The sequence below is a fragment of the Lampris incognitus genome, chromosome 12 (assembly GCF_029633865.1).
Source record: "Lampris incognitus isolate fLamInc1 chromosome 12, fLamInc1.hap2, whole genome shotgun sequence".
Lineage (NCBI taxonomy): Eukaryota > Metazoa > Chordata > Actinopteri > Lampriformes > Lampridae > Lampris > Lampris incognitus.
Genome location: NC_079222.1, coordinates 18,009,199 through 18,081,287, shown reverse-complemented (window position 1 = coordinate 18,081,287; position 72,089 = coordinate 18,009,199). Strand labels below are relative to the sequence as shown.

General features: G+C 42.7%; 2 protein-coding genes across 7 annotated transcripts in view; one reads left to right on the top strand and one right to left on the bottom strand.

The window, feature by feature from the left end:
- arhgap24 (Rho GTPase activating protein 24) overlaps positions 1–17,122 on the top strand; it is a 100,352-nt gene extending 83,230 nt beyond the window's left edge. The window contains exons 5-9 of the mRNA XM_056290542.1: positions 1,810–1,942; positions 10,211–10,284; positions 10,380–10,501; positions 10,681–11,881; positions 14,339–17,122. Coding sequence (XP_056146517.1) covers positions 1,810–1,942; positions 10,211–10,284; positions 10,380–10,501; positions 10,681–11,881; positions 14,339–14,603 — 1,795 coding nt within the window. The 3' untranslated portion in view covers positions 14,604–17,122. The remainder of the gene's footprint in view (positions 1–1,809; positions 1,943–10,210; positions 10,285–10,379; positions 10,502–10,680; positions 11,882–14,338) is intronic.
- Positions 17,123–23,513: 6,391 nt separating this feature from the next.
- On the bottom strand, positions 23,514–69,733 carry mapk10 (mitogen-activated protein kinase 10). 6 transcript variants are annotated; one of them, XM_056291171.1, is made up of 13 exons: positions 69,665–69,733; positions 62,071–62,240; positions 51,054–51,183; positions 50,099–50,157; positions 49,250–49,388; positions 46,729–46,894; positions 45,962–46,033; positions 38,863–39,045; positions 34,410–34,534; positions 32,303–32,329; positions 30,028–30,091; positions 28,938–29,015; positions 23,514–23,656 (listed from the first exon to the last, which is right to left on the bottom strand). In XM_056291171.1, exons 1-13 carry the CDS (start codon positions 69,728–69,730, stop codon positions 23,514–23,516), a joined length of 1,422 nt encoding a protein of 473 aa, XP_056147146.1. In that variant the 5' UTR covers positions 69,731–69,733. The 6 variants fall into 6 exon arrangements, with proteins under 6 accessions (XP_056147146.1, XP_056147141.1, XP_056147142.1 ...); XM_056291166.1 differs by lacking the exon at positions 32,303–32,329 and having other exon boundaries at positions 69,665–69,730; XM_056291167.1 differs by lacking the exons at positions 32,303–32,329; positions 45,962–46,033 and adding an exon at positions 40,565–40,636 and having other exon boundaries at positions 69,665–69,730.
- Positions 69,734–72,089: the final 2,356 nt, after the last annotated feature.

Below are 72,089 nucleotides of genomic sequence, written 5' to 3'. Positions count from 1 at the left end.
CTTAAGGCATATGGGATATATTTTTCTCCAATCACTAAAATACTTGACATCATAAAGCATGTACATGGTACATGGTGCTCTGTACTTCATGTTCCTAAACTTGTTGCTTATGAGATGATTGAATACATCTTGTTGATGTAAATCTCGCTATCCTATTTCATTTGTATTTTGTACTTTTCAATTTATATTATAATTGTTATTACTGTAATTAATATCTATTTATAATGTTAACCTTTTTTGCATTGGCAATACGTGAATGATGGGTGGGAGGGGGCCGGGGGTGGGGTGGGGGGTCCCAAAATAGGGAGGGACAATCTTTTCCATTTACATTGTATTTGAATGTTGTTGTTTTTTTGTACACCCAATGTACCTTCCAATAAAATATTATTTTAAAAAAATGTGCAAAATCAAAGTGAGATGAACAGCTGTTTCACATACCAAACACCATAGTATGAAACCAGTTTTGGACCAAATTTAAATCGGACTGTAAACAATTCTGGATTTGTAATATATCAGAGTTAGAGTTATCAATAACACTTTCATCGACATAAAGATAAACAAGAAAATTAGAGCATATTTGAGGTAAATCATTAATAAAAATGGAAAAAAAGAAGTGGTCCCAAGGTAGAACCATGTGGAACACCCTTTTCAACAATTCAATAGTCAGACTGAGAACATTGAAAGACAAAACACGGATGTCTATTATGAAGTTTAAACCAAAGAAGAACATTTTGAGTTGAACCAGTAGAATAGAGCTTATCAAGGAGGAGGTAGCGATCAACCATATTAGGTTAGCAAACTCAGTACCTTCTTTTAAATCACTTCTCAAAAATTACAGAAAGGCTTTTTAGAGTGAATCTGTTGTTGGCCAATTTTATATTTCTATTTTATCACTTTTATTTCACTTGTTTTAATTATAAACTTAGTTTTTTATTGGGCTGAATGCTCTATGTTTTAAGTATGTTCTTGTGATTATATTCTGACTGTTTTACCTTGTTCTGTAAAGCAGATCAGGATTTATGCTTTATCTTTTATCTCAATGATCTTTAGCAATACTACAAAAAATAGAAATTGGTCGATTCACATCGGAGGGGTCTCCACTTTTGAAAAGAGGGATAATTCTGGCACATTTCCATATGGGGGGGAATTGAACAAATACACAGAGACAAGATAAATGAATCTGAAAGAGGCTACATTATTAAATGGGTGGCAAGTTTAACAAATTTGGCTTCCAAACCGTCTGGACGAGCACTACTACTTTCTGCTATCTATCTATCTATCTATCTATCTATCTATCTATCTATCTATCTATCTATCTATCTATCTATCTATCTATCTATCTATCTATCTATCTATCTATCTATCTATCTATCTATCTATCTATCTCTCTCTCTCTCTCTCTCTCTCTCTCTCTCTCTCTATCTATCTATCTATCTATCTATCTATCTATCTATCTATCTATCTATCTATCTATCTATCTATCTATCTATCTATCTATCTATCTATCTATCTATCTATCTATCTATCTATCTATCTATCTATCTATCTATCCATCCATCCATCCATCTATCTATCTATCTAATCATAATTTCCACATCAAACTGTCAAAAATGCCACACTGGTTACTGGTTTTGTGATCAAGTGCCTTACTGTCACGTTGCCATAATTTGTTCTAATCTCAACCTCTCTCTCTCTCTCTCTCTCTCTCTCTCTCTCTCTCTCTCTCTCTCTCTCTCTCTCTCTCTCTCTCTCTCTCTCTCTCTCTCTCACTCTTTTCTGTCTCCAACTCCACATCTTCATTTTCTGCAGCAACACAGATGTCCATACCGTAGCATCTTTGCTAAAACTGTATCTCAGAGAGTTGCCAGAGCCTGTGATCCCCTTCTCCCAGTATGAAGAGTTTCTGGCCTGCACCAAGCATCTAAGCAAGGAAGATGAAATGGTAAGAACACTTGATAAGTTTCCTCTCTGTGGATATTTTCCAACACCTAAGCTTCATTACTCAAACTTAAGCATCACTATATCACCTACTTCCTTGTTAACATAAAAGATAGTTCCACTTTTTTTTAAAGCCAGGACTCATTAAAATGTTTTAGGCATTGTTTGGATTTGTACAGACAAAATTTAAAAAAAATGGCAATCACTTAAGTACTGAGTTGGGCTCCAAAACAGGCAATGTGGCAATCGTTTAAGTCTTTAAAAAACATGACATGCCTCTTGGAAAATGGCAAGTTTACTGTGCAGTCAGACTTGTCTTAATATATTCCACAGAAAAAGTAGTCACAAAACTTACTTTCTATAAAATTAAAATATATATTTATAGGTACATGTGCAAATCGTTTCATTTACCTTGCTACACTGCTTGATTTTTTTTCTTCTTCTTCTTCCATGGGATTACTGAGCTACAGGACTTCCTGCTGCAGACATGCTGAAGTTTATAGAAGGTTGAGATGCACCAACTCTAAAGAAATTGCTCCAAAACAGTTCAGACACCAGTTTACATCAGTGGTGTCCCTTTGGAAATAGTGAAGCACTTCAGATTTGTAGGCATTCAGATCTCAGACTCCCTCCCCTGGTCTCTAAACACAGTTGTTTCATTAAGAAGGCACAACAGAGACTATACATTCTAAGATGTCTTAAAAGAGCGTCCAGTTGGTGTGGTGGTCTATTCTGTTGCCTACCAACACGGGAATCGCTGATTCGAATCCCCGTGTTACCTCTGGCTTTGTCCTCACTGTCAGGATAAAAGAGGTGGGTGGCGACTCCATGTGTATCGGAGGAAGCATGTGGTAGTCTGCAGCCCTCCCCGGATCGGCAGACGGGGTGGAGCAATGACTGGAACAGCTCGAAAGAGTGGGATAATTGTCCGGGTACAGTTGAGAAAAAGAGGAAAAAAATCCAAAAAGAAAAAAAATCCAGAATGTCCACAAAACCTCTGGTCAATTTTTATCAAACTACCATAGAGAGAATCCTTACTGGAAGTATGCTGGTGTGGTTTGGCTCTTATTAAACACACAATAAACAGATAATAAACATTGCTAATGTAAATTAATGAACATGTGTGACTGTACTGTAAGCTCTCTCACTTTTCAAAAAGGAGATATTTCATTGTTTCTGAAGGCTTATACGATTGCCCCATTGCACTTTGTTGAGGCCCAGTGAGAAGATTCAACTAAGTCATATCAAGTGATCAGTGAAGTTTTTGTCTGTACAAGTCTAATGGTTGTTTGACAACGCTTTGATGAAGTCTGAGTCAAAAAGCTGAGCTTATCTTCTAAGTAAACTGTTTGAGCTTGAGGGATGAATGTATTTTGGTGGTGTATCATTTTTCATTCATTTCACAATATTTAATATTATATGATACCAAGCAATTTCAAAGTCCCCAGAACCCCTATTGTGTGATACAAAAGTGCCTGGAAAACATACAGGTAAAAATTGCTACCTTGTGAAAAGAAGGGTTGAGAAAACATAAAATATGACCAAACTATTTTAGCAAGATAGTTTGGTCATATTTTATGTTTTCCTTCATTGCGTCAAATGAACACATTTGATGTCATGGAGATGTGTGAATGTGCATGTGCGTATGGATGCAGTGGAGAGTGGCATTAGTGGCATATAAAAACACCAGAACACTGGTAGAGCACCTGGGGTGGCATAGGCGGCCCCCGAGAGGGAGCATCTGGAACAGGGGGGTAAAGGATATGAGTACCTTCCACCATGATGTCATGGGCCTCTGTCCTGACCTGCTGCTCATAGAATGGGGCTAGGCTTCATAGGGGCACTCCAGTGATTTTGGAACAGGTCTTCACTATGGTTTGGAGACGGTTTCTGTTTTTGACAGTGAGGGATGGGCCCCAGCAAATGAAGGGGAGACACAGTATACTCTCGATGAAGGAACTGTAGAAGGTTTGTGGGATGGGTTTTCGGACACTGAATGAATTCATTTTCCTGAGTAAGTATTGACATCGGTGTGCTTTCTTGATTATAGCTTCTGTGTTTTGCTCAAACTTCAAGGTGTTGTCAAAGATGGCACTGAGATATTTATACTGGTCCATAACATCCACCTCCTTGCTGTGTATGACCACTGGGTCTATCCTAGGGGGCTTCCTCCTGAAATCAATCCCCTTAGTCTTGGTGATGTTCATTCCATGAAAGCATTGTCACACCACTCCATGAAATCATAGAGGGCAGGGCCATGTCCCTGTTCAGACCTGGAGGGATGAGAGGAGGACTGTGTTGTTAGTGAATTGATGAGGTTGGGATGAATGCTCTTACAGTGTAGAGAATGAACAGGAGGGGGGATGGGATGCACCCCTGCGGTGAGCCTCTGCTGGTGTACATTGTGTATGTTAAAGTGCCATTAGTAAGGACTCTCTGAGGTACGTCCGTTAAAAAATACACAATCCATAAAATTAGACCTAAATTTAACGGAGCGACCAGTTTGTTAGTGAGGATGACAGACTGCATGGTGTTAAAAACAGAAGAAAAATCCACGAATAGGAGCCTGGCAAAGATACATATGTAATTGTGTTTTTAACACCTGAGGTCCTGCCTTCAAAATATCCTTAGACTTCATTTTGCCCACAGACCTCAAGTCAGTTCACAATAAACACGATGACTCTTGGTGCTACTTGGGAAGTAAGTTTGAATTCATTTAGTTGTATTAGTCATATTCTTGCTCTATTATCTGGCTGTACTTTGTTTGAAAGTCAAACAGACTTACTGGTGCCACAGGATAAGCCTATTGCTCGTAAGTAATCCTGTAAAATCACTGCAGACAGGAGAACAGCGTGAGTTGTTCTGTTCATCAAGGCAAAAGTGCTTTTTGATTACCAGTTATAGCAAGAGAAAACTAGAACAGACTCAATAACAAAGCACAAAAACTAGATCTCACATCAGTACTCCTACTCTGACACTGGCATAATGAATGGGTCCTCGGCTGATTGTAAGAAAAGATTGATTTTTTTGTAGAGACAAATTAGAAAATTCAGTTAAACGAAGGGCCTTATTCATTGAAAATGTAAATGGGAAAGACACACACACACACACACACACACACACACACACACACACACACACACACACACACACACACACACACACACACACACACACACACAAACACACACAGAAATAAAAACACCATGATATTTCTCAGATTTATTATGCACTATAAATTTTAAATAACTTGGAAAATATTGGTCTAAAGTTTATGAAAACAATTCACTTGTTTTGAAAGGTGAAAAGTAACTATTGCAAGCAATATGTTTGTTCAATATTTGTTCTATTGTATCACGTAGTTTTTTGAGTTGTGCTCTAAGTAACACACTTGGTTTATGGCAGTTGATAGTCTGGCATCTCTGACGCTGAGAATTATTGTTACTTCTGAAAAACAGAGGCAACAGACCTTAGTGATGGTGTGACATATGTATCGTTTTATGCATGCTCAATAATCCAGGTAAGAAAATCAAAGAAAGTTGAATCAGTTCATCTGGATACAACGTTTATTGACAGATACGTTTCATCACTCATCCAAGTGAGCTCTTCAATATCCTCACCCTTATAAACAATACAGGTGCATAACAACCAAAACCAACGATCAGTTTCATATGCAAATATGGGTGAACATATAACAAACTAGGAGTCATCAGGAAGCTGAACCACCGACTGTACCATACCACTGATGATACCACTGACAATGTCCTCACCAACACAGCGGGAGGGGAAGGGGAGAAATCCCACATTAAACAGGCCCTGGTTAAGTGTGGTTATCCTGATTGGGCGTTTTTCAAAGCCAGGAAGATGCCCAAACCTGGCCGATGGAAGAGAGGAGAAGGACAGCAGCTGCCTAAGCATAAACCAGTGGTGATTCCATATGTGGCGGGAGTGTCGGAAAAGTTGAGACACGAATTTTCCAAACACTGCGTCTCATTTGCTTTCAAGCCCCAAAACATGCTATGTCTGAAATTGGTCCACCCCAAAGATCGGGTCCCCTGGCACAAACAGAACAATACTGTGTACACTGTTAAGTGCCAGGAGGATTGCGGTGACTTGTACATTGGGGAAACTAAACAGATGCTGGCCAAGAGGATGGTACAACACAGGAGAGCTAACACGTCAGGCCAGGACTCTACAGTCCACACCCATCTACAGGCCAGTGGCCACTCTTTCAAGGATGAGGATGTGCACATCCTTAATAGGGAGGAAGGCTGGTTTGAACAGGGAGTTAAAGAAGCCATCTATGTGAAGAGGGAACGACCATCCTTGAACCGGGGGGGCCGGTTAAGAGTACATCTGTCGCCATCTTACAATGCTGTGATTGCAAACAATCCCAAATCCTCTGTGAATAGTACACATGGCCATTATAATTCTAGTTAATGGTCACGCCCATATTTGCATATGAAACTGATCATTGGTTTCGGTCGTTATGCACTGTGTTGTTTATGAGGGTGGGGATATCTGCAGTCAGTTTAGACTGAAGAGGTCACTTTGAATGAGTGATGAAACGTTTCTGTCAATAAACACTGTGACATACACTCACTGGCCACTTTATTAGGTACACCTTGCTAATACCGGGTTGGACCCCCTTTTGCCTTCAGAACTGCCTTAATCCTTCGTGGCATAGATTCAACAAGGTACTGGAAACATTCCTCAGAGAGTTTGGTCCATATTGACATGATAGCATCATGCAGTTGCTGCAGATTTGTCGGCTGCACATCCATGATGCGAATCTCCCGGTCCACCACATCCCAAAGGTGCTCTATTGGATTGAGATCTGGTGACTGTGGAGGCCAATTGAGTACAGTGAACTCATTGTCATGTTCAAGAAAACAGTCTGAGATGATCTGAGCTTTATGACATGGCGCGTTATCCTGCTGGAAGTAGCCATCAGAAGATGGGAACACTGTGGTCATAAAGGGATGGACATGGTCAGCAACAATACTCAGGTAGGCTGTGGCGTTGACACGATGCTCAATTGGTACTAAGGGGCCCAAAGTGTGCCAAGAAAATATCCCCCACACCATTACACCACCACCACCAGCCTGAACCGTTGATACAAGGCAGGATGGATCCATGCTTTCATGTTGTTGACGCCAAATTCTGACCCTACCATCCGAATGTCGCAGCAGAAATCGAGACTCATCAGACCAGGCAACGTTTTTCCAATCTTCTATTGTCCAATTTTGGTGAACCTGTGCGAATTGTAGCCTCAGTTTCCTGTTCTTAGCTGACAGGAGTGGCACCCGGTGTGGTCTTCTGCTGCTGTAGCCCATCTGCCTCAAGGTTCGACGTGTTGTGCGTTCAGAGATGCTCTTCTGCATACCTCGGTTGTAATGAGTGGTTATTTGAGTTACTGTTGCCTTTCTATCAGCTCGAACCAGTCTGGCCATTCTCCTCTGACCTCTGGCATCAACAAGGCATTTTTGCCCACAGAACTGCCGCTCACTGGATATTTTCTCTTTTTCGGACCATTCTCTGTAAACCCTAGAGATGGTTGTGCGTGAAAATCCCAGTAGATCAGCAGTTTCTGAAATACTCAGACCAGCCCGTCTGGCACCAACAACCATGCCACGTTCAAAGTCACTTAAATCCCCTTTCTTCCCCATTCTGATGCTCGGTTTGAACTGCAGCAGATCGTCTTGACCATGTCTACATGCCTAAATGCATTGAGTTGCTGCCAAGTGATTGGCTGATTAGAAATTTGCGTTAACGAGCAGTTGGACAGGTGTGCCTAATAAAGTGGCCGGTGAGTGTATGTAGTCTGCTATAAAAAGTAAAGGTAAGGGGTGTAATAAATGATTATACAGCGAATTGGGTTGTCACACACAATTTTAAAAGTTAAGATTTCAAAACTGTTAAAAGAACCAAAAGTAAAAGGAGTACAAGTGTAATGGTTCTTAAAAGCAACTTCTATACCCCCACCACGACCTGTTAACCTGGGTGCACTCAGAACATTCTAGCTGGGTGGGCAGAGCTCCACTAGAGGGGAGCACTCCCCAGGTTTAAGCCAGGTCTCAGAAAGAAATAGAAAGTCAAGGTTGAGGGAAGTAATTAAATCATTGAAAATTAAAGATTTATTTGACATTGACTGGGCATTTAAAAGAGCAAAAACAACTGGAATAAGGGGCTTAGTTGGACTGGAATGACGACAGCAGACTGTAATGAAATTATCTGGCCTGACAGTTGAAGACACATAATGCAGAGGGTAGTGGGTATTAAATCGTGGCCTACTCCTAACAGGACTATTGTAAGAGCCATGGAATGAGAGAGGACTCACCTTTAGAAGAATCGGATTACACAGGGCAGCAGCTGATAACGAACTGGAGACATCATGTTTTGTGTGCCAAAGTTGTTTGTTTTTTTTTATCTACACCGATGGAACTCATCAGGGGGACCGTGTGGTGTGTAAACTAGGGTCGCCAACTTTTTCACTACCAAATAAGGGACAAAATCACCCCCATGTTTAACAGTATGATACACGTACGAGGCTTCACTTGCCACTATTTTGTCATTTTCCACAGAAGATGCCACGAAGAATGCACCAATATTGCTTGCACCTTCAGCTAATGTGGCCTTCTTGTGCATTTCTGTGGAAGCATGCTGAGTCAGGGCATTCTCACCTCCATGGACAACTGAAAATCCCTGCGACATAAAGTACAGAAGGCTTTCTTCCCATTGCTTATTGTAGCTGCACAGTCTTTTCTTTTTTGCAGGTTTATCCATATTTGCGGGTTTTCCACATGCCAAACTGACTGAACAGCACCCGACATTGCTGGAACTTTTCTGTTTTTGAAGGAATTGGGGTATTTAGTGTATATGTACAACTGATGCGTGTGAGGGGGGCTGTGATTGGATGATGACAGGTGATCATTCTCACCCTTCCTGATCAGCACTGCTGCTACTGCTGTTGTATCAGATTTGATACAACTGTGAGAGTGCCCTCTAGTGGTTAGAGTAGAGTAGCAGTCAATAGGGACCTCCCGGCTAATACGGGGTAGTTGGCAACCCTGTATCAGTCATTCATGAATGCAGGACTGCATGGCGTAATGAAAATTGGCCTCTAACATGCAGCTACTCAGCTTGCTAGGGTGGATACCATCTCTTAAAAAAAAAAAAAAAAGGAAAAGCATTCCCAAAACAAATCAACTTTGTCAATAAATGTTACCTCCAGCTTGGTCGGGCATCCCCTACAGACACAATTGGTCGTGTCTGCGGGTGGGGAGCCGGATGTGTGTGTGTGTCCTGGTCGCTGCACTACCAGCTACTCTGGTCGGTTGGGGCGCCTGTTGAGGGGGGAGGGGGGAATAGCGTGATCCTCCCACGTGCTATGTCCCCCTGGCGAAATTCCTCACTGTCTGGTGAAAAGAAGTGGCTGGCGACTCCACATGTATCAGAGGAGACATGTGGTAATCTGCCGCCCTCCCCGGATCAGCAGAGGGGGTGGAGCAGCGACTGGGACAGATTGGAAGAGTGGGGTAATTAGCCAAATACGATTGGGGGGGGGGGTAAATAAATAACATAAATCTGTCAATAAAGCCATAATTATGAGCTCTGCTGGCAGACTGGAGCCAGGTGTGGAGACTGAGGGTTCTGCTGAAGCGCCCTACTCCACAGGCCGCTGTGGGAATAGGACTGGAAATAAAACGATTTTCCAGAAGAATTTAAAAAGTTTAAAAAGTCCCCGCATGGACTACTAATGGTAGGTAGAGGATGGGAGCGAGCTAAGCCGCCCCAGGTGCTTAGCCAGGATGACAGGTAACGTGGCTCCAGGGAAGCAGTGTGTAGCTGCGTTAAAAAAACGGATGTTACTGATTTTGGAATCCCCACCATTAATGTAGTTGGGGAGAAGAGGGGACAAGGAGCTAACGGCTGTGGGTTCTCAAGGCTGGGGAGTCCATAATCCGTTTCCTCTGGCTGTGTTAATGTCGCTGGCTGATGAAGGGGTTTCTGGGCTGCCAAGTGTTTTGATGAGGAGGCGACAACAGATCTGTGAGAGGGATTCCCTGCCACCTCAGGGCAAGGAAGACTTTCCTTTCTGAGTAACTGATTGTATTGTTCTTTTTGCAGCCTGCCCAGCTGTCACCTGTTGGGGGAATGGCTATCTCCCCTGACCCTTGTGCACTCCTGGAACCACACAATACAGTCAACCAATATGCTTTGTTGGACAATTTATCATGTGCTATCTAAAATGTGTGTCCTCCATCTCTAGGGTATGAAGGAACTGAAGAAACTAGTAGAAAGCCTACCTCCAGTCAACTTTAATCTTCTCCAGTACATCTGCAGGTATAGCTATTAGCCTGTTTCCAGTTAAAATAACACTTCAGTTCGTGACTATTGATAAGTAATAAACTGAACTAAAACATTTCTTTGTCCCACAGATTTTTAGATGAAGTCCAATCTCATTCAGGAGTTAATAAAATGAGTGTCCAGAACTTGGCCACAGTCTTTGGACCAAACATTCTTAGGCCAAAGGTTGAAAATCCAGTAGCAATCATGGAAGGTCAGTATATATTCTAGGCTCATATTTAAATTAAATGTATACAATTTTGGTCCAGAGCTTGAAAATTATAATTTACTATAATGCCTCATTAGCCCACCAGTATTTTGTTTAGTACTGAAATAATCTAAAATAAACTGCTCAGTGTGTAAAACAAATGCTTTATGGATTCATGTTACCAGGGACAGTTCTGGTACAGCAGCTGATGGCTGTTTTGATTGGCCGTCATGATGTACTGTTCCCAAAAGAAGAGGACAGCCCCACAGCGCTGGAGCTTGTCAACAACAACAACAATGAATTAACACAACGACAACTCCCCACAACAATAACCAACATCACAACAGCATCAGCTGGCCTAAACCAGAATGCTGAGAACAACAACACACGTGTTATCAGGCAGTGTGCTTGGGAGACAACTGAGCCTCCTTCACCCCACCAGAATGTAGACAACAGTGGTTCCCCTCGCTCAGCCAGCCCTCGTAATGGCCTCATAGGACGCTTTGACCTCACACGCAGCCCACCACTGACGGTGAAAAAGAACCCAGCCTTCAGCAAGGGCAGTGGGATTGTTACAAACGGCTCCTTCAGCTCCTCCTCACCCTCATCAGACCCAAATCAAGAGAAAAGCCAGACTCTATCTGGTGGGGGCAGCTTACAGATGCGACGCAATGGGACCCTCAAAGGCTCAGGCACAAAAATGGGCACCAGCGGGGTGGCCAGTGGAAGTAGCAGTGGGGGAAATGGGAGTGGAGTGGTACGTATGGGGATTTCTAGCACTGATATGGTCAACGGTAGTCTGAACAGCCGCAGTGGACTTTGGGTACCCAATGGCTACGTCATATTACGTGACAACAACAAAGCGCGGGATTCCCCCAATGGGGAGCAAACTTCTAGTCAGAACCGACTCTCCACATATGACAATGTTCAGCTAAATCAACAGAACCTCCAACAGCAGAACCAGACGACCACCACCTGTCTAAGCAGCAGCTGTGAGGACAAGCAGAGTGTAGATAGTGCCACCTGGTCCACCTCCTCTTGCGAAATCTCCCTCCCCGACAATTCCACCTCTTGTCGCTCCTCTACCACCACCTGCCCTGAGCAAGACTTCTATGGAGTTCATTATGAAGGTGCCGATGGACTGGCCCAAGAAAGTGAGCTTCCCCAACCTGGTGTAAGAGGAGATGGCGATGCGAGAAACGGCACAGGAGAAGGAGGTGGAGATGGAAAAGGAAGACACAGTCGAGGTACCAGCAGTAGTGAAAATAGTGATGGCTTCCCTCTTAGTAATGGGCCAAGCAGTCACAGCGCTCTCCACAGCTTGGTGGCAAGCCTTAAACAGGAGATGCACAAACAGAAGAGCGAGTATGAGGCCAGGATAAAAAGGTACACTTTCTACCAATTTACACCAATGTTTTCAGTAGAATGTTAGAATAATATAACTGAAGATTAATTTTCATTATCATAGCTATGGAGACATTTAAGATGAGTATCAGTGTAACTGATTTTTATTTCCTCTGTGTTGGCTACTAATGTTTGTTTCTTTCTATCATATGGTTCAATCCATCACCAAAAAAAAATTCAATTAAAATCTCATATCTCAAAGTGTCTGAAATGGATATTTAAAACTTCCCAGAGACTTTTTAAATTGTTAAAAATTATCTATTTGTATGGCATATCTTTTGTCTAAAATGCTTCATTGGAAATTGTTTCATTAGTCAAAGCTGCATATCCTGTTAAATAGTAAGTTTTACTATTTCTGCTACTGATGAGAGCTTGAAGAAGCAACTCTCAAATGAACCTGCAACCCCTGATCTCAGTGTGGACCAATTCCTCCATCAAAAGTCAAAATCTTTGTAATGTGGAATAGCACCGCAAAAACTGAACACTCTTCATGGGTTTGTTGTGATTAAATCCACTTTTTACCAGTTCTTCTTTCATCAGGCCACAGGTCAAGTACAACCTATAACAAATACACCAATAGATACATAAAGTGAAAAATGCAATGTAAATGCCAGGCTTTTATTATATGGATAATTTAGAAAATCAGTTCAATTCAAGGCTCTGCACTCTCAATGTTTGCAACCTACCTGACGGGTCGCTCCTACCAGGTGACATGGAGAGGATCTGTGTCTGAGCCTCGCAGACTAACTACAGGCATTCCACAGGGTTCGGTTCTGGGTCCTCTCCTTTTCTCCCTGTACACGACATCCCTGGGTTCTGTTATTCGCTCGCATGACTTCTCTTACCATTGTTATGCCGATGACACCCAGCTGACCTTGTCCTTTCCTCCCTCTGACACACAAGTAGAGACACGCATTGCTGCGTGCTTGACTTACATCTCGAAGTGGATGGCAACACACCACTTGAAGCTCGATCTGGACAAGACAGAGCTGATGTTCCTCCCGGGGAAAGGTTGCCCGCACCGAGACCTGGCCATCACCATTGACAACACCGTGGTGACGCCAACTCGGACTGTGAGGAATCTGGGTGTGATCCTGGATGACCAACTGTCGTTTGCTGAAAACGTTGCATCGGTTGCTCGCTCCTGCAGATTTCTCCTCTATAACATCAGGAGGATTCGCCCATTCCTCACCGACGAGATGGCACAGGTGCTCATCCAGGCTCTGGTCATCTCCCGGCTGGACTACGGCAACTCCCTCCTTGCTGGCGCCCCGGCGTCGGCCATCAGACCTCTGGAGCTTGTTCAGAAAGCTGCAGCTCATCTGGTGTTCAACCGCCCTAAGTTCTCCCACACAACTCCCCTTCTCATGTCCCTACACTGGCTCCCAGTAGCTGCTCGCATCCAGTTTAAGACTCTGGTGGTAGCCTACAGGGCAGTGAAAGGAACAGCTCCTTCCTTTCTCCGGGCCATGGTCAAGCCCTACACCCCCACCCGACCACTTCGCTCTGCTGCCTCGGGACGCCTGGTTGCCCCGTCGCTCAGAGGCCCCTGCTGCCGATCGTCACAGCTCTTTTCTGTCCTGGCCCCACAGTGGTGGAATGAACTCCCCACTGATGTCAGGACAGCGGAGTCGCTGCCCATCTTTCGGCGCAGGTTGAAAACTCACCTCTTCAAGAACTACTACCCTGTTACTAGTTCTTAGCACTTATTGTATTCACTCTTTTAAAAGAAAATATCATTCTTGCACTTTTACTTTAGCACTGGTTTTGCTCTTATATGCTTGTTTAGATGCACTAATGACCTCTGATGACTAGTAGTTCTCCTGATTTCCTACGTTAAATGCACTTATTGTAAGTCGCTTTGGATAAAAGTGTCGGCTAAATGACTGTAATGTAATGTAATTAATTCAGTACTTAATCAGAAATCAAACTAAAAAGTGCTCAGATGAGCATCAGTGAAATAAATAATTTCATGTTTTTTACAACATACAGAAACTTGAATAGCAAGATACATTCAGTACAGAAGTACAGAGCAAGAAATGCTTAGGAAGCAGACTTAGATATCTCTTTACACCAACAGATGCATTCAACAGCCAATGGCAGTGCACATTTTATCAGTGCAACATACGGTGTTCCTCAATCTCCACATAGTCTGTTTAGAGCATACCATGAGAAAAACTGAAAATCTAGGTATGCATTAACTCATAGCATGTTTCTTTAGTGGTTTTAAAGCAGTTAAAGTGTTTAAGTTAAGGAAGAAATTTAGGAAGTAGCACAACAGGATGTGAGGCTGCTTTTTTACTTACTCCATTGGAATGCACTCACCATGTTGGCCTGAGCTGATGTCGAAACCTCAACAAACGACCCTCAGCTCAGCTATTACGTCCTCTTCTCGTTTATCCATGCTCTTTTCCCTCTTATCCTCCATCCTCTCCTTAGCTTGGAGCAGCGAAACCTAGAGCTGGAGACAGAAATGGTGAGCCTCCACGAGGAGCTTGACCAGGAGCGGAAGAAGTATACCATGGTAGAGATCAAGCTGCGTAACGCTGAGCGTGCAAAGGATGATGCTGAGCGGCGAAACCAGATGCTGCAGAGGGAAATGGAGCAGTTCTTCTCCACCTTTGGTGACCTCACAGCAGCTGGCACCACCTCAGCCGCTGATCCTCGTCGGCCAGACCGTAACAACTCCATCTGGATTCAGTGAAGGAAGGGGGCGATGTTGGACTGAAAGACTCGAGATGGTTCATTATATGATCTGATTATTGCGGGGGTCCAAAGAGGATTTAGGTTCCTATTGTGGTTAAGAGGTAGGCAGGGATGCTTTACTGGTCATGTTAATGGTGTCTGTGAGCTAAACAAGCCAGCATTGTAGAGGTAGGACAAGCCACTTTTGCAAAGGTAGACATTACCTGAGAAGATTGTGCTTCATACGATACAGACTTGACAGTAGTGTGAATACACCATTATATTATCTGTTCAACTATCACCGTATACACTTTCAGACTTAATGATGGACTGATGTTAGTATGCCATACAAGGAGTGTCACCCATTAATCCATCTTTGTCATTGGCGTGAAGGGACAACACGAAAGACTATTTTCTTCCATTTTAAAATCCCTTGCAAGAGCTTGACAGGTGAAAGTGGAAGACATTTTCAGTATCTCACAGTCGTCAAAGGGAATGACTTCCATTCTTGGACTTTAAAACTCCTGAAGACCACAAAGAAACTTTCTCTCTCCATCCACATTCACCATTGTGAACCAACCAAATATATGAATTTATTTGTTCGATGTAATTCTGTTTCTGACTTTGTAAATAGAGGGAAGCAAGCGAAAAAAAAATTCAAGGCGACATATGTATGTAAAGAGAACTAAAAGTAAAGTAATATTTTAATTTCTGTCTAATATTTAAACAGAGCTATCGGTGTGTGATATCATGATTTTATATCCAGGCTTTTCCTTGCACTTAAATGTTTAATTTCAACAATGTGGTACCGAAAGTTCTACCATTTTTCTTTGTGTGTCTGTTGAACTGGTAAATATACTGTATATGTGTATATGCGTCTGTGCTGTAATATTCTCCCCATGACCAAAAAAACAGAGCATGTACTGTAAATATTTTATAGATCACTGTAGAGACTACTTCCCTGTCTGCACTGTGGCTTTATGCATATTCAGACAGGTATGGCATGAATTAGGTCAATATTGGAGAACATTTTGTACCTTGTAAAAACTAAATTCCAAGACCTCTAAATTGTGTCGTGGTAAATCCCATATAAATTATTGAATTGTGTCATGAATCTTAAAATTTTGTTCAGCTGATAAGATACATTCTCCGCATAAAGTAAATCACTTTTTTTTAATTTCTGAATGCTCTTTGATGTAATATGAACATTGTATTGCAATATGTGTAGTAGGGAGATAGTCTCTTAGTTCTTGTGAGGTGCCAGTTTTGAAACTCACCCTGGTAGTTCTCTGACAAAGGAAATACTGGGCATAATTGCCTGGTGGTATTGTTAACCTCGTTTAGCACGGCGTCCGGGTAGCGTAGCGGTCTATTCCGTTGCCTACCAACACGGGGATCGCCGGATCGAATCCCCGTGTTACCTCCGGCTTGGTCGGGCGTCTCTTCAGACACAATTGGTCGTGTCGGCAGGTGGGGAGCCAGACGTGGGTATGTGTCCTGGTCGCTGCACTAGCGCCTCCTCTGGTCGGTCGGGGCGGTGAAACTCCTCACTATCAGGTGAAAAGCAGCGGCTGGCGACTCCACATGTATCGGAGGAGGCATGTGGTAGTGTGCAGCCCTCCCGGGATCGACAGAGGGGGTGGGGCAGCGACCGGGACAGCTCAGAAGAGTGGGGTAATTGGCCGGATACAACTGGGGAGGAAAAGGGGGGGAAACCCCTCGCTTAGCACAGAGGTACAAGCTGCAGGTACAAAAACAATATTGTATGTACTGGTACTGTGAACCAACGGGGTGCAATCTGTAGGTGTGTCTGAATTGATGTGGACATTGACGGCTTGGTTCTTGATATTCAGCAGGAGACAATATTTGCGTGCTTGTGCATGCATTTCATGTCCATGAGGGTCAGAGTAAAATATGTGAATGGCTATTAAGTCACTTTTAGTATTTACAATGTCAGTTTGATTATGTCGCTTTAAAAACAGCTTGTCAGCACTTGATGTGTTGTTAACTAGGTACAATGCAAAACTGCGTCTGGATATGCAGCTGAACTTTTGTCATACAAAAAAAAAAGTTCATGTGCACACACACACACACACACACACACACACACACACACACACACACACACACACACACACACACACACACACACACACACACACACACACACACGCCAAGTGGCAATGCCTGCTGCTGGCTGCTTTTCCAGCGGAGACAAGGACCCATTTAAGCCTGCCGCTGGTCTTGTACAGGATCTCTGGAATGTGCAGACCAATGAAAAAAAAAGTGCCTGAACAACTGAGGGAAGCGGGGGGGGGGGCTGGGTTTCTCATTCTCCACCCTTCACCGGGAGATAATAGGCTTAAACCAAGCTGACAGTGTCAACTCGTTCTGTGAAGTCCACATTGAGGAACAGATTATGGGCAGAAGAGGAGAGAGGAAGGAGACCGGAGGACTTGGGCAGTGGAATATTTTCAGGCGATGATGTTTGACACACAAAGAACTTCAAAAGCTATCTGAATTGTGAATAAAACTCATTTTCATGTGAGTGTCTTTTTGCTGTTAACATTTATAGTGTCCTTGGATACTGTCTTGGGGGGTTTCAAATGTTTGGGTTTTTTTGTTTGTTTTTTAACTTGGAAAGGAATAGGGCATACAGTAGTTATACCCGGTATCACGAAATTTCGTGTCATAGTCTATGAAATGTTCTTGTCCGGCACCACGAAGTTGTATCCAACGCATTCCTATGGGCCGAGTTTTTCTTGCGCGAGTCATGTTATCAAGATGCTGGCTCTGGCTGGTCCTAACCCTAACCCTAACCCTAACCTTAACCGCCGTAGTTTTTGTGTTTTCAAATATATGTAAGTGACCGGCATTCTCCCGGGAAGCCAGACCAGCCAGAGCCAGCATCTTGATAACTGGACTCGGGCAAGAAAAACTTCGCCCATAGGAATGCGTTGGATACAACTTCGTGGTGCCGGACAAGAACATTTCAGTGACCACCTGTCCCCCTTTATGATTTCGTAGATTAAATTGCGTGACTATGACATGAAATATCGTGATACCCGGTTGCAGCATGTGAGCGCTTGATACGATGCATTGATGAAATCTGTTTGGTGACCAGTCAGACAATAAATGGAGAATTATCCTTATTTTAAATTGACAGGATTCTTAAAAGCTGGGAAAAAATATTTTAACGACCGAGATAAACCCAAATTAACTGCACACAAAATGTTTATATCATATAATATTTATAATGTCACCCATCGTCAATGGTTACTAGTGTAAGAGCATGGATGCCAGTTACAACATCCACCCCATCCATCTATTATCCAAACCACTGACCCTGCTCTCAGGGTCTTCTTCTGATGCTTTTACCTATTCTTCTCAAAACATGTTCACATCTACCCGTTTTTTAATTGGCTCTCCGGGCCAACAGAGGAGAAACCCTAGATGTGGACTGCAGAGTTATTGTTTCCATGTATGTGTTTTTTGTTTTTTTCCGTTTTTTGGGGGGGGGGGCCCAATTGTCAAGTCAATTTTACCCGTCCACTCTACTCTTGCGTGCCGTTCTTGTCACTGCTCGACCCCCTCTGCCGATCCGGAGAGGGCTGCAGACTACCACATGCCTCCTCCGATACATGTGGAGTCGCCAGCCGCTTCTTTTCACCTGACAGTGAGGACTTTCGCCAGGGGGATGTAGCACGTGGGAGGATCACGCTATTCCCCTCATTTCCCCCTCCGCCACCGAACGGACATCCCCAGTGGCCAGAGGAGGCGCTAGTGTAGCGACCAGGAAACATACCCACATCCGGCTTCCCACCCGCAGACACGGCCAACTTTTGTCTGTAGGGATGCCCGACCAAGCCGGAGGTAACACGGGGATTCGAACTGGCGATCCCCCATGTTGGTAGGCAACGGAATAGACTGCTCCACCACCCGGACCCCCCATGTATGTGGATTCTTAATGTCACTGTTTAAGACGTTGATGGTTGAGGCCAAAAATTGTCAGCAAAAAACAACATAACTCAAGGAACATTCAATAATGCATGCGAAAGGTAAATTCTTGAGGTTGGAAAAAGAAAACACACTCATTTCCAAGGTCAAAGGTTTTGTTTATTTTCAATCACATACATATACTATTTTTTACATACACAGTTCCTTTAAAATGTTGTGTTTACAGTAACAGCTTTCAGTAATTTTATTTTTTTTTGAACCATTTCTTTTTCTTTTGCATTTGATTTACTTGACTTTATTTGGAACGCTATAGCCTGAAGCCTGGAGAGCATCAGCGTGAAACATACATTTTTCAACCTGACAATGTCAACAGAATGATTCATTTAAACAGCACAGAAATAAAGAAAGAAGGCAGAAAACATTTAACCAAAAGAATTAAAGATTAACACCACCTGATTTAGATGGTCTCTATGGGGTTTCATCTACTTAAAGACTTCAATTAAGTTTTTTTCACATTTAAGACTCTAAACAGCCTGCCCCCCATCTTGACTGCAATAATTTGTGTTATTGCATTGTTGAATTGTTAGTCATTTATAGTATGACTTTCATCTGGAGTAAATCAAAAGAGTGAAAATCAATAAATTGGTGATTACAAGCACTTAAATGTGTCCAAGATTTTGTGCTGGCACAGCAAAATTCAAGATGCAATAAATTAAAACGTATTATTGAGTAATGACAATACTACTAATGCTGACTGACAGAGACAGCCATCTGTAGTTGCAAGTGGCAGCTGAAACACATAAAAATGGCTAAATGTGTGTTTTTGTTTTTTGTTATTTTTTGGGGGGGGAGTGATTCTATATATTTTAAATCAGAGAGGATTTAGAAAAATTTTAATTCAAAGAATATGACTGAAAATTAATATACACATGTCCTGTTTCCTAAAAACACACAGCATTGTGAATCATTAAAATCCTTTCCTTTACCATCCTTATAAACCACTGCACCAAAGTCAGGCTCTTGGACAGCAAGAACAATATAAGGACATGTATCATACAATCAGTTCCTCTGTCTAGATGCCAGATCACATAATCCAGGTTACCCTTTTCAACAATTTATATGAGGAATGCTGGTTTCTTCAAAATCACACACACGGACACTGATGACAGAGCCGAGCAGCATTAATGAGTGTCATTAGAAAACCACACATGTCCACATTTCTACATTCAGTGTTGACACCTTGGCTGCCTCTGTGTAAGAATCATCTAGACTTCAGGTATTTGGATTCTGATAGGCCTAGAGAGCACCTTTAAGCACAGCTGAATTGTCTGAAGGAACATCTCATCACCAGACAAAAGGTTTACATTCAGAAAAAGAAAAGTTAAGAAAAAAATAGGGGAATAAATGTGTTTCAGCTTTTCTACTCAATGACCAGAACATTTAAACAGGACTTACTGAAAGTTCTTCACTATCAGCTAAACGTGAATTCGGTCGGCGTGAGATTAAAAATGCCCTGTAGAAAACCTACAACAGTAAATTGAGACATTGTGGTGTAGGAGTCCACTCAAACATCAAACCCAGTAGTAATAAAACCATTTGATCATTTCAAACCATACAAAGAAGAGAGAAAGTTCCACCCTGTTTGTAAAGATTGCCCTGGCCAGACCCTGGACAGAGAGCAAAGCTAAACCTAGCTAAACCTAGCTAAGGCCAGCTTCTGCTGGAGACACACACCCCTGGGGATACCCCTCTTATCTTCGTGTAAGCAAGTCCTTGAAAGTTTCACCATACGCAAGCCGCAGGTTAGAAAAAAAGGTGCAAACAATGACGTGACTATTCAAAGTTTAATCTAGTGTTGGGGGGGGGTTATAATCTATTGTATGTACAGCAACAGGGTGCAGTAGGCAAAATCCATGCAAGTGGAGAACCACTGAGCTGCAGCAGCTGGATTGGAGATCAGACAGATGTGCAGGACCATCCATAGTGAACCAGCGGTGATACATTAGGCAGCAAAGCAAATGAAATGTTCACCTCGGCAGTCCTGAAGAGCGGGGCGAGTGCACCTCCCATTGTGCACGTGACTTATTTTCATATCGGAAAGCGATGCCGTTTTATCACTGAACAAATTAGCCATGCCGTCTATATTAAATTCGAAATATGGTTAAATTCAACAGTCAAAGTTACACAAATAACAATTTTTTTTGTCAGTTTTGAACAAACACATGTTAAATTCATAGATGTGCCATTTAAGGATGGTGTTAGTTCATCTGGAAAATCTGCCATCTCTCAATAAACCTGATTACGTATTGACTATTTGTCTTGTCAGCAACCTGATTGTCTCAGTGTGGCACAAACGTCTCGTGAGATTTATAATCCAACCTATTTAACAAGCACATAACATACTGATTTGTTTGTACACACACATTGCTGCTGTTTAACTCTGTCCATCCACCAGAAGGTTTAACTGAAAGTGATCGCTTACTGTTTTTACGAGGTGTTAGAAAGTCATCTCTAAAAAGCAATGACAAGTATTTATAATAGGAGATATTATGACACCTTACAAAACCCCGGAGCACACGATGAATGATTGCATATGATCATATGAACTTCAGCACACTAAACCTCAAACAAAAACATGAAATATAGCAGCACAAGAAAAAAAAACAGTGAATTCTTTCACTCCTTTATTGAAATGTAAGGACGCTGAGTAAATAAGATATACACAAGGTACATAAAAAAAACAACCCAAACAAACAAAAAGAAGCAATACAACATATAGACCACCTGTTCAGTTCAATAATTAGGAATAGTAGTACATCTTACACGGTGGTTCATGTGATCACAAGTTCGTTGAATGTAAAGAAAGTTTTTTTATAATACTTCTGTAAGTGCTTGTTGATCAGAAATGCAACTAAAAAGGTGCCGTGGTGGACAATGGGCCTTGGTTTAGGGCGCAACTTCTGCATGTGCACGAGACAGTATTAGGTGAGGAGACCTTGATCGATTTTTAAAAACGTTAGCTTGCCACAGTTGCAGGTTGATTTTTAACTATATGGCTTGACAAGGCATGTGAGCGCAGGTACATCGCTCTGGCCAGGTGGCGGTGGCGGTGGTGGTGGTGGGGGGGGGTGGGGGTTGGGGATACAGCATAAAAGACAAACAAGGTACAGTACTGCTACAAGAGTGTGATCTCGAATGACGCCCCGGTTCATTTCCCCACCGCAGTGGCCTGTCGGACAACGGGCTCCATCCATAGCGCAATCTTCAACACCAGCGATTAAAAACTAAATTTATTCTGTTTACGAGGAAAAACTGCATCAGTCTAAAAAGGCACTTGCCATATTCAGGTTCAGTCTATCAAAATAAATAAATCAATAAATAAATCTCCCGGACAAGAAATCATCTATTCAACATATCTGGCTGATAGGCAATACTTATATCCAATTCCCTTTGTATTAACAGAAAAATATGGCATGAGTATTCATTTAGTTAGATAATGTACATGAGTTTGCTTAGGAACAGAACAAAACATTGCTATGAGGTAAACACCCATGATCCAGCCTTCGACACATGCCTACAATATAACTCCTACCTCATCTAAGATCCTTCCAGGCCTCATCCGGTCATTTCAACAATTACGGTACAATCTCCCGGTAACACCAGTGAACTAAAACAGACCAACCCACTGTGTTTTGCAGAGGGTGATAGTACACAACGGCATGCTCGGCTGACCGCGGAGTGTCGGAGGGTTGCAAAGAGATCATACGAACACAGCTAGATGGAAGTAAAACCGGCATCACGCACAATTCAGACGTTCAAACGTAATGTGTTCGAAGCCTGGAGAAAAAAAAAAGAGTAAAAAGAAAATGTCACTTCTGCGTGTACTGACCCTATGTCCTGAGCTCAGCCCTGACATACACCCAACTGAAGGTCAAAACTCCCAGCAGACACACGCGCACACACATGCACACACACACGCACACACACACACACACACACACACACACACACACAGACTATCCTTGAAACAGAACTCCAATATTTGGAGTTGTGTAAGTTTACATTGTGTATTCACAGAAGTCTCTATACAGACTTATTTTAGCATACAGTGAGCATAGTAGTTTCATCTAATCATGCAGGGCTATAGCTACAGGCGGGGGGGAGGGGGGGGGACTAAGGTGGAACATGGTAATGTGGCAAGGTGCGCTAGTTAGAGAACTCCCAGTGTACTGGCCGTCAGTCCCACTCCACGTGCCCTTCAGCTGTACAGAATTACATTATTTACACAAAGGATAGGGGGGCAATGCTCCAGGTGAGAGCAAGTGCACACACCCTGCAGAATAATCACACACAAACACGCAAATCTGGCAACCTCACATTGGGTGTGTGTTAGGTAGGGATGAGGGAGAGGGTCTCTGAGACCACGCCTAGAGGTTCAAATATGGTAATGTCATCACTGAGGGTGTGGATGGGAGTGGAGGAGAAAGTGAATGGAGGTTCATATCGTACAGAAGTCATGAACAAAATGGCAGCCTATCTTGCCACAGAGATTGAAGCATAGATGCTTGTGTAAAGTATTAGAAGACTAGCAGCCAGTTAATATACACTTTACAGTAATGCCAGTATAAGCATTTGGTCGTGTTTTTGGATGCCATATACAAGAGAGGTGGAGAAATATAAGCAAAGCAGCAAGAATTTCTTAATCATGTGTCTCAGCCCATTAAATTCTGCTTACATACAATTTTTTTTGTTTTGTTTTGTTTTGTTTTTTTCTTAATGAAAATGTGCAGGCTTCATCATTTCAAATTTGTGAATTGTTTTAATTTCCTTGACTCACATTTTTTTGTTCTTAATATATTCATTTTGATCTTTTTTTTAATCACTTCAGTTGGTCATTTTGGTGGGGTTCAGTGGTTTCATAAGGGGTTCTTCACCTTCGGAAGAACATGGGGTTACGCAGGCAGGCGGCTAGTCACCTGCAACACCCCAGGGGTCCTGCGGAGGTCTCCAGGCTGCTGTCAGTGTCTGAGGCCAGGGTCTGGTCAGTGGACATGGAGGAGATGTCGTTGACGGAGGAGGAGGGAGGGAGGCTCTCGCTGCTGTTCACGGCTGCACCTGCGCTAAGGGAATCAACAGCAGCAGGGGGTTACAACGTAAAAGAGTCCTCCATCACACAGGAGCAGAGAAACAACCAGAACAAGCAGTCATTAACAGTGGAACAGTGTACGGCCACAGATGTGTAGACTCGCTAGCCCTTGGCTAACGGGCCGGACCTTTTAGTTGACTGGATTGAGGTTCCAGTCTCTTCGAGGGGCGTGGGTTTGAATCCGACTGCTGCCACCAAATGTATCAGGAATTCAGGAGACAGGCGGGAATCAAACCTGGGTTCCCCACACCACGGGCAACTGTGCTAACCAGTCAACTAAAGGGTCCGACCTGTTAGCCAAGGGCTAGCGAGGTTACACATCCGTGGTCATACACTGTTGCAAGAGCAACTATAGAACACAGTCTAAATAAAAAAAAATTTGGGGGGGGGGGTTTCCCCTTTTTCTCTCCAATTGTATCCAGCCAATTACCCGAGTCATCCCAGTCGCTGGTCCACCCCCTCTGCAAATCCAGGGAGGGCTGCAGACTACCACATGCCTCTTCCAATTACATGTGGAGTCACCAGCCCTTTCTTTTCACCTGACAGCGAGGAGTTTCGCCAGGGGGACAAAGCGCGTGGGAGGATCACGCTATTTCCCCCAGTTCCACCTCCCCCCTGAACAGGTGTCCCGACCGACCAGAGGAGGCGCTAGTACAGCGACCAGGACACATACCCACATCCGGCTTCCCACCCACAGACACGGCCAATTGTGTCTGTAGGGACGCCCGACCAAGCCGGAGGTAATACGGGGATTCGAACCAAAGACCCCCGTGTTGGTAGGTAACAAAATAGACCACTACGCTACCCGGACACCCAATAAAAATTTTACATGACTGAATATGCTATTCTAATTTGACAAAGAAAATCAACAATCATATCATACCACAATCACAATGTGTAATGATACGGGGCTGCTAAGGTTAGGGTCCGATAAGCTGATTTATCATCTGAGTTTGATGGACTTGCTGGGCTCGTTTCGTTGGCTTGTATTTGATGCACTCAGCTGATTTATTTACTATCTAGTCACATTTATTTGATTTTGTTGTGTACTCGTTATTCCGAGGCAAAGTTGGCAGGTCAAATTATCTGAATAACCAGCCATTCACAGGCACTGGCCAAATAGCCACCTATTACCCATTCATTTTAAAATAGACCCCAACATATTCAGGGACTGAGGTGCAATACAGCAGACTATGAAGAGGGAACGTTGTGACTGTGCATTACACAAGGCATACTGAGTAATACGGTCGTGCACTGCAAATTGTATTGTGCATCTGTCATCTCTCAAATGGGAACCATTATTGATAATTTCTTCCATTGTGCAGGAATGAGTGCCGCTCAAGTCGAGTCCATGAGCTATTATCTTTCTCAGATTCCTGACAAGACTACTTATTAAGCCTATTCAGTTGCCAATATGTCAAAGTAATTGATATTTCATGACAGGGCCTACGCACTGCGTGGGATGACCTTCTTTTTGATAAATTTGACTTCTGTTATTTCATTTCGCTGTAATGATATGCAAAGGTGAACTGTAATACCTTGTTAGAGATGGAAGGGCCAGTTCAATCTCCTCTCCTCTCAATTTGACTCTTGCACACTTCCTTCCTTTTCTTTTCAGCAGTTGGCATGTTTTCGTTTTTTTTTTTCCATTAGAACTTGAGTAAATTGTTTCTGCTCTCTGAGACGAATTCAGGAGTCGATGCAGACACAGTTTGTTAGGAATTTTTTGTTGATTTTTTGATTTTGATTATGATATACTTTATTAATCCCCATGGGGAAATTCTACTCTGCATTTAACCCATCCTAGCTGTGTAAGTAGGATCAGTGGGCAGCCGCCGTGCAGCACCCGGGGACCAACTCCAGTATGTCATGCCATGCGTTGGTCAGGGGCACAGACAGGAGTACTAACCCTATTATGCATGTCTTTTTGATGGTGGGGGGAAACCAGAGCACCCAGAGAAAACCCACCGCAGACACGGGGAGAACATACAAACTCTACAGAGAGGAAAACCTGAGATGACTCCCAAGGTTGGACAACCCCGGGGTTCAAACCCAGGACCTTCTTGCTGTGAGGCGATAGCGCTAACCACTGGGCCACCGTGCTGCCAATGCCGTGCCGTGCCGATTCATCTGCCCATTACACAGCAGTAAAGTGCAAACAAGGGTGAGGGATCTTTTCTTTCAAGGGAAGGAACTGGAAACTGAAAACAAAAATGACCAAAAAAAAAAAAGATACCACAGGTATACCGTATAATGTAATTTTTCTTATCCAAAGGTAATTCCTCCCAGGCAATGATCTGCAACTGACCAACTGTGCTGTTTTCATTCTTAAAGTCTCCAGTAAATAATCAAACTAAGAAACTAACTTAAGCTTGCATACAAACCATTTATTACAGTGATGGATAATAGGGAGGCTATAGGGATCAGTTAATTTTCTCTTGGCACGGACAATCTAACTAAATTTCTACCCATGTAACGCCCCTACAATTTGTCATTCCTTCTATAAACATGCTTTAACATTTTAATGGTTCCTAGCCACGCTGTCCAATAATAGCTGGAATGGAAAAAGGTGCTATGATCTATATCTTTATAGTGGATAATAACTTTTGCACTTTCACACAAAACTCATTATACATTTTCTGCAGCGCTGCAGAGTTACATATCACTACATCATTTATCAGCTACAAATCTCTTTCTGAGTCACTCAATAGGAAAAGCAGGCATGGGGTAAGGGGATAGCCAGAACAGCCATTTTCGGTCCACAGCATACCAACGCTCCACTGATTTGTGCAAAGGACATGTACGATGGTGCAGGCAGACCATAAATCTCCTGTTTACGCATCTTGCCACTGTGGGTGGAGATTGCTTAAAGGACACTGGTAGCTATTTCAGCTGACCATAAACAAACAGCAGGCAAAGTGAGATTTATGGTTGGTATCAGTTCCAGTAGTCACGACATTTTCAGGTTTACTCAACAGCTGCAGAATAGTGCTCAACTATACACTAAGGGACTTTTCCTGAAGTAGGAGCTCTAAATCTTAGATAAAATAAACACAAGTGTGGTATCTCCTAATATCTTTCCAGGCTTTGTCACTCCATTTTGTTCCCCTTTTGTGAGGTGTTACTTCATGGGCCCGGATCAAAACAGCCATTCTGTGGCAAATCTAGTGAAAAGAGGATTTTATTCAATTCGAGAACTATAACTCAGTACATGTCTTCGGACTGTGGGGGGAAACTGGAGCACCCGCAGGAATCCCACGCAGACATGGGGATAACATGCAAACTCCACACAGAGAATGACCTGGGACAACATCCAAGGTTGGACTACACCGGGGCTCGAACCCAGGACATGTTCAAAGACATGTAGGACAGGTGAACTGGCCGTAGTAAATTGTCCCTAGGTGTGAATATGTGTGTGCGTGCATGTCTGCCCTGTGATGGTCTGGCGGCCTGTCCAGAGTGTCTCCCCGCCTGCCGCCAAATGACTGCTGGGATAGGCTCCAGCATCCCTGTGACCTTGAGGAAGGATAAGCGGTTTGGATAATGAATGAATGAACGAATGAACGAATGAACGGATGAATGAATGAATGAATGAATGAATGAATGAATGAATGAATGAATGAATGAACGAACGAACGAACGAACGAACTCAGTACAGTAAAGCTTTAGTGTAGCATCAAACTATACCATATCTTGTGCGGAAACCTATAAAATATACAAGCCAAGCTTAATACCATGAACTGCTGCACCAACAAAGGACGCTCACCCCTTATTTTAGTGGAAAAATGGAAAAAAAGAGACTGAACGAAGGAAAGGGTCATGTGGAGAGAAGGGGGTGTAGAGGGAGACAGAGAAAATAGGGAAACAGATGAGAGATGGAGGAATGTCATAAAAGAGGAAAGGGGAGTAAAGGAGCGAGAGAGAAAAACAGATATTCTGACTCATCATTTTTCATCCCAATTTGACATGTCCAATTCCCTGTTGTCATTAGCTCACCCCATTGCACGACCACTACGGTGGGCAGGAAGAATTGTATAGACTTTCACAGACTTCCACTTAGTCCTCTGATAGATGCGGAGTCGCCGATTGCCCTATCACGTGCCGCCGTTCATGCTATTTCCCCAGGATCCACCTGCAGCTGTACTGGCACCTGCAGCTGTACTGGTGCCGGCCCACCTATAGGAGTCGCTAGCGGCAATGGTGCGATACATTATCCCTGCCAACTTCCTGCCCAGGAACCACTGACCTCCCTATGACGCAAAGTTAGAGGCAACACTAGGATTTGTAGGAACTTAAGTTTTGGGACACTACCGTAGTAGCATGCTGTACCACCTGAGTGCCAGACAAAGGATTTTACGTAAGACCTTTTGCATTGTAGATTTAATTCAGAGCAGTTTAGTGACTATCCAGAACTTAGTCTGATCTTTGCTGCTGATCATTTCGACCTGCACAGAAGCAGAGTAAAGCAACACTGTTCATCTGGTTCTTATTGTTTATATTACCTTTAACTGCTTGAGTTGTTTTTGTCTTTGTTTTTTTGTTTTTGTTTTTTGTTTTTTTGCATGATAAAAATAGATGAAACAAGCCAGTCAGATTATTTTTTTCCTCTGTAAATGGCAAAGTGTAGGCCTGTGTTACCAATGGCATTATGGCTCTATACTGCCATTCTGTGGTAAACTATAGAATTACGCTAACTGGTTGACAAGAACACACTGAACCTTAAAAATGAAACCGCAAAGAACACAGTCCACTTTTGAGGTCACATGCAGATGAGGGTTGAACATTTCCACATGGGAACATTGGCCAAAAAAAGGACCCCAACCTTAGCGCACGATATGTCCATATACATACATACATACAAACATACATACATACATAGTACATATGAACATATGTGCATACACAGTAAAAATATTACACATAAAATGTAATAGTGAGTATAAAATACTGACAGGCAAAGTTGGCATTCATTTTTTAGTTAAAATATGCCATTCACCTGTACACATTCATAAAATATAACAGACTACACAAAATAACACTAATATATATATATATATATATATATATATATATATATATATATATATATATATATATATGGGTTTTTTTGTTTTTTGTTTTTTTAACAAGATGGGGGAGACAGAGACACATGGTCAATGGCACAATGGATTTTTCAGTGTACAAGGGTAACTCCATTAAGGTTATAGTAAATTCACTTACAGAGCGATTAGGGTTATGCACTGAGAGTACCTGAAGGTGAAGGCTGTCCCTTCACAACGCCATTCTTCGTTCTCTCCTCAAAGTTCATCACCTCTTTATAGATTAGTTCTGTCGAGGAGCACATTAGAAAAGTAAAAGTAATTCAGAGGATCAAGTGGAAAAGGACAAAAAGAGATTCTTGTCTTCTCAGACTGTGCTTACTTTTTACTTATCAAAGAACAGCTTTTGGTTAACTAATTGGAAAGGCTTGACTAGAAGTGCAATCACCAAACACTGAATTATTGGCCAAGCTAAGGATATACCATAGCATTTCAAACATTTAAAGAAAGGATTTAACGATGTGCCAGAATGCCAAGAATATTGAAAGATGATGCATTTTGCAACAATTGATATACACATTTTATTACTTGTTGGTTAACCCCCCCCCCTTTTTCTCCCCAGTTGCATCCAGCCAATTACCCCACTCTTCCGAACCATCCCAGTCACTGATCCACCCCCTCTGCTGATCCAGGGAGGACTGCAGACTACCACATGCCTCTTCTGATACATACGGAGTCGCCAGCCGCTTCTTTCACCTGACAGTGAGGAGTTTCACCAGGGGGATGTAACGCGTCGGTGAAGTCCCCCCCCTCCCGAACAGATGCCCCGACCAACCAGAGGAGGCACTACTGCAGCGACCAGGACACATTTCCACATCCGGCTTCCCACCCGCAGACACTGCCAATTGTGTCTGTAGGGACACCCGACCAAGCCGGAGGTAAAACGGGGATTCGAACCAGCGATCCCCATGCTGGTAGGTAACAGAATAAACCGCTATGCTACCCGGACGCCCCACTTGTCAGTTAATTTTGACTTGTTTTGATGCATTCTTATTCGTATTGTCTTTACATAAGTTCAATAATACAAGTAAGAAAATCAAAGCATGTTCAATCAGTTCATGTGGATACAATGTTTATTGACAGATACATTTCATCACTCAACTATTTCACTTAGATAAGTGATGAAACATACATCTGTCAATAAACAATGTATCCAGATTAACTGATTCAACCTTCTTTGATCTTATTCATATCATTATCCTATTTGAAGATTTTGTCAGGAGTCTGAATAAGGCACTAACCTTTCCATTCATCAATAGAGTGTTCTCTCTCATCCAGCTGCTTGTCGTAGATCTGGGGTGGAGGCTGAAGGGCAGAAACACAGGGCAAACTCATTTTAAACCAAGCTTGGTACGTCAATATACAGCAGAGTCAAATTTTACATCATGAACTTTGGTCATTCTCCAAAACAGAACGTTCAAAATAGTCGACACAACTAACTGAATGAACAGACTGGCTACCAACAAACAGCAGGGAAAAAAAGTCAGATGTGTAATAATAAAACTATAAGTATCAATGTCTTGATGTTGATGAAACGTATCTGTCAATAAACATTGTATCCAAATGAACTGATTCAACCTTCTTTGATATAAGTATCAATGTGCATTCACGATGCACTGGATCCAGTTGTAACTTAAGATGTTTTCACAAACTAACATCACGAGGATAACAAAGACATTTGCAGGTTACTATTTCAATGATACAACTTTTTGGACATGTCATATTCATTCATTTACTATGTCCTTTACAACAAAGGGCAATGGGAACTGTAACTTTGCTGTAACTGAACAGAAAGATGGTAATTAATACATGAGATGATTTTTACAATATCCCCCAATGAAAACAAAGACGTGTTGGGGTAGACGGGAGTATGATATGGAAACTAACAATAGATGCGTGTCGGTACAGGTGGATTTGGAATGAAAATAGAAAATATTTAAAGTGAGTGAGAGTGAATTAAGTTAACACTTGATATACCCTATCTCCCCATTTACTAAAAAAGGGCTACTGTAGCTTACACTATACATATATTTATACATTATATATTTATATAATATAATAATAAAATATAATAATTTATGTAATAATATATATTTATATACACTATACATCCATCCATCCATTATCCAAACCGCTTATCCTGCTCTCAGGGTCACGGGGATGCTGGAGCCTATCCCAGCAGTCATATATTATATATTTGAGTTTTTTATCCTTATACACTTGTATGCCGCATAATGAAAAAAAAAACACAAAAAAGGTTTTAAATGATTAAAAAAAAGGCCACCAAGGATAAATATTTGATTGGAGGGCTGAAGGAAAACCCCTGGTGGGCCATCTGGCTACTGCCTATTTTCATTTGTCATTGTAGTTGCCCCACAGGGTTGTCACTCATCTACAGCAGGACAACAATATGCTGTCTGGAAGCTTTTTATCTTTTTATCGCCTGTTCAGTCTCGACCCTGCCTCAGACTCTGACAACATCTCCCTCCATCTTTGTCACTTCAGGTGATGAGACCGCCCCTGTACTGCATCAATGTGACCTTATGAGAGAAGAGGGCGGCTGGTCACCACTGAATACACATTCACCCGGTGCTACTGCAAGCTTTTTATGCACAGTCTTGGCTTGTTTTAACAAAGCCCCCCCAAGTTGCTGACAGAAAGCGATTTTATTAACGCATCATTTGCACTGACACTCCCAGCCACTGCAAAATGAGATAGGCGATGATTAAAACAATGTGATGGAAGTGAATGCTTTTATCCCACACAAGCGTAGGGTACCATACTGCTTCCCAGCTGCTTTAATTCAATTAGGAGTAAAAACATTAATCTGATTTATATGTCTGAACTAACAATATAGACTGGGTCTGAGCACATGCACATCTATCCATCCATTATCCAAGCCGCTTATCCCAATTGGGGCCGCGGGACGCTGGAGTCTAACCCAGCAGTTATTGGGCAGCAGGCACGGAGACACCCTGGACAGGCCACCAGTCCTTCAGAGGGTACACACACACACACACACACACACACACACACACACACACACACACACACACACACACACACACACACACACACACACACACAAATTCACGCCTAGGGACAATTTAGTATGGCAAATTCACCTGATCTATACATGTCTTGGGACTGTGGGAGGAAACCGGAGCACCCGAAGGAAACCCACGCAGACACGGGGAAAACATGCAAACTCCACACAGAGGATGACCTGGGATGATCCCCAAGGTTGGACAACCCCGGAGTTCGAACCCAGGACCTGCACATGCACATAAACAGCTGTATTTCTGTTACCTAAAAGCATAGTGAATATTTTACATTTCAGTGGTGTATTCTTCAGTTATACTACCAACATAGGTTCTGGTCTATTCTCTATAACTTGATATATTGTATTATATCAACCTATACAGTATGTAACCAGTCTCTGTATTTTAGATTTTACAGTTCTTTTTGGGCCCATAGTATAATTCATGTCTTTGATGTAGGGCGATTGTTATTTACCATGGATATTTGGACGAGATCTCTGGCCTTCATCAGCATGAAATGACATTAGAGAGGGGGAAAACAGCAGAAAATTCGTTGAAGGAGCAATGCCAATGATGGCCATAATATACATGTGACATCATCACTAACAACAATATGATCATTAAAAGCATCATCAACATCATCAGCTAAGTTAGACATGTGAGCGAAACTTGTTTTTTGTAACTCATGTTCGACATGTTTGGGGACGTAATTGAATACATGTATTCACAAAAGATGAGACATGCTACAAATGAAAACACAGTAAAAAATTATCCAAAATGATCTATTGCTCACCATAATATTGATTGCTACAATGCAGGTGTATGATTACTGTACATCTGAAATATATTGCACAGAGCATTCAGTAGCCTAGATATTACATCAGCTTGCCGTGGACCCATCGGTTTATTATTTACAGGTGCATGTGGTACTGTGACATCTTAAGATAAAAAAAACCAAGCTGAAGATGGCTTTTCCCAATCTCACTGTCAACACATACTAATGAGGGTCTGACAAGGAAATCAGACTTCACCAAATCAACAAGGCAAGTCAGGCTCTCGCTTCGCTAAACAGTACAATGAGCGTTCACAATGTCATACCAGTGAGCTCCTAAAACAGGACAGTGTGACAAAGTGCTGTATATCTTGAAATACTGAGGTTATTCTGTTAAGCCTACATAATTATGCAAGATTTAATCATGGGGAGAGGCTTACGTGATAATACCATGAAAATTGGGAAACATGACAGAAAAATAAAATGAGATGCAAACTAAAAAAAATAAAAAATAGAAAGGAAAAAAACCCACAAGTGCACTCATTCGGCAGTTTCCACATTTCTATTAGCAAAGGGAAAAGTCTTAACACTGGTATACTGGTAGTCCCCAAGTTACGAACGAGTTCTGTTTTTGAGTCTGTTCATAAATCGAATCTGTCGGAACAGTTCTATACCATTCACATCTAGCCTCAACTAGTCAAACGTTTGTCTTAGTATATAGTATGGTAGCGAATTCGGGGGGCAACCACAGGAACCACAGGAACCGAGACGCGAACCCGTATCGCCCGCCCCGCAGGAGACATCGCTAACTGCTCGACTCAAGGGCCCTTTAGTCAACGGTTAGCGATGTCTCCTGCGATGCGGGCGATCAGGTTCGCTTCCTGGCCGCGGCAGTTCCTGTGGTTGCCCCCCTAATTCGCTACAGTATAGTATATAGTATATATCTTACCTAAAACATCATACATATAATAATAATAAATGTAAGTACAGTACAGTATTTATAATTGAGAGAGAGAATGTGTGTATAGGTATAAAAAATATTAAGGAAAAATGTCTTACAATTCAAACTCCCCACCACCCACTGTCACGGAGCGGAACGTGACCGGCGGATGCTGGTCATTTGACGCCAGAAACGAGAGCCCGCTCGGGGCTCACCTCCCCACCTCACCGGGTAAGTGAAAAAAAATATATGAGCGTTTCACCTCTCTCTGAACACTATTATTTCCACTTTCGTCTCAATCGTGATCGTTTTCCTTTTCTTCGATGCATCACCATCACTTGCATCAGATTTATGCTTTGAGGCCATGATTACGAGGGTAAACACACGAAAAGAGTCAAAACGCAACGCACACAATGTTTACGCTATCCGACGTAAAATGGCGACGGTGGCGTGGCGTTATTCTCCCTCGGGCCGACGAACCACCTAAAACGCGCAATGTTTTACGCATCATGCAAAGTTGTCCGTCCGTCCGTTAGTACGAACCATTGTGTGTAACTAAATTTTCAAAAATAATAGGCTTTACGGAGGTCTGTTCATAAGAACGGGCGTCCGTAACCCGGGACTACCCGTACTTTAGACTTTAAAACTTACTTGTAGCACTTGTATGAAACTGATCAAGCGATGACTCAAGTCAAGTCATTGCTTTTGTTTTCCTTGTTGAACAACAAAGTGACGGCAAGTCACATAGATATAAACAGCAAGTAACATAATACATGCTGAGAACCTGGGAACAGTGTTGATCGAAGGAAGACGGGGAGAGAAATTTGCTGGGACCTTCAATCAATATGAATCTACCAGAATCCTACTTACCGCCTCCACCTCTGCAGGATCATACCACACGTTGATGTAGGGGTGCTGTAAGGCCTCATCCACAGATATCCGTTTTGCAGGGTCGATGATCAACATCTTGGACAGCAGGTCTCTAGCCTGGCTAGCTGTGACAAGAAAAGAAACAACTCTTTGACATCACAATGCAAAAAAAATATTTCTGTAGAATTTGTTGAATAATTCTTTTGTTTGTTTTTTTATTTTGTTTGTTTTGGGTTTTTTTATTTTGTTTGTTTTCCCCTCTTTTTCTCCCTAATTGTACTTGGCCAATTACCATATTTTCTGAGCTGTCTTGGTCACTGCTCCACCCCCTCTGCTGATCCGGGGAGGGCTGCAACTACCACATGCTTCCTCCGATACATGTGGAGTGGTGAGTGGTTGATGCTAGATCCAGCGGGGTGTAGGCACGGAAGTAGAGGTGATTGGTTGTTGGTTAGGATTAGGGTTAGGGTTTAAACTCTTTTTGAATTTCCATTGTTAGCAAGCATTAACGTTAGCTATTGTTACAGTACGATCTGGCAATGTTAAGGTCAGTTGTAAGCTAGCTAGCTAAATGTTTCAGTGCGCATCGTTTGTTTCAAGTCAGTGCGCTTCGAGGTTCTGCGCTGTCTATTAGCCGATGCAACAGCTAATTACAGCTACTTCCATGCCTACACGCCGTTGGATCTAGCATCAACGATGTGGAGTCGCCAGCTGCTTCTTCTCACCTGACAGTGAGGAGTTTCGTCAGGGGGACGCAGCGCGTGGGAGGATCACGCTATCCCCCCCAGTTCCCCCTCTCCTCTGATCAGGCGCCCCGACCGATCAGAGGAGGTGCTAATGAGCGACCAGAACACATACCCACATCTGACTTCCCACCCACAGACACAGCCAATTGTGTCTGTAGGGACGTCCAACCAAGCCATAGGTAACACGGGGATTCGATCCGCCAATCCCCGTGTTGGTAGGCAATGGAATAGACCGCTACGCTACCCTGACGCCCTGGACATTGTTGAATAATTCTGAGACACAACATGAGAAAGTGAAGGTGTGGGGACAGTCAGTAAGAGAAAGACAAAGAAAATAGAATGAGAGAGCGAGAGATAGAGGGAAAGAGAGGGAGCGACCATATATAGTACAAAAATTAGAGCCATACACACAAAGTGAGATCAACAGTACAATATCAGTCACAACTAAGGCAAGCTACCATTGTATAGAAGAGTGGATGAACAAATACACACTCCACTTTACTACAGGGGGTTTGATCTGACAAACATGAAGTCTGTCCGGTGAGGTTAACATCAATCTCTAATAAATGCAGAAAGAGCTGAGCTTAAGTGTTCCTATTAACCTGGCTAGATTTGATGTGTGATATTTTAACACGTATTTGCAATACCACACAACCTTTCCAAGTATAGTCTTTATGAATGAAATTAGCCTGTGTGCTTATCCCTTCTAAATGTAAGGAAATTCACCATCGCTGGCCAGTCCTTCTCTGCCTTCTTCCTCACTTTAACTGATATGAAATAGGGAGCCGATTAACCCACAGAGCATCCCCATCCCATACCCGCTGTCCTAACACACACTATAAATAGCTCCTCAGCAGCAAAGCACTGAGAGAGAAGCAGCTGAGCGGGACGCATCCTCAGTATGATGCCGCAGCATCAACATGGTAACACACAGGGACAGGAATCTTCCAGGATGTCAGCTATCCACCTCTGTGCCACACTATCCTAATCTCCCTCATTCAACATCTCCCTGAGTTATTTATCTAATTCTCTACCTCCCACCCCCACATTACAATATAACCGAAGACCCAACTGGCTCCACTTTCTCTTTGGCCTGTCTTTTACTTATGAGAGTAGAAAACAGCAGCATGGCAAACCAATGCCGGAAAACCAATAATGGTGGAATTCTACCACATTTTCTGTCCATTTATTATGCTTCCCCCACCACCACCACCCCTCTCCCTCATTCATTCTGTCTGTCTATTTGTCTTTCTCATTGGCTGCATTTCCCTGGCTGCTGCTAATATTGCAGGGTGCAAGCAGGGATGCAAAAGTGAATCCTGAGAAATCAACACATGTAATAAGAGGCTTTGCATTGCGCTGTACCGTGCTGTGTTTATGCATTTTGTATTTTTTCTGTTTTATATGATTTTTTTATTTATTTATTTATTTTTATAAATTTATTTCTGATTTTTCCCTTTTTTCTCCCAATTTAGTGGCCAATCGATCCCTATTTTAATTCAAACACCCACCCTCGCACTGTATGCGTTCGCCAACTGCATCTCTCCGGCCGGCAGTCTCGAAGGAGACCGCCTCGCCACTTTCGTGACAAGGCGACTCCAAGCCGAACCACTGTTTCCCCGACACACACAGAGACGCATTCACGTGACGAACACAAGCCGACTCCGCCCCCCTCCCGAAGACAGCGTTGCCAATGATCGCTGCTTCATCGAGTCCGGCCATAGTGGGATCTGACGAGACCGGGGCGCGAACCCCAGTCCCCAGTGGGCAACTGCATCGACACAGAGCCGATGCTTAGACCGCTACACCACCGCGGACCGATTATATGATTTTTTTCAATCTTTTTTTTAATCTTCTCTACTAGTTCAAGTTCAAGTTGTTTTATTTGTCAAATGCACAACAATACAGTGTGGCAGGCATTACTGGCAATGAAATGCTTAGCCATCAGTTCAACCCAAGAAAGCTAAAAATAATAACAATAATAATAATAAAATAACAGATTAAGTTAAAACTAAAAAAAATCTAAAAATTAGAAAATTACAGTATTTACAGTCCAGCATGAGAAATTAAAAACTAAAGCGAGACTACTCTTTATTGAACTGACTGGTTATTTAGAAGTGTTATGTTAAAGTATGTGTAGTTTGTACAGTTTTTATACTTGAAAATGTTTGTCTGTGATCTCATACAATGTCTGCAGAGATAGATAATATTCACCTCATCATCTAATCTCATCCCCATATATTTAAGTATACAAACACGCCACAGGTAATATCAGATTGTAATAGTATTTATCAGTGCTTGATAATGGGCAGCTGTTAAATCGTGATTTATGAATAAGTAATAAAGCACTTATAAGCTCCTGCGTCACACTTACATCAGCCAGATTAAACACATTAAAGATCCAGTGCAAGGGTTTTAATTCAGTCAGACGTGTGTCACTGTGGTCAAGTTATATCATATCAAGGTTAGGGAGTGCCATTTTTTCAGCTTTAGAAATATCATTTGATTTGATATAACTGTTTTAGTGAAGCTTCTCTAAGCATAACCAGTTGTTGGGGGGGGGCTGAGTTCATAATAGTCTTTATTGATTGCTAGTTAGCGCATTAACTGGCATGATGTTGTTAGGCAACTATTCAAAAACAGACTGACGATGACAATTCCTTGACTGTCCAGTCAAATCAGGTTATTAAATGGTGTAATTTATTACCAGCAGCAGATTCATTTTCCAAAATGGTTTAATTGTGTTGACAACCAGAAGGAGACTTTCTCAACAGGCCATATTTTCATAACAACGGCAGTTCTGATTGTGTGGGTAACTTCACATTAACAAACCTTATGTTAAAAAATACAAGATTGGAAAACACGATTTTCATTAGACTGGATCTTTAATAACCATCTTATTAATACAGTTTGGAATGTTGTACCTAGTGCCTTTTTCCCTTTTTTATCCAAACTGAACTTTTCCTATCAGCACTTATTGGACTAAACTGTCGAGACCAACATATTTACCCTGACATCAACCATTTGAGACGTTGTACATTAAAGCTACGGTAGGCAATTCACTTTTAGAATTGTGGTATTTACAGTTTTGGTAATATCTGAGGAAAAATTCTTTTCATCCCTTCTAATATTAATAAATGAAATGCTCTGGGGAAAAGTCAAGTTTCTGTGACTGCTGTGGACATGTAACATAAACACTGGAGGAAAACAGGCCCATATTTTCAAACATGGCTCGGCTGAAAAACACGTAAAATTTTTCGTCTATAACTGAAACTCTTCAGTTATGTACATAAATATACTTCAAAGAAGGCTGAATCAGTTCATCTGGATACAATGTTTATTGACAGATACGTTTCATCACTCATCTCAGTGACCTCTTAAGTCTAAACTGACTGCAGGTATCCCCGCCCTGATGAACAGTACAGCAATGAGCGAAACCAACAATTGGTGTCATATGCAAATATGGCCATGACATTAACTAGTTACAATGGCCATGTGTACTATTCACAGAGGATTTGGGAACTCAACCTTCTTTGGTTTTCTCGGATTATTGAGCATGCATTGAGACACAAACATACTTCATTTTCACGTGGTCAAATAAATCACAAACTGGCCTTTTAATGTGGGATGTTGTGCAAAGTAAATCAAGGCGCCGTTAGTAGCTTTATCATGACTCTCAATCATGACACTGAGCTGCAGGTTCTTACCTTTAAGTTTGTTGTGCTCGGAGTCAGCAGGGAAAAGGCAGTCGGGGAAGAGCTTGGGGAAAGTGAGGCCGGCATACTTTGGCCTGTTCTCCACGTAGTTCCTCACTGTCGGCTGCAGTTTCTTCATAAACTCTGGCGACGGTGTGCCCAGTTGCTCAATCACTTTGTTCCACTGGTCAATGTCTGATGCAGGAGTCAAGGTCAAGGAAAACAACACAGCCGTTGCATCCTGTCTGAGTCAGGGTCCTGGGTATCACTGATACGCACACAGAAGTTACCGTAAATGAACAGAGGGAACTATTTGTGTTCGCGTCTACGCAAGTGTTTTTTCACTGAAAGTCAAGTGGATGATACTGACACTTGAGATGGAAAGTCTGATCGATAATAAGTGAAAGTTGAGAAATACTGCAACAGAATAAACTACCGCATGTCCTCATCAATTTTGAATGTTGTATGAGATAATACTGTATGTTGGTGCTTGGCATTACCCTCAAAAGCTGTCTTTTTTTATAATCCCAACAACCTAGACATCTGTTTCATTCCAGATCAGAGGCTGCAATGTAAAAGTTATAAAATGAACCTCAGTCCTCCTCTGCAATGGCAACTCCCCTGCTTAAGTAAGACACTATAAAAAGCAAATAAAAAAACAAAAGCTTTTGTTTTTTATTACATGATCCCCCTACTTCTCTTGCCAACACTCTCACAATTTTCTTCTTTGTTGTAAAGGCAGTAGCTAGTCTCTCTCAAATGCTATGCTGTGCAGAACTCTGCCAAACAGTTCAGTGGGAAGGATTTATCCGGCTTCTTGGAAGTGCAACGGTTTTAAAGTGCTCTCTTGGGCCAAGTTCAATAAGATGCAAGTCCTTTTTGTGCTTTGTTAGCAGATATATGTCTGAAATACTTCCTGGGTCCAAACCCCAGGGCTTGGGTGAGTTCAGAAGCTCATCCAAGCACTCGGTAAGCTTTTGAGAATTGGGTCACGAAAGAGAAAATCTGCTGATGAACACACTGATGAACACACACAAATCTGGCTGTTTTATATAGACTTACATCATGATATTTGTGTGTGTGTGTGTGTCAAGAGAGAAGTGGGGGGGGGGGGCGGTAGAGAGAAAAGGAGAATGTGTGCCTTTTTGTGTATATGAGGACATTTGCATGTCCCCTCTCTGCAACACACAAATGACATTCTCTCGCCCCCACCACACACCCCAAATTCTCCCCTCTCTCTCACCCCTTATGTTCTCACAGACAAGTGCCAATTGACACCGTTGGCTGCCAGGGCCACCAGAAAACCCTATTACCTCATCCTGCTGGAACGCCACACACTTCCACATCCTTTTTGTCTGCGTTGCACTTTGTCCATCTCCACAGAGAAGCAACAGATTTTTCTTTTTATTCTTTTTTTTATCTTTCTCATCCAAGCTGTAGATTCGCCTACAGAAGACAGTCATCCATCAAATATTTTCTCAAGTTGTCTACACCAAAATCCTTTACATTCAACTGTTTATTTAACGCTTGAAACAGAGTAGCAATCTATGATTGTGTACATTTTAAAGATGTGCGGTGGGTGCCCTCTGAAATTAAGCTGAGTCGGTATAAAAATGAGTAGAGGCGTTCAGAGCCCTTACACCGTCACAGTGTTTGTCCAACAGGCACAGCAGTGTCCTGTATGTCAAAAAGAAGTGGGTGGATAGAAGGATACGATCCGTCCCAGGGAACAGCACTGCCCCTCTTATCACCTCTCCAAAGATACAGCCCACTGACCACATGTCCACTGGACCCACACACATGCACAGACACAGACACACACACATAAATACCAATAATAATCATCCATCAACATCCTGTGCATGCCTGCCTTCCATACTCTTCCTATTAAGGAATGTTTACTGCAGATGGTTAGCTAATACTGGTCCAAATTATGAAAAAGCAAATAAAGGTGCAAGTGTTTTGACTAATAAATTGGTATATTGGCAGTTTGTTGCATATGGGAATAGTTAGAACTATTGACAGTGAGGCGTCTGGGTAGCGTAGTGGTCTATTCCATTGCCTACGAACACAGGGATCACCGGTTCGAATCTCCAGCTTGATCGGGCATCCCTACAGACACAATTGGCTGTGTCGTGGGTGGGAAGCCGGATGTGGGTATGTGTCCTTGTCGCTGCACTAGCGCCCCCTCTGGTCAGTCGGGGCACCTGTTCGGGAGGGGAGGGGAGGGGGAACTGGCGGGAATAGTGTGATCCTCCCACGCACTAAGTCCCCCTGGTGAAACTCCTCACTGTCAAGTCAAGTCAATTTTACTTGTATAGCCCAATATCACAAATTTCAGGTCAAAAATGTCAAATGTCAAAATGTCCAAAAAAACGTCAAAAATGTCAGGTGAAATGAAGCGACTGGCGACTCCGCATGTATCGGAGGAGGCATGTGGTAGTCTGCAGCTCTCCCCGGATCAGCAGATGGGGTGGAGAAGCGACCGGGACGGCTCGGAAGAGTGGGATAATTGGCTAAGTACAATTGGGGAGAAAAAGAGGGAAACTTTTTTTTTTTTTAAAAAGCTAAATGTTTTTGCTTCATGCCTTTATAAAATTGTCAAGAAACTTGACTAAGCAGCCCCCAGGTATGACCATCTAATTCTAAACCACAATCCTGTACTATGGTGTACATTTTAATGATCTGTCTAGAGTACATCTCAATCTTATCCATCCATCCATCCATTATCCAAACCGCTTATCCTGCTCTCAAGCTCACGGGGATGCTGGAGCCTATCCTAGCAGTCATTGGGCGGCAGGCGGGGAGACACCCTGGACAGGCCATCACAGGGTCCACACACACACACACACACACACACACACACACAGTCACACATAGGGACAATTTAATATGGCCAATTCACCTAACCTATGTGTCTTTGGACAGTGGGAGGAAACCGGAGCACCTGGAGGAAACCCACGCAGACACGGGGAGAACATGCTAACAGAGGATGACGTAGGATGACCCCCAAGGTTGGATGACCCCGGGGCTCGAACGCAGGACCTTCTTGCTGTGAGGCGACCGTGCTAACCACTGCGCCACCATGCCGCCCTCTCAACCTTATATTTATAACAATTCTGACAGGCTGTATCAGTCACTCAGACAGACAACTGTGCACACTGTCATCCCTTTCCCATCGCTATGGCCACTGAATTAAGCCCTGAAGCTTCTTTTGCTGTGTCATACATGGACATGTACAAGAAGAGCGAGCTTATTTTCTGACATAAACCCAGAAAGTTGGGAATAACATCCTCTAGGTCAACGGGTCAAGCCAAATGAAAGGAATTAAGCCTATTAGCACTTAATGGACATCATTCCAGTGCTAATCTTCAGCAAGTGATTGACAAACGAGCATAGAGCTACACTTCACTGATCCGAAAAGAACATGTGAAGATAAACATGAGGATGAAAAGGTCAAGATGGAAACGGCGAGGCCCTCAGAGAGTATGTGTAGCCGCTGCTCTGGGCTCTCATTTACCGGACATGCAGTCATGTCCGGTAAATGAGACCCCGGCCAGCAGCAGCTACACACACCTTGGGTTCACACTGATGACCTTGTAAATCTCTCTGTCTTCCAACGTGTCTGTGAATCAGCAGTCACCCCATAAATCTTGACGTTGACATGAAAATGTTGTATACAAATCCATTTTATCATTAAAATCACCATCTCAAATTTCATGCTCATGTCATGCTTCGGATGACTGTATTTTTCCTCCGTCGTTTGTGTTTTTTGTTAAAGATGGACCAAAAGTCCAAAAATAAAAATACAATTTCTTAAGTGTCCATGTACTCTGAGTCACCTGTCCACCTCACCCAAAAACCCAGTGACCGGTGACAGTAAAATACTAACTGTCGGACCCCATAATCAGCAATAAATCTGTCTGGCCCCATCTCAGCAAAAGTTGGTGGTTCAGGTTACAACCCCTCATAGCAGGAATACACACTACGTAATGCCACAAAAATACTCATATTTAAGGAAATAGATAGATAGATAGATAGATAGATAGATAGATAGATAGATAGATAGATAGATAGATAGATAGATAGATAGAGAGATAGAGAGAGAGAGAGAGAGAGAGAGAGAGAGAGAGAGAGAGAGAGAGAGAGAGAGAGAGAGAGAGAGAGAGAGAGAAACTGAAAGTGAAAGTGAAAAATGAATTGCTTTAGCTGAGGAAGTGCCCAAAACAAGAGGGTGAAAAAGCGAACCTGTTATCTAATGATGCACATTATTATATGCTGTATTAAAGAGGATCAGTTGGGGGGGGGGGTCTGACATACATGCTACAAAGCCAACCAGATGTGAGCTTGGGTGGTTAGAATGACTACGACTACACCTCGGTTACAAACCGAGAACTAAAGGGCTGGTTAAGAGAATAATCTTCAGTCAAATGTACGAAGGAAAACAAATAGTGGGGCCACAACAAATAAGACAACAATGGTTGTTTTTTTGGACTAAGCCAGGTTTCGCTTCTGTGTACAACCTGGCAAATGCAGCGAGGTGTAAAACTGATCTGAATCCCAATTGTGAAGAATACTGTGCTTCTTAATGCACCCCCTTTTTCTCCCAGTTGTATCCGGCCAATTACCCCACTCTTCCGAGCCATCCCGGTCGCTGCTCCACCCCCTCTGGCAATCCGGGGAGGGCTGCAGACTACCACACGCCTCCTCCGATACATGTGGAGTCACCAGCCGCTTCTTTTCACCTGACAGTGAGGAGTTTCGCCAGGAGGATGTAGCGCGTGGGAGGATCACGCTATTCCCCACAGTTCCCCCTTCCCCCTGATCAGGCACCCCAACTGACCACAGGAGGCGCTAGTGCAGCGACCAGGACACATACCCACATCCGGCTTCACACCCACAGACACGGCCAATTGTGTCTGTAGGGACGCCTGACCAAGCTGGAGGTACCACGGGGATTCAAATCGTAGATCCCCGTGTTGGTAGGCAACGAAATACACCACCACGCCACCCGGAAGCCCCTTCTTACTGTTTTTTACTTATGGCTGTCTCTTATCCATCCAGGGTCAACTAGAAAAAAACAACACAGCAAGCAACAATTCTGAAGATTCTCATGTAAACTAATATCTTCCCTGAACAGATCTATCGTTGGTGTGTTTGAGACAATAGGTAACAAATGGACATCCAAATCATAAACCCCTTCGTGTTTCTGCATTTCAATAGGTACAGCGGGGGTAGGACCTTTTCGTGAAGTGGCACACAGAGTCCTACACCTTCACCACAGCACTGCCAAATGCAGAAGAAAAAGGCATGTCGTGGCAAGTTGTTGTGGGTAATGAGCAGCTTTATGCCTAGTCCACACATGCACGGGTATTTTTGAAAACGTAGCTTTTTCCATGCGTTTTGGCCTTTACACACAAACTGCATTTTAAGTTGCTTATAACGCATCTTTTGGGAAACTCCTTCCAGGGTGACGGTTTTCAGAAACTCCATTTGCGGTGTTGACGTGTGGACAGGGAAACGAGTTTTTGGCTTGTTGTTTGCTTTTTTCAGACCTCTGATTGGCCAATATGGGTTTAGGGTTAGGGTTATATCGCTGCCTGTTGGTGGGCATGCTCTTGACAGCTCATTCAATGTGTTGAGTAGCATGTGTTTTTGCGTTTCCATTTGGACAGAGATGTTTTTTAAACTGCTTGTGTGGATGGGATTTTTTTTTTTTTTTTTTTACGAATGAAGGCGGAAAAACACCGTTTTCAAAAATACCCATGTAAGTGTGGACTACCTCTCAAGCAGACTATGCTCACAGACGACATTTACCAACAAAAATGACAATCAATATCTTAATATCCAGCCAATTTTTCCTTTGTTCATCGGAGAGGAAGATGCTGACATAACAGCGCCGGTGACTGTTTCTTTCTGAATGGGTCTCAGGGGTTTGGGATAATCAGATTGCACTGCAGGGACTAGATATCATCGCAAGTATCAGTAAGGTAAGCAAAAATCACAAATCTTCAGGAAAATAGCTTGAATGTGCCATGGTATAACATTTCCCATTTCTCTGAGGACTTGGTTGGGACTGAAAAATGTTAGTTTAGAAGTCCAGTGAATCTATCCAGACAGAAATGATCTAACAGTTTCCTTATACCAACACGATAAGGTAGATTTTAACTGCATGAAAAAGGCTTGATTTTTCACCTAGTCTCCCCCCCCGCTTTTTCTCCCCAATTGTTTCTGGCCAATTACCCCACTCTTCCGAGCCATCCCAGTTGCTGCTCCAACCCATCTGTCGATCCGGGGAGGGCTGCAGACTACCACATGCCTCTTCCGATACATGTGGAGTCGCCAGCTGCTTCATTTCACCTGACAGTGAGGAGTTTCGCCAGGGGGACGTAGCGCGTGGGAGGATCACGCTATTCCCCCCAAGTTCCCCCTCCCCCCTGATCAGGCGCCCCGACCGACCACAGGAGGCGCTAGAGCAGCGACCAGGACACATACCCACATGCGGCTCCCCACCCGCAGACACGGCCAATTGTGTCCGACCAAGCCGGAGGTAACACGGGGATTCGAACCGGCGATCCCTGTGTTGGTAGGCAATGGAATAGCCCGCAACACCACCTGGACGCCCCTTTCACCTAGTTTTTGATAGTAATCGTCTTCATTGTTATTGCTGTTTTATTTCTGTATTTCTTTTATAATTAATTGGCACATTTATAGCTTTTATGTTATGTTTGTCTCTATTCTTCCCTTTATTACTCATTATTTGTACAGAGTATGCACAGATATTAGTCTTTTAACCCACTAAATGTGTACAGTTTTTGTCTTTTTCTTTCCTTTTTGTTGCTAATTTTTGGTTAGTTTGCTTAATTATTTAACTTCACGCTGTTCTTTACATCTGCTGCTGCTGCACAGTGCAGGCTCCCTACTGGGATGGATAACGTTTGTCCAGCCTTGTCTTGGTAGGTCAGCGGCATCATGTTGAATCCTCTTAGTGAATTTGAAGCAATTACTTTATCCAAGCTCTTAACAGTATCATGCATTGCTCTGTATAAATGAAATTTAATAAGGGGTGTTACCATCAGATAAGATAATTTCTGTGTGTTAACAAGGATACAGTCCCGCCCTGGGAAGAGGATTTTGTGGCGCACCATTTCTCCCATAATGCACCCCACCGACCATATATCCACTGTGCGTACAGAGGTGAAGGTGAGGCAAGCATGGAGTGAAAGAAAAGAGAAGAAAGCAGAGGTTACTGTTAGGAAAGAGTCCTCGGAAAGAGGCAACAGATATTAGGAAGCGATAGTTAGTCAATGTAGGAGAAATGATTAGTGAGAGAAACTACAGCGAGAGAAACCGAGAGAAACAGACAGAAATATGGCGAGAAAGAGCAACTGCAGACCAGAAAACATAACAGCAAAGCTGCAAGAGAACCAATTACAGAAAAAAAAAACAATCTGAGCAGTCAAGCCTTAAGGCACCGTAGCCCATCCATGCATGCTATATTAATGGAAGTAATAAAACAATGAGTCAATGCCTAGCGACATATTCAATGAAACACATAAAGTATACATGGGGCAATAAATCTCTGATAGCATTTTACACACCTTCACACTTTGATTTTACGCTGAATTCTGTGGAGGATAAATCATTTCCCACTAAACTAGTTCATATTTAATTTGTTAATTTCCAAGCACTTTGGTGCACATTCTGCAGGCGTTGCTCTGCAAAGTTTTACTGTCGATGCAGCTGTGCTGACAGCATTGAGAAGCCACAACTTATAAATCTGATCAATTCAGTATCAGGTGCCCGTGACAATATGATCCTTAGCTGATGTTGTTAAGAACACACTGCAAACTCATGCACACACGAGTTTAGTCTCACCATTTTCTTTGTATCCCATGCCCAAGATGACTTCTGGAGCTCTGTAGTATCTAGTCACCACATAAGGGGTCATCATGAAACTGGTGCCTGCAGTCCGAGCCAGGCCAAAGTCGAGTATTTTCAGGGTACAGTCTGACTTCACCACAATATTGCTTGGTTTCAGATCCTAGGAAGGCGGGGGAAAAAAAACAAAACGAAAGGACTGAAATACATGACACTTGTGTCGTAGGGTTAACTTCTAACCTCTGTTAACCGCCTTGTCAATTCAGTCTCTGCCCATTTTTATTTATTCATTTATGTAGTCCGTTTGTTTATTTTTAATTGTTTATATCTTATACTTTTATAATTTTATATTTTTAATTCTTTATATTGTTATATTTTTCTTTCATCACCTTATTTTAATTGTTTTAATCATAATCCTTGTTTTATCGCTTCTAATTGTCTTTGTTTTAATTATGCTCGTGTGACTTTATCCTGATCATGTTTTACCTTGTTCTGTGAAGCGGATCTGGCATGATGTCCTATATTTTTATTGTTTTCTGTTGTCTTATCTTGACTATGTGCATAATTTTATCCTGTTGTGTAAGGCACCTTGTAACGTGGTTTAGAAAAGTGTGCTATAAATAAAGTTTATTATAATTGTTATTATTAATGGCCCTGTGATGGCCTGACGGCCTGGCCAGGGTGTCTCCCTGCCTGCCGCCCAGTGACTGCCGGGCTCCAGCATCCCCGCGACCCTGACAGCAGGGTAAGCGGTTTGGACAATGGATGGATAGATGGAATGGATTAATGGCTGGCTTAGTGTAGCATTTGAGTTGTTAAAGCATTTTATCTTTATTTAGACTGATCATATGAGTAACTATGGTGAAACACAATACCGGATTTTCAACATGCAGGCATTGAGGAATATGTGTAGCACACGTTTCTTTTTAAACAGTGGCACCCTTTGAAAGGTAAGCTCACACTGACACAACCTTTATATCTAGTGAATATCTCAACAGATTTACACAGAAGGTGTGGTAGTCTTTCTTGGCATAACATGATTGTGGTTACAGTTCTAGTTGGGATTTTTTTTTTTACTTGTTAGGATTTCCACAAAGCTGTGTACACACGGAGATGATATGAGATGCTCGCCAATCCTTTTCGATGTTTTAGAAAAGCTGGAGAACATTAGGAGAAGACTAGACATTTGAGTGATATTGACTGTTGCTGTTCTGTGCTTCCTGTTTGACTACCAAAGGGAGACAGTTTGGGGGGAGGGGGGGGGGGCTGGAACCTTTGTGTTCGAGGTTTATCTCAACAACTAAAGTGTTTTGCAAATATTATTAGAAGAGTCACTGCCTACACTGAGAGCAACACTGAGAGCTACAGTTTTGAATAACATGTTAATGAGTTTGTGAGTTGCGTTCAGAGCTGTCATGCTTTGCAAACCACAGAGGACACATGTTGTTTTGTCTGTGCATAGCTACATGCTGGCATGCAAGTGTACTAATATTTCACTGAATGACTTATTCTTTGATTATTTGTTTACTCTTGTTTTCCATGTTTCTCTAAACTACACAACAACAGTTTGAATTCACCACTAGACTGCCATTAATCAGGAATCGGGGCCACTTTATTTGTCGTTTCCCCCAGCCCACAGCAGTGGAACACAAACACAAAAACATATATCTAAAAACTACAAGAATACATATATAAAATACAAAAAAATAAATAAATAATAATAATAAATCACTCTCCGAGAGAATGAAGACCAGGATGACTATTAGAACTCCTGGTCTGCATGGGCTAGCAGTTAGCTTAGCCTGCCCCGCTTCCACGTCCTTTTAGACTGCTCTCGGTGTTTCCTACTCGGGCGCAGCTCCAGGCAGGGCCATGGTCCCTGTGCCCACCGGACGCAGCAGCCCAAGCTCTCCTAGCCGATCAAACGCCAGCTCTCCCAGGCAGATACCTTCAACACAGCTCCCCACACTCCCCACACAAAAACAGTCAACGCTAGGCGAGGCCACCACCAGACCACCCTCGGTGTTATTGGAACTGCCGGTCTGCATGGGCTAGCAGTTAGCTTAGCCTGCCCTGCTTCCTTGTCCTGCCAGACCGCCCTCAGTGTTTCCTCTTCGGGAACAGCTCCGGGCGGGGCTGTGGTCCCTCAGCCCACAATATGCAGCAGACCAAGCTCTTCCAGCTGATCCAGCACCAGCTCTCCCAGCCATCAAACGAAGACGTGGACGGATGTGGACAAAGACACTGCATGGACAGTACTGGGTGCGGCGCTGCAAACTTAAGTTCGCACCACCATCTTCCCACACCGGTACTGGGTGAGGCCGCTGCAAACGTGAATTTGTGCCGCCATCTTTAAGGCATCAGAGCTAACTTACCAAGCTGACATCCAATTGGTTGCTTATTTTTTGTTGACTAAAGTAGGAATTCAACTTCCATAATACTGTCGCAGCATGCAAACAAAACAAGCTAACAGAACTTAGTTTAGAAATTGAAATGGACTGTGGTCTAGATGGCCTACCCTGTGAATGATGCCGGCTGAGTGGAGATGTTTGATACCACACAGCATCTGGTAGAGAAGATAGGACATTCTCTCATGGTCAAGCTCCATCTGAATCACCTGACACAAATTGGCATCCATCAGCTCCATCACAAGGTACCTAAAAGACGAAAGACACATCATTGGATGTATGGATAGCTGTGTGCTCCCATGGTGTGATGGTGTGATTCCATCAAATCGATCGTTGCACATACTACATTTTTTCCTAAACTTTCTCCTAAAACCTAATTAATATTTTGCAGTGCTGCAGCACTTTGTAAACCATGCACAAAGCCCATATGTTTTGCTTTGTCAGTATGTAGCTACACGCCGGCATACACATGTGTTATAGTTCTAATCAGTGATTTCTTCTTTTATGATTTGTTTACTCTTTTTTCCAAATTCGTTTTAACCTTCACAAGAACAGTTTGACGTCACCATCAGACACCATCAAGAGTGCTAACTTACCCAGATGACAGCCAGCTGGTTATTTATTCTATAAAGTGACTCATTCATGACATCCTTCTGCAGCATTATTTAGCTAAAATCATTCTAAAAGTGGACACACTCATCAATCATTTTAAGGATTAAAATACCCCCACAGCCTCATATTACACCCTAATGGCACTGACTTTCATTCCCACTGCTGTGGTCTCATAACTATGGTTGGAAATCTGTTCTTCAAATCATGATAGCATAAAAAGAAATAACCTCTTCTCTGTTTTCATTCAATGAGATTATAAATCCAAACTAATCAGTTTATTTACAATCAAAAACCTGGATTACAAATATTTTGTTTTTACTTTTATGGAGATGAGAAAGTTTACTCACACATCCTGGAATTCTTCTAAAGATTTCTGCGGTGTGAAGACATTTAGTAAACTGATAATCTGAAAGACAGAACAAATGGAAGCAGGTGGGATCACCATACAGCACGGGCGTGACATGTACACAAAGATAACATGCCCCAAATACACTGACACTTCCTTATGCACATACCTAGTCTCTCTCTCTCTCTCTCTCTCTCTCTCTCTCTCTCTCTCTCTCTCTCTCTCTCTCTCTCTCTCTCTCTCTCTCTCTCTCTCTCTCTCTCTCTCTCTGTCTCTCTCTCTCTGTCTCTCTCTCTCTCTCTCTCTCTCTCTCTCTCTCTCTCGTTAAGACAGGTTTTATGTTCACTAAGGGAAGATGGGTCACTTGTTCTTAATTTTTCATTTGTTATGGTCATTTCTGTGTGTAATTTGATTAAGCCACAGTAATGATGCCTGGGATTTTTTTTTTAGATTACCAGTTTATGTTGACATGATGAGAAATTTTTGAATGTGATGTAAATAAAAGTTATTCTAAAAGTCTCTCTCTCTCTCTCTCTCTCTCTCTCTCTCTCTCTCTCACCACACACACATACATACATACACGCACGCACACACATGCACACACACACAAATAATGTTCCAGGTGGGAATGTGATAGTAAGTAAGAATGAATGAAGATATGAGCTGAACATGACTCATGAAGGACATTGCTGACAAGGAGTTGGAGGTGTGGGCGTGAAAATGGAGGGGATGACTCAGTGAGACAGAAAAAGTATAGTCGAGGGGAGAAGATAAGTGAGACAGAAAAAGTTTTTCACGGCTTTAAAGGGGAGAGAAAGAGATGGCTAGAACTATGTGCTACAGGTTGAGAATTCAAAATGCCATTCTCTCGACTTCATGTTGTAACTACCACTACTGTTATATTCAGGGTAGCTAAATTCTACCTGCCTTCCCAACCCCTTCTCCCAGTTACTCACATTTTTATGATTGACACATTTCATGAGCACCAGCTCCCGGTATGCCCTTTTGGCATGAGTCTGGTTCTGGAACGGTCTGCTCAACTTCTTGATGGCCACATTTCTGTCCAGGACAGCATCATAGCCCGCACTGCGGAAGAAAACCAGGGAGATCAGCAAAGCACACTGTAGGAAACTGGCAAAGGTAAGAGCAGTAGGGTTTTTTTGGTGGGGGGTTCCCCCTTTTTCTCCCCAATTGTATCCCTCCAATTAGCCCACTCTTCCGAGCCGCCCCGGTCGCTGCTCCACCCCCTCTGCCAATCCGGGCAGGGCTGCCGACTACCACATGCCTCCTCCAATACATGTGGAGTCACCAGTCGCCAGTCACCAAGGGGACATAGTGCATGGGAGGACCACGCTACCCCCCCCCCCATTCCCCTCCCCACGCCCCCGAACAGGCACCCTGACTGACCAGAGGAGGCGCTAGCACAGCGACCAGGACACACCCACATCTGGCTTCCCACCTGCAGACACGGTGAATCGTGTCTGTTGGGACGCCCGACCAAGCCGGAGGTAACACGGGGATTCGAACCGGTGTTCCCCATGTTGGTAGGCAATGGAATAGACCGCTATGCTACCCAGACGCCCCCTGTAGATTTTTTTTATTATTCATTGTTGTGTATTGTGTAGGTATGTATCGTTACTATGTTGTGCGAATGATCAAACATGAAAGAAAAAAAAGAAATTAAAAAAGTGGTAGAGAATATACAGTCGATGGGTTAAAAAGACCTATAGGGTGATATTTGTAACACCATACTCAGTGTCTATTGCTTTTCACTTCTCAGTCACTTTTCCAGTTGAACATAGATATGGTGATGGATCAGTCAAGAGTAAATGAATAAAGTTGGAATTACATACTTTGCTAACTCATAGCAAAATGTGTCCCTATTATGTGTGAGGGTGAGGTAGTATCGGACAGTCAGTAGTATTTGTCATTGTTCATTGTGTAATCATACTCAGCACTGTCAACGTGTTAATGTGACAAAGAAAGTAGCACTCATATGTCCAAAGGCAAACTGTATGGGCTAAATACACAGAATACTTTTTTCTTACAATTTCAACTCTTCCACTGACATGACAATATATTTAATTATGATATTGTCCAAGGGCTATAGTTTGGTTTGGTTCAGTTTCTTTATTTACACATATAAAAATTAAAAAAAGATAGAATATATAATTTGAAAAGGAATGTGTGGGAGAATTGCCTAAAAACCCTCCGAGGGCTTGAAAAGTGGCATTCTCCAGGCAGCATACTACAAGAAACAATTACAGCAATGCGGTATGCACAAGTTGTATGTATCAATTAATAATTCCAGACATAGCAAGAGACGGAGACACAGTTCAGCACAGCACCCGACAACAATGCATCCCATAAACACCCATGTTACACAAGTACAATGAATCAGTCATAGTCACAAGACATACAAAAACACACAAACACACACACACACACACACACACACACACACACACACACACACACACACACACACACACACACACACACATCAAGAACACTCATTCGTGATACATGCAAGTATACACAAACACTATCATTAACAGACTAAGAACATACACTCATGCTATACGGCTCAGAGTTTTCATACGACAAGAAAGATAAAGGAGAAAATAAATACAAATTATATATATATATATATATATATATATATATATATATATATATATATATATATATACTTAGCACAAAAAGTAAGGAAATTTGTGTTTGGTAGAGTATTTCCTTGTTGTAACAATGCTTCTTGGCAATAAATCTTATACCGTTGGAAGGCCTGTTTATTTCCCTTTTAAATCGTGCCACATTTGTAAGGAACATGCATTTCTGGGATGAGCAGCAGAGCTGAGTATGTGGGCGGCGCCCATGAAAAATTTGCCAAATCTTCTCTGCCAATGCCAAACAGTTTATTTTGCTGTTGCTATTGACTCTTGTTTTGAGCTTCTGGTACCCCAGGTGCTGACAATCAGGTGCCTGATATAAGATTTATTGCCAAGCATTGTTACAACAAAGAAATAATCTACCAAACACAAATTTCCTTACTTTTTGTGCTAAGTTATATATATATATATATATATATATATATATATATATATATATATAACCTACATGTGGAGTTAAGTATGAAATTGATAATTGTACGCAAATATGTCATTAAAAAGGGGCAGTATTCTTTTTAAAGAACTATGAACAAGTAAATTAGTGTTTTTATTAAGTGAACCATTGTTTTTTATGGTTCACTTAATAAAAGTGAACCATAAAAAAGTGAACCATTTTTATGCTGTATTCCATACACTTAATAAACACTGAGGACACCTAATTGACGAAATAGAGGCCGAGAGGATGTCTCAATGTACACAATTTATTATTCTTAGTGCTAGTTTCTGAAGATGGTATATGGGCTCAAGTTTGGTCTGATGCGTACTAGCCTAAGCTATAGTACAATCATTAATATACGGAAAAACCACTGAATAATATATGGCTACCTCAGTGTTGATCAAGTGACAGATTTTGCCTAGTATAGCAGTACTCTTGGCCATTTCTGTGGTTATGGCCCTGATATGAGGTTTCCAAGATAAGCAAAATCGAGAAGAATGCCAAGGAATCGCACAGAACACACATTGGTCATGGGGATTTCATTGATTACAATTTTAGATCAGGAGTTAAAAATCCCTTATTTAAGACCAAAAAAAACAAAGCTTGTTTTATTTATTTTTTTATGTTAAGTGGTAGTTTGTTGGACTTAAACTAAATAAACAGCTTATTAAGTTCTTCGTTTAACACCTTAATGATAGTGTCGGGATCTTTATGTGAACAGAAAACACTTGTGTCATCTGCAAATAAAATTTTAGATAGCTTGTCTGAAACACTGGGGAGGTCATTAATATACATAAGAAATAACAAGGGCCCAAGAATTGAGCCTTTGTGGTATGCCACAGAGTATGGGGTGAAGGGGTGAAAAGGGGAATTGGTTCCATTATAGGACACAAACTGCTGTCTATTTTAAAGGTAACTAGTGAAACACAGTAGTGCATTGTTTCTAACTCCACGATGTGAAAGCTTCTGAAGAAGAATATGGTGATTAACTGTGTCAAATGCCTTAGATGCACCTAAAAAAAAACTATAGTGTTTCCTTTCTATCTCTAGCTTTGTATATTTCACTAATTAGATGTGTAAGTGCCATATATGTTGAATGTTTCTTTCTAAACCCATACTGATGTGTATATTTAATATTGTGCTTATTAAGATGTTCGATTAACCTTTAATAGACGAGCTTTTCAAGTACTTTTGATATAGCAGGCAAAATGGAGATGGGTCTATAATGGTTAAAATGACTGGGTCATCATCTTTATAAATAGGAATAATCTTGGGTATTTTTAGTTCAAGAGGGACAATTCCCTTTTCCAAAGAGATTGACAATGTGAGATAGAGGTTTCACAATGTACTCATGAATAGATATCAGTAGTTTTGTTTTTTGGTTGTTTTTTTTTCTTTTCTTTTTTTTCGTTTTTTTTTTTGTCAATACTATCATAACCTGGAGAAGAATCTTTCAGATTAATTAAGGTCTCCCAAACGTCATCTTCTGTAACTGGTAAGAAATGAAAATTATCATTGATTAGGGAATTCATGAACTGAAGAGGACTATGGTTGCTAGGAAGAATCTTGGAGGCCAAAGTTGGAGCAACTTCTGAAAAAAAAAAAGCTATTAACATTGTTGGTAATTAATTGTGGATCAGTGATAAGAACCTATCAACCTCAATTTCATTAGGTAACTTCTTGTATTTTTTTTTTGAGGATACAATTCATTGTTCTCCAAGGAAAGGTCATGTAATTTTTATGTTTACATAATTCTACATTGTAGTAGTGGGTTTTTTTAACTCCTCTGATAATGTGGTTTAATTTTTATTTCTATAATTCTTAAATTGGGCAAGATTATAAATGGAGCAGGACTGAAAAGATCGATATTGTTTTCTACAGTCTATGTTTAGTATTCAACGATTTCATGATGGTTGAAGATATCCGCGGTTTGGTCAGTTTATGATGAGGCTTGGAAGACATCAGTACAAGGGGAAAGCACAGATCATAGGAGGCCTGGGAGATACATTCTGAAAACAACATAAAAGCCTTTGTGGATTTACAGACTGAAGGATATCTGTCCATACTCGCTGACCTTTAATCCGAACTTCACTATATTTGCTTCATTTAAGGTTCTCTTATATTTGGGATATAGAGGAGGGATCTATCCCAAAAGAGCTCCCTCCTCTGTTGCTCTCCCTGAGGTTTCTTCCTATTTTTTTTCTCCCTGTAAAAGGGTTTTTTTTTTTTTTTAGGGAGTTCCTTATCTGATACAAGGGTCTAAGGACAGGATGTTGGGTTGCTGTAAAGCACCTTCAGGCAAATTTGTAATTTGTGATACTGGGCTGCTATACAAATAAAATTGACTTGACTTGACTTGACATATAGTGTAAATGTAGGCTTATCATACTCCTTGAATATTATTAAAATGATCGGGCAATGGTCAGCAATATCCATACACAGAACTCCTGATTTCATGTTCTTATTGAACATATTTGTAAATATAGTGTCTATCAGGGTGGCAGAGGTCTTTATCACTCTGGTTGGTGATGAAAATAATGAGAGAACATTGTGTCAATAAAGTCCTTAATTAAATTATTAGTCGTATAGTTTACAATATTGATATTAAAATCACCAATTAAATAACAGTTTTCCCATCTCTACAAATAATATCAAGAACATTTGCTAGGTTAGTACTGTATACAGAAAAACTAGAGCTAGGTGGTCTATAGATACATGTAATAATGGTCTGGTGGGTTTCAACAATCACAGCCTCAATAGAAAGGGTAAAATACTTTTCAATATCATATCTTTCTTTGTAGACCAGGCTAGGGTTGAGATATAAGGAGACACCCCCACCCATTTGGTCTTACATATATATAGGGTTGAGATATAAGGAGACACCCCCACCCATTTGGTCTTATATATTTAGTATATATATACAAACATATGCTTATAGTTGTTAAATCAAACAAAGCCATAAAGTATCGTAATTTTTTGGCAAGCTGCGAACATTAATATAAAGAAGGGAAAATTCACTTCATTTCTTGGAGGTCAACAGAGGATTTAAATTCGTTCTCACGGTAGTAATCACAGGTATTACTTTATACTGCACACCTGTGGTCAAACTACAAAAAAGCAAGTATACAGAGGCTTCAAGTATCTTATAATGATGCAATGAGAATACTACTAAAAAGACCTAGATGGTGTAGTGCAAGTGAAATGTTTGTGGCTGCAGGAAGCAATACCTTTCAGGCTCTTCTAAGAAATCTTATGTCTAAATGTATTTGCCGGCTCAATGACTCTGATAATGGTTAGGTGGATTAGTCCCGTTTTCATGGCTTCATTTCTGTTAGGATTAGTTTACCTCAACATTACATCAACAGTTTAACTAATATAAGATTCAGTGCCACATGCTACCAATGCCGGCAGTGGGACCATATGGCTGCCTTCTTATAAGACACTGATTTGTTCCTCTTATGTTATTTTATTGTGTTTACTTTATGTATTGTCTATCATTTATCTTTCACCTATGGTTATTATCTTTTATGGCTTTATTCTTTCTTCTCTTGTTTTTTGTTTTACTTTGTCTTTGTTTGTTATGGACCCTGAGTCTGCAATAAAGTTTTGAATTGAATTGAATTAATCAGATATTCCGAAAGAATCTTGTTTCAGTTGAGCAAAACAGTTCGTGTCAGGGTCATTATTAGATAAAATGTTCAATACTGAGGATTCCCGAAATTCACTAACCTTGCAACAATGATGACAGATAACAGATGCCTACACTCTCTGTAAGACCAGAGAAGAATTCATAACTTAAGTACCAAACATCTGCTTAGTCATCAAACGGCAGGGTACCATTTGATCAATAATAATCAAATAGTTTAAAAGACACTTCCAACCATTTGCACACTCCCTCATTTTAGCACTCTGCATCTCATACGGATCCAAAATCCATGCTCTTTGGCCGCTTTTACGTAGATGCGTCAAAAGATTGTAGGTGTTTGTCTCGTTTCCTCTCAGGCATGCAACAGGGAATGAAACATACACAAACATAGGTACAAGTACATACATACTGTTGCTGCTATGTCAGAACAAAACGCTAGGGTTTCATATTCATAAGCGGAAAATTTAAATTAAATCAAGGAAAGCCTAAACAAAATTTCAAATAATATTCACGGATATCACTATCCTCTGGAGACAGTAAATCAACAATTCAAGTCAACAAACCATCTTGAAACTGTTTCTTCAATATAAACTCATTCACAGTAATATAGCTAAATCTCCAATGTGCTCATTATACTACATATAGGCAATGGAAAGAAGAACTGGATTTGGTCCCCGGGTGCTACAGCTGCCCACTGCTCCTATACAATAGGATGCACTAAATGCAGAGAACAAATTCATTGAAAGAACACAATTCATTGTGAGAATACAATGTTAAATAAAGTGGCTTTAATTTCATATATGCGTAGTATACGTCTCCCTGTGTTGCAAAACATCTTCTATCCTCCAGGGGCACTATTCAGTACATAGTTAAATTGGTGTTTCTCAATCCAGTCCTCAAGGTCTCGCAGCTCTGCAGATTTTCATTGCAGCTGTGCATACATAGGCCTGCTTATACTTACTCAACCAATCAGCATTTAATTATGTCAGATTTCACATTTAGCATGATTAAATGCTATAATAAGGTTGGTTGAGTAACAACAAACAGGCCTGTTTATGCATGATTACAATAAAAAAAAACTGCAGAGCTGGGGAGCCTTGAGGACTGGATTGGGAGACATTACTACTGATTACCCTGCATTCTGGCCTCCCTATCGAGGAATGGGGATCATATAGGTCTTTCATTTTTTTATGCTGTATTCCATAGAGAAATAAAACGAAAAAAGAAACTGGGGCAAAGAAGATGCTATGAATTGATGGCTTCTCTTTCAAAATACTGGCAATAGCCAATACTGAGAGTCAATGCTGCAGGGTAAGTTTATCACTGTCTCAAACCAAATCCCAGCCCTGGAGAAACTCCACACATGTGCACAGAACAGTCTTGGCCGATACTGCTATTTTGGGAGCTGAGCTATGGTTATTTCAAAATAAAAATAATAAAATAAAGAGCTGAATAACAAACTGAAAGATTAATTAAAACAGCAATCTTTACATACTAATTCATGTTGTGCAGCAATATATATTGAGTACATTGTTCCCCGGGCTAACGCTTCCTGATAAACACAGAAAGTCAGATTTTAAGGACTCTTCACACAAGTTTACTAAACCTTGAGTTGTATTGTACCCAACACCAAATGATGCAAGATAAATATGCTCTGTGTGAAGGTGGGTGGATGGTTAGCTGGGATACAGCTTGTTTCCTAATCTCTCTGTGGAGACTGTAAGCCAGGGATGATGTGTGGCCATGGAAACAGCATTACCTTCGTAAAAGCGTTCAGCCAATAGGGATTTGGGTAAGTCGTCACTTTCCAATGTGAGTGAAATATGATGTCATGACCAGCCAAACTGCTTAATGCACGCATTCATCCTAAGAAGCTTCTGAGAGCTCGTCCTGACCAACCAAACAGGTCATATGCACAGAGAATATGCATTGATTGCAATGATTGTCAGGGAACAACATCAGTTGGGTAAGTCTTAGCTAGCTCAGTGATACAAGTGTCTCTTCATTACAAGGCCTCAGGGTTTATGGGGGCAAAAGCCTCTAGATTGCATAAGAGAAGGCAGAGTGTATAATGATGTTGATTTCAGGGTAGGCTTTTAGTTTAGTTCCCGCTCACACAGTGCCTCAAGTTAACAGCTGTGTGTGTGTGTGTGTGTGTGTGTGTGTGTGTGTGTGTGTGTGTGTGTGTGTGTGTGTGTGTGTGTGTGTGTGCGTGTGAGTGTGTGTTCACACTGGTGTGCAGAAAGGGATACCGCTCTGAAGAAAAAACTGTTTTTACATAGATGCAATTCCTGAATATCACCCAACAACGGGAATTTTCAAAACACAATACTACCAAGAACTGGAATTCATTTTCAAATGCATGTCAATATCTTTCAGTGATATTTTCAATTCAAACCAAAGTTCATAAGTCAAATGTACATTAACTGTACAGCACAGTGGCAGTTGTTGCTAGCAATGAAAAATTGGATGAAGAATTGTACCCTTTTTGGTATGTACAAGCAGTGAGCCATTATCTCAATCTGCCGGGTTTATGTGGTTTGGTCTGTGGTAATACCATGGCCATCTGACACCACATGACAGCTTTGCAGAGCCGAGGGCAGGGCAGAGCAGAGCAGGTTATATTAGATTTGCACTGTCTCCCCGCCATCCATCGCTACAACACCCCTCAGCTGAGTCCAATCCCCGCATTAGCAGTCACAGCCTGCCCAAGCTCCTTTGCAAATGTACGCAATTATTTTGCAAGGGAAGAAGGGAAGGGGATGGCGCATGAGAAGAAGGAGGCATTACAGAGGGGTGTGGTGAAGGGCATGATGTTTAGGGTCCACGGGCGACTATCTAAACACGTGGGTGAATAAAACTCATTGAAAACATACATGATAACACTGCTCATCCAAGCATAGTTCCTTGAGACAAATAAAACGATGCTGAAAAAACATTAAAGTGGGGGGTAACTGAGCTCAAATCTGTGTTTTGGGATACCCATACCCCAGGAAAACATATCAGCAACCACCCAGGCAATTCTGTATGATTAAAAATGTTGCGAAGTATATAAAACAAAGCCTCAAAAACGTGTAAAAATCTGCAGCGTCCACTGGTTTGAGACTCTGGGGGCGTGGCACCGAAAGGAAGAAGGCGACGTCACCAAGGAAGCCGGCCAAAAAATCAAGAAAGGAAAACGGGAAAAATACCCAAAAACGGTCTAACTCCGCAAATCAGTTCTATACATGGTTCAACACATTTTAACATGTCAACAGCAATGCATCTCCCACATTTATAAAGTATTTTGAAGCAAATCTGTCAATTTGGTTACCCTGCTCTTTAATATCCAGAATGCTATAGATTTACCTCGGACACATTCCTTTCAGTGGCATCTCGGCAATTACTCCTTTTGTATTTGTAACGCTGGGCTGGTGTAGGTGGAGAGAGCTAGCAACATGTGGCTAGTTAGCAAAAGCCCCGGGATAGCTGATTAGCTAAGAGTCGACAGACAACGAGATGGGGATTTCCACACTGCTACTTTGTTTCTATCATACATACATCGACCGTACAATGCCAGGTCTCCGCGGCACTATGTTCACCGATCATACATGAACAGTAAAGCATAAAAATTATAACCTGCGCCAACTTGTAACGGTGGGAGTTCGTTCATGTGGACGTCGGTCGAAGCATCACTGAGAACGACTCGGCTCTGCTAAAAAGGAGGAGCCACGCTGTGGCACTGTTTGGCATTGCAGCACTACTATACTGTAATGTACACGAATAAGTAGACACGTTCGCCCTTGGCAAACGGGTCGGACCCTTTAGTCGACTGGTTAACGTTGTGGCCCGCGGTGCGGGAGATGCAAGTTCGCGTCCCGGCTGTGACGGTCCGGCCGGGCTGCCCCCCGAATTCACTACATTGGTGTCAGGAGTGGGATGCACGCAGACGCGCTTCCCGAAGGATGGGGGTAGTGTAACGTGCATGGATAAGTAGACGTTGGACCCTTTAGTTGACTGATTAACGTTGTCGCCCGCGGTGCGGGAGCCACGGGTTCGCGTCCCGGCTGTGACGGTCCGGCCAGGCTGTCCCTCGAATTCGCTACATTGGTGACAGAAGTGGGATGGTGAGACCGTGAGGTCATCGGAAGCGCATGCGCCCAGAGGCATGAGGGAGCTCCCTTGGAGGCGTGGGTTGAATCTCGAAGGAAGGGGGCAATGTATCGATCATGGATGAATAGGCTCGGTAGCCCTTGGTTAATGGGTCGGACCCGTTACTCGACTGGTTAACGTAGTCGCTTGCGGTGCGGGAGCCCTAGGCTTGCGTCTGGGCTGTGGCAATTCGCGTGGACGCGAATCTCGAAGGAAGGGGGCAATGTAATGATCACGGATGAACAGGCTCGATAGCCCTTGGCTAACGGGTCGGACCCTTTAGTCGACTGATTAACATTGTCGCCGGATGCAGCGGTTCCCGGGCTGCCCCCCGAATTCGCTGCATTGGTGTCAGAAGTGGGATGGTGAGACCGTGAGACCATTGGAAGCGTTTCCCGAAGGAGAGGGGTAGTGTAACGTACACGAATAAGTAGACACGTCAGCCCTTGGCTAATGGGTCGGACCCTTTAGTCCAGTGGTTAACGTTGTCGCCCGCGGTAAGGGAGATCCGAGTTCGCATCCCGGCTGTGACGGTCTGGCCGGGCTGCCCCCCGAATTCGCTACAATATTTATATTTACCGGACTGTGGCTGTTTTACATATTGTGGATGAGCAGGCCCAAGGTGAATTAAAGTCCATACAACAGGTCTCCAAAATCCAGATTGTTAGGCCCTGATGCCCAGATGTTCAACGTTTTGAGTTTTCTGCCTGATGTTTGAGTTTGCAGATTATATACCTATTTTGAATTATTCCTTTTCGGTTACATAACAGCTATTATATGAAATGAGATGTTGACATATTCATAGTCAAAACACTGTTGAGGGTTTGTTTTAAACAGATGTACAGAATTGGAGAACATATGAACCTTGTGAATGCAAATAAAATAGTTGGCACTATGTCAATAAAAACAAGAATCGTTTCCATTATTTGTCCTTCCTTAACCAATCCAACATAAACTGTAAGAGAATTACAGCATCATTTTCAAAAATTTCTCAGTGATGGCAACATCAGACAATAGCACAATGCATTATGCTTGAAACACAATGATACACAATATGTAACAAATGCGTTATGCTTGTGCTGAGTACTTACCAGACTATTCCCTGAGCCCCAGATCCAATGGGCTTTAGATTCTGGTAACGTTTTAAGACTGTGAAGGTTGAATCTCCCACTTCCACACTGTAGAACTGGTTGTCCACTTTACTTTTGCTCATGTTGTAATGTTTGGCGATATATGACACATCCACTTGTTTCCCAAAACCCTGCACAAAGCAAATACATTGGAGGACTGCCGTTAATGATGCTAATGATCTTTTGGTGCAGCAACTTCATTGAAATTCACCTCTGTGAGACTATTGATAACTCTGAGATACATGCTTTTTGGGGGGGGGGGGTTCTCCCCTTTTTCGCTCCAATTGTACCCAGCCAATTACTCCACTCTTCCAAGATATTCCGGTCGCTGCTCCACCCTCTCTGCCGATCCGGGGAGGGCTGCAGACTACCACATGCCTCCTCCGATACATGTAGAGTCGCCAGCCGCTTCTTTTCACCTGACAGTGAGGAGTTTCACCAGGGGGACATAGCATGTGGGTGGATCACGCTATTCCCCCCAGTGCCCCCCCCCCCCAAACAGGCAACCGGACCGACCAGAGGAGGTGCTAATGCAGCGACCAGGACACATACCCACATCCGGTTTTCCTCCCGCAGACATGGCCAATTGTGTCTGTAGGGACGCCCGACCAAGCCGGGGGTAACACGGGGATTCGAACTGGAGATTCCCGTGTTGGTAGGCACTGTTGGTAGGCAACCGTTGTTGGTAGGCAACCGTGCTGGTTGGCGTGTAGGTAGACCACTACACTACCCAGACGCCATGAGATACATGCTTTTTTATTTTTTTACTTCAAAAGTTCATCAGCATATTGTTGACCTTTACATTATGAATTTCTTTCTTGATAAACCTGAGGTCATTGACGGTAAGTGGTCAAGTTAACAGTGATGATTCAATATACACTTGGCTGTTGCTAATGCTAATGTTGCTCAGCAGTTGGTAAAGTGAGCACTTTTCCAAACAAAATAATAAACAAGAGTCATCTTTGATTTAGGCTGGTTTAAATAAGCAAGGTCATGGTCCTGGAGATGAAGTAGTACAGACATGACACAACATACAACACCGGATTAAAACAATTAACAAACAGTTTGCATCCGTGCATGTCAATTGTGCAGCTACCGTCTTTGCTATTTAAAAAATGTGAAGACATTGTTCTAGACTAGTATGTAAAATCACAATCAATACATAATTATACCGGGAATACATTTAGACAGAGCAGCTCTATTTCTGTAACCATAACAAAAAAAGAGCCAATTACAGACTAAATAACATAACTCATTACCCAAATACTGATTGAGCAGTATGTGAAAAATACAGCTAAGGAACAGGAACACGGTTATATAAAATGATGTATTTGATAGATATATGTAAAATTCACTGGGCTGATTTGTTGTCCAAACCAGTGAGTCACCCATTTCAATGGGCTACATTTGGGCATAACCTTTACTGTATAGATGACACTACTTAGTCCCTGTTACAGTCAAAGCTATCCATTAATCACCCATTAAGTTCTGTTCTAAATTTCTGTTCTCTACTTCGTTTTGTGCACGCGCGCGCCTGTGTGTGTCTCCATATAAAAGTATTGCTTTTGCCCGGCCTAGATGATCTTGGAGCATGGAGTTGTCGAGTGGTCCTTTTTAGAAGTAGAACTTGCCCCTTATTTTTGGCGTCGAGGTGAACTGTTCTTTGTTTTTTTTGGGGGGGGCTGGGCGTGTCTTCCCCGTTTTTGTTGTTAGCTTGAGCTAGGCTACGGTGCGCTAACTAGCTAGGCGGCTACAGAGGAGTGCTGAGGAGGAGCGAGACGAGCGGGAGCAGTGCGCCGGTGACTGCAGAGGAGCCTCGCAATTAGATGGCTACGTTTGGGACTATCGGTGAATTTGTTGAGGGCAACGAGGACTGGACGGAGTGTGAGGAAAGGCTGGGACACTTGCCTTGCTAATGGAATTACTGAGGAGGCTAAGCAGTGCTCTATTCTCCTGAGTGTGTGTGGCGCAAAGACTTACAGGCTGGTAAGAAACTTAGCAACACCGCGGAAACCAGGGGAAATTCCATAGGATGAACTGGTCAAGCTCGTGGGGAACCAACATAGTCCGAAACCTTCTGTAATAGTCCAACAGATTAAATTTCACAGCTTTTTCGGGAAGCCATGTCAGTCTGTAGCCAACTTAGTAGCCGAGCTGAGGCAACTGTCAGAGCATTGTGATTCCGGGTCAGTGTTGGATGACATGTTCCGTGATCGATTGGTATGTGGCATTAATAATGACACCACCGTTGACTTTCAAGAAAGCCCTTGAGATTTCAAAGTAGGGAGATGGCCGCCAATAATTCCAAAGCTATCCAGAAGGGAAATGGGGAGGGGGGGGGGGGATCACAGATGGCGACAGTGCGGGGGGAATGTTTTAGATGTGGATGGAGGGACACACTATGCAAATAATTGCAAATTCAAAGACACTGTCTGCCATGCTTGTAGCAAAAAGGGAGTCTTAGCTAAAAAGTCCAGGAGTTAAAAGGGTAAGGGTAAGCTTGGGCAGGGAAAAGCTCAGCAGGCTCAGGCAGTCACACACCACCTAGAAAAAGAGGCAGCATGTGCCTACAACATGTTTGGAGTGGAAACGAATGAGGAGCCACCTGAACCCTATTATGCCACAGTCACTGTCAGGGGGCAGGACATTAAGTTTGAGATTGATTCAGGGGCCAATGGATTAGTAATCAATGAGGAGACCTACAGGAGGACATGGAGGTCTAACCTGCCTCCCATCAGCCTGTCAAAGCTCAAACTCAGGACCTATATGGAGCAGCCCATATCTCATATAGGGGTGCTATATGTGGACATCCAACTGAGGGTCAGAAGGAAAAGCCAAGCTGGTGATAGCTAAGGGCAGTGGGCCCAGTCTTTTGGGCCATGATTGGCTTCGTAAAATCCGAATCAGCTGGCATGAAATTAAGTATGCACACATGACAGAGGACATTCTGCAGCAGTACAGAGAGGACAAGCTGGGTATGCTGAAGCGCATAACAATGAAAACTCAATGTCGACCCTCAGGCCACACCACGGTTTTTCAAGCCCAAGTTGATGCCCTATGCCATGAAAGGCAAAGTCGAGGAGGAGCTGGAGCGTTTAGTGGCAGGGCGTCATTGAGCCCATCTAGTTTTCAAGGTGGGCAGCTCCCATTGTTCCAGTTTTGAATGAAGACAGAACAGCAAGGGTATGTGGGGACTACAAGCTTACAGTGAATCAGGTCTCTAAGCTGCAGGAGTACCCATTGACACGGGTGGATGACCTGTTTGCGACCCTGTCAGGTGGTAAGCTATTCACAAAGATGGACATGAACCATGCTTACCAACAGCTGCTGCTCGACAAGGATTCCAAAGAGTACGTCACAATCAACACTCACAAGGGATTATTCAAATACAATCGCCTGGTGTTTGAGGTGGCATCTAGTCCCGCCATTTTCCAAAGGACAATGGACACTTTGTTTGCAGGGGATTCCGCAAGTAGCAGTGTATTTTAATGATATTTTGATCATGGGGGCCACAGAGGAGGAGCATTTGGCAAACTTAGAACAGGTGCTGAAGAGGCTCTCAGACACAGGGCTGTGATTGAAATGCAGAAAGTGTGTGTTCCTGGCATCGGGTGTGACCTACCTGGGACACAAGATCATAGCTCTGCCCAGTGGAAGACAAAGAGAAAGCTATCAAGGAGGCCCCAAGCCCCAAGAGCATCCATGAACTCAGATAATTTTTGGGCCTTGTGAATTATTACATGAAGATCCTTCCTGACCTCTCAAAGGTTTTGGCCCTGCTGTAAAAGCTGCTTCACAATTACACTAAGTGGCAGTGGGGCGAAGAGCAGGAGGACGCTTTCAAGGAAGTGAAAGACCTCCTCCACTCGGCGAAGCTGCTTGTTCACTATGAACCAGACAAGGAGATTACCTTTTCATGTGATGCCTCGCCCTATGGAGTTGGGGCAGTTCTCTCACATGTAATGGAGGACCGTTCAGAGAAGCCTATCACTTTTGCTTCACGTATCCAGATGGCAGCTGATAAGAGATATTCAAAGTTAGACAAAGAAGGTCTGGCTGGCTATTGTTTTTGCTTTCAAACGCTTTCATCAGTACCTCTATGGATGTACATTCACAATTTATACGGATTATAAACCCCTGATAAGCCCGTGCAGTGAGACCAGATGTATCCCACCGCTAGCCTCAGCCAGGATAAAGCGTTGGGTTCTCACACTGTCAGCCTACCAGTACATTATAGTGTACAGAGCGGGTAAGGATAATGCAAATGCTGATGCACTGAGTCGACTACCTTTATCTGAGGGACCTGCTATGACATATGTGCCGCCAGAGACTGTGTTTTCATTGGAGAGGCAGAGACACCTGTAAAGGCAACCCAGATCAAGAAGAGGAAGAGAGAGGGACCCAGTTTTGTCCCAAGTCAAGACTTTCCTTTTACAAGGTTGGCCCAGTGTTGTGGAAGGAGAGGAACTGAGGCCTTGTGCTAAACACAAGACAGAACTGAGTCTGCAGGATGGCTGCATCTTTTGAGGTTTGAGGGTGATCGTACTGCCCCCTGGCCATTCACAGATTGTAAAAGAAATACATGAGACTCATCCAGTTGTGTCTGAGATGAAAAGCCTTGCAAGATCCTATGTCTGGTGGCCAAGAATGGATCATGATCTGGAGGACAAGGTAAAATCATGCACTCAGTGTCAGACCAATCAGAACATGGCACCACCAGCTTCTTTGCACCCATGGGATTAGCCAGACCACCCTGGTCTTAGCATTATTTGGATTTTGCTGGCCCCTTTATGGTGCAGATGTTTCTTGTAACGGTAGATGCACACTCCAAATGGATAGAAGCCCACATCATGAGCAACATCACAGCCCACACAACCATGGACAAACTCAGGCAAGTGTTTGCAGTCCATGGATTGCCTGACACTCTGGTCACTTACACTCACCGGCCACTTTATTAGGCACACCTGTCCAAATGCTCGTTAACGCAAATTTCTAATCAGCCAATCACATGGCAGCAACTCAATGCATTTAGGCATGTAGACATGGTCAAGACGATCTGCTGCAGTTCAAACCGAGCATCAGAATGGGGAAGAAAGGTGATTTAAGTGACTTTGAACGTGGCATGGTTGTTGGTGCCAGACGGGCTGGTCTGAGTATTTCAGAAACTGCTGATCTACTGGGATTTTCACGCACAACCATCTCTAGGGTTTACAGAGAATGGTCCGAAAAAGAGAAAATATCCAGTGAGCGGCAGTTCTGTGGGCGAAAATGCCTTGTTGATGCCAGAGGTCAGAGGAGAATGGCCAGACTGGTTCGAGCTGATAGAAAGGCAACAGTAACTCAAATAACCACTCATTACAACCGAGGTATGCAGAAGATCATCTCTGAATGCACAACACGTCGAACCTTGAGGCAGATGGGCTACAGCAGCAGAAGACCACACCGGGTGCCACTCCTGTCAGCTAAGGACTGAAGCTGAGGCTACAATTTGCACAGGCTCACCAAAATTGGACAATAGAAGATTGGAAAAACGTTGCCTGGTCTGATGAGTCTCGATTTCTGCTGCGACATTCGGATGGTAGGGTCAGAATTTGGCGTCAACAACATGAAAGCATGGATCCATCCTGCCTTGTATCAACGGTTCAGGCTGGTGGTGGTGGTGTAATGGTGTGGGGGATATTTTCTTGGCACACTTTGGGCCCCTTAGTACCAATTGAGCATCGTGTCAACGCCACAGCCTACCTGAGTATTGTTGCTGACCATGTCCATCCCTTTATGACCACAGTGTTCCCATCTTCTGATGGCTACTTCCAGCAGGATAACGCGCCATGTCATAAAGCTCGAATCATCTCAGACTGGTTTCTTGAACATGACAATGAGTTCACTGTACTCAAATGGCCTCCACAGTCACCAGATCTCAATCCAATAGAGCACCTTTGGGATGTGGTGGACCGGGAGACTCGCATCATGGATGTGCAGCCGACAAATCTGCAGCAACTGCGTGATGCTATCATGTCAATGTGGACCAAAGTCTCTGAGGAATGTTTCCAGTACCTTGTTGAATCTATGCCATGAAGGATTAAGGCAGTTCTGAAGGCAAAAGGGGGTCCAACCCGGTACTAGCAAGGTGTACCTAATAAAGTGGCCAGTGAGTGTATAATGGCCCAACGTTCACGAGTGAGCAGTTCAGTGGGTTCGTGCAAGAGAATGGCATTGATCACATTCTGACGGCTCCTTTCCACCCAGCCTTAAATGGTTTGGCTTGAGCGGGCTGTGCAGACAGTGAAGGAAGGCCTGAATCAGATGACAGGGGACTCTCTTAGCACACGGCTTTCATGTTTCCTCTTTAAATACTGCCTCACACCACAGACTACAACTGTATGCACTCCAGCAGAGATGCTGATGGGACATAGGCCCAAGTCACGACTGGACCTGCTGTGCCCGGACATGGAGGAAACTGTGGAGAGAAAGCAGGAAAAGCAAGAGGGACATGATCACCATGCACGAGAGAGACAGTTAAAATCGGATTAAAATGTCTGTGTGAGAAACTACAGCAGTAATAACAACCAGCAACGGTGACCTGGGGTTATTCTTAGGCAGAGTGGTCCATTCTCCTATGTTTTTAAACTGACTGATGGACGTGTTTTCCACACACGTCAGGACCATGTGCACATGTGTCATGATACAGGCTCAGACAGTTTACAGAGTTGCCAATGGTGGAACAAGACTACTGTGGGAGCAGGTCTGCCAGTAACTATGCCAGGGAGAGAGACACAGGCAGAGATGTCTGTGTCCCCTGAAGAGGATGGACAGGTTCACACTGACACACAGACTCCTCTCACACCCCCAACACCAGATCCAAAACATCCTCACCAGTGGTGCCTGCTGGGTTACCAGGGGTATTGCACAGATTGCAGCGCACTCGCAAACCTCCTGACAGACTGAATGCGTGACTGGACAGTTTCTGTTAGCCTCAATGATGAATCTGTCATGCTTTTCAGGTACTTGTATTGTTAAACTGCTGCGGAGACACTAGTATAAGTTTTAGATGTACACAGGCTAAAGACACCTCCGTTATTGTTTTCCGAGTTCATTTACATTTGGGGAATGTGGGAATTTTAAGGGGGAGAAGTGTTGTAATGTGGTCATTATAAAATAAGTTAATACCAATTAGGATAATGGTAATATGGCCATGCTCCCACTAGGGGTAGCTGTTTGTTACAAGATGCTATTTTCGGGAGTTTCCAGGTTGTGGGGTTCTCGACTTCATTTTGTCCCTGTGTGTGTGTGTGTGTGTGTGTGTGTGTGTGTGTGTGTGTGTGTGTGTGTGTGTGTGTGTGGCAAGCTCCTTCACCCCTACAAGATAGTCACCATAAGCCTCTGTATAGAAGTATTGTTTTTGCCCGGCCTAGATAAAGGTGATCTTGGATCATGAAGTTGTCGGGTGGTCCTTTTTAGAGGTAGAAGTTACCACAATAGTGCAACACATAAAACAATGAAGGGGAAAGGGAAATGAATGAATACTGTACCTTTTTTACCTGTAAAGAACACACACCTGACAAAAGGCTATCTTCACATCCAGGATTGGTTGGCTGCAGTTATATAAGAAATGTCTGCTCATAAATACCTGCAACATACAAACAGAGGAAACAGGGTAAGGAGTCAGACAGAACATCTGTGTTTACTGATAACCTTATATCAATGACTGCAAGGGCTAGTGAGCCACAAGACTTCCGTCAATATAGTCACATTTCTGCCATTCAGAGGCAAACAGATTGTTTTTTGTTACATTTTATAAAACTTGTTTTTATTACATCTTTCAGTGGCATGGATGTTTGGCATTTCTGGAAACTGGAATTGGGAATTCTCATTTTTGGAGATGATCTATTTGAAAACTGGATAAGATCCTAGGGGGCATGTGACACACGGGTAACAGGGCGTTATGTAACTTTGTGTGCATGCATGTGCATGTCTGATCATTTTAATCTGGGTGCGTTTCATTTTGGAAAGTTCAAATAAATCATGTTAAGATGTACATATATATATATATATGAGACACCAGTGGATTTTTTTTTATCGTATCACCTAACATTCCTGTTAATGTTAAATATGTGAAGTAAAAGTTGCACTGGAGTGTCAATTAACTCAAAAAAATAGCACCACCTTTTGAGTTTACAAAGAAGCATTGCTACAGTAGATGGACATCATTATTTGGCATATCAGCAATAAAAAGTTCTGATTAATAATTGCACAATATGATCTGTAACCCAATGATTCCTTTGTCAAAGTGTAACATAGCTAGAAAATGTGCAGACATTTTTCACGGTATTGGTTTTGCTTTGAGTGAAAAAGGAGTCCATTAATAGCTGCAGTGTCACCGTGGGAGTCCAAGTCAATATGCCACCTTATGATAATAAGTACCTGGCATGCTAGAAAGGGGTGCGTTTGTTCATAGTCATCTCTGGCTCTTAATTAAAATGTCCACTAGAACAGATAACGACAGAGTGGAAGGTACCATACATATTTACAATCTAACTTGTAAATCTCTGTAAGTAAATCTAGCACTCACTCTTCTTAAACGCATTATCTGCTGTATCTCCAACTGGCTTCTAATAATGTCATATTCAAAGCTTAGTGTCTGAGCCAAATCCAGTGGGAGCAAGCCAGATTTATGACAGTCAAGTGGGACACAAATACTGAGATGTCAGGTTTGCTCTACTTAGGCCACCCATTTATCGAAAACTACATGGTGTCACAGTACAAAGTGACAGTGACCATTGCTAATGTTCACTATGTGCTCTGCTGTTGTTTTATTTTCATTCTTTCATGTGTCATTGGATGCCATAACGATTTGTGTCTTTTTTTTTTTGGTCACAGCAGTGCCAAGATTGGTGTTACAGATAGGAAAGAGAGAAAGAGAAGGGGAGGGTGGGGAGAGATGACAGCCTATGACTGGTTACAAAAAAAAAGGTAAGATAACTCAAGGGAGGGCGTCCGGATAGCGTAGCAGTCTATTCCGTTGCCTACGAACACGGGGATCGCCGGTTTGAACCCCCGGGTTACCTCCGGCTTGGTTGGGCGTCCCTACAGACACAATTGGCCGTGTCTGTGGGTGGGAAGCCGGATGTGGGTATGTGTCCTGGTCGCTGCACTAGCGCCTCCTGTGGTCGGTCAGGGCGCCTGTTCGGGGGGGGAGGGGTAACTGGGGAGAATAGCGTGATCCTCCCACGCGCTATGTCCCCCTGGTGAAACTCCTCACTGTCAGGTGAAAAGAAGCGGCTGGTGACTCCACATGTATCGGAGGAGGCATGAAGTAGTCTTCAGCCCTCCCCGGATCGGCAGAGGGGGTGGAGCAGCGACTGGCATGGTTCAGAAGAGTGGGTAATTGGCCGGATACAATTGGGGAGAAAGAAAAGGGGGGGGGGTCCCAAAAAATAAGATAACTCAAGGGAGACATGAAGTAGTGAAAACAAAGAAGATTAATGAGTGTATCGCAGATATTTCCTTACGGATTAATTGATGGTTAACTGTATTTATTTAAATTGTAAACAAAATCCTCATATCTGAGCTTTGGATTTGACTATTGTGTGCATTATGTCCCAGAAACAACTGTTGGAATTCACCATCACAAATGTATACTTAACAAGGCTAACATCACTGCAATCACATTAACATAGCCCGATATTTGCTGTTAATGTAATGGGTCAACACTGATTCACCAAAGCAATCTGCTCCACTCTAATCAAAAGCTGCCTATGTACACAAGATACTCAATCTCACACATGAACCCAGTGTTTGCCTTCCAGCAATATTATCTTGGATAATTCAAACAGCACTCGGATTACATCTGAATTGTCACGTGAAATATCACTGGTCTGTGTGAAGGGACACAACTTTGTTACCACTGTAGTCAGGTAACACTGCACAGCAACATGGAACATACCTGTCTCTGTGTAAGAGACACAAAGAGCCAGGTGGTA

What these genes read in the sequence shown, in the direction of transcription:
- mapk10 (XM_056291171.1), bottom strand. Translation starts at nt 69,730, where the DNA reads ATGAGCAGACATTTCTTATATAACTGCAGCCAACCAATCCTGGATGTG. An exon ending in CAGCCGGCATCATTCACAGG is followed by an intron (nt 46,895 to 49,249) that starts GTAGGCCATCTA and finishes CCGCCTTCCTAG; the next exon opens with GATCTGAAACCAAGCAATAT. An exon ending in CTCTATTGATGAATGGAAAG is followed by an intron (nt 29,016 to 30,027) that starts GTTAGTGCCTTA and finishes GCTCCTCGACAG; the next exon opens with AACTAATCTATAAAGAGGTG.